At 39.4% G+C, this 62627-nt stretch overlaps 2 long non-coding RNA genes across 2 annotated transcripts; both read left to right on the top strand.

Moving 5' to 3' along the window:
- Positions 1-18524: 18524 nt before the first annotated feature.
- LOC147376518 (uncharacterized) lies at positions 18525-19681 on the top strand. The gene is made up of 2 exons (XR_015161679.1): positions 18525-18731; positions 19466-19681. It is a non-coding gene; the product is annotated as an uncharacterized LOC147376518 (long non-coding RNA).
- Positions 19682-27031: 7350 nt separating this feature from the next.
- On the top strand, positions 27032-28543 carry LOC147376517 (uncharacterized). The gene is made up of 2 exons (XR_015161678.1): positions 27032-27183; positions 27919-28543. It is a non-coding gene; the product is annotated as an uncharacterized LOC147376517 (long non-coding RNA).
- The last annotated feature ends 34084 nt before the right edge of the window (positions 28544-62627 follow it).

Raw genomic sequence — 62627 nt, 5'->3', positions numbered from 1 at the left:
CACACACAAATGGAACACGACGGATGAGCTATGAGGGGAACTTATTCCTGGTGCCAGTCCAGAGGCTGTGACTTGGAGACCTGAAATGCAAAAAGTCTTGGAATTATTGGTGAATTTCAAATGTCCACAGTGGTTCAGGCTTTATTAAATCATCAAAGGCAAGCTCAGAGCATATCTATGTTCTATTTACAGTAACATAACATGTGAAAATACGGCCCCAGTAATCACTGTTGGGGGCTTCCCTGGTAGCTCAGTGTAAAGAATCTGCATGCTAATGCAGGAGACATGGGAGATGTGGGTTTGATATCTGGGTCAAGAAGATCCTCTGGAGAAGGAGATGGAAACCCATTCTAGTATTCTTGCCTGGAAAACCCCATGGACAGAAAGCCTGGCAAGCTACAATCCATGGAGTCACAAAGAACTGGACAAGACTTATCAACTGAACAACAACAACGAAATCACTCTTGAGGAATATTCATATGTCTCTAATTGTAAAAAAAAAAAAAAATTAAGAATATTTTCCATGTCACATAAATTCTTTAGTAATCATTAAATAAGAATTTAATTTAAAGGGGTGTAGACTAAAGGGGAGTAGACTGGAGAGGAATATGCTACAAGTGTGACTTGGAGAAATGTCTAGGGTGGGGCCAGGTGTTCAATTACGTGGAGAAGGAGAGCTAAGAAGAGCGGCCAGGCTTATGATGCAGAAAATCTGAGATGCTGTGACATGGGTACTAACCCCATCATTCAGATACTCCATTAGTTGTCAGTGAGAATTTGCCCTCCAACTGGGACAAGGTCCTGAAAATGCCAGGCAAGGCAGGGCTCCAGTTTAAGCAAACTTCTCACCAAGCATATGCCCCAGGAAACAGAATCGTGGTGCAGAAGGCTCCCAGTAACAGGGTCCATGTCAGGTCCTTGTTAGAGGTCCAGGTAAATTGAACTCAGTTATGCTGTATTTAGGGCTTCCCCATTGGCTCAGCAGTAAAGAATCCACTTGTGGTAGAGGAGACACAGGTTCAATCCCTGGGTTGGGAAGAGCCCCTGGAGAAGAGCATGACAATCCACTCCAGTATTCTTGCCTAGAAAATCCCATGGACTGAGGAGCCTGGGTGGGCTACAGTTCATGGGGTCGCAGAGGGTCAGACAGGACTGAAGCGACCGAGCATGATGACTGTACAGTATTTACCATTGCCCAGGCTTGGGCTGTTCTATTTTTCGTTAGGGTTCTCTGCAATATAGTCTACATCTCAGGTCCCCGCCAGCTTTGGGGAATCTACAGAGTCTGATTGGTGGGGTACGGTGGAGGGATCGTATGTGCTCCAGGTACACCAAAATGTTTTATTTAATATGGAATCCCAAATTGTGTTTAACATCATTCATTCAGTCACTGGAAGTTTCAGATGATGATATGGGTTTTTCTGCCTTCCTCCCGCTCCCCTGCCCCTCTGCCAAGTCTTTTATGAGAATTGTATTAAAAATCACAGGAGAAAATAAAAGTATGGGAAATAAAAATGAATGACAGGCAGAGAACTCTCCCCTTTCCCTGATTCTTTTAAAAGTATCTAGAGATATGATTTTAAAAAACAAGTTGGGGTGGCTCTTGCACTCAAGGAATCACATGAAGCTGATGTTGTCTTCTCTTAAGACAAGCTCCCTCAAATGGAAACTCTTAAAGAAAAACTGGTTGCATCAGTTGCAGAGGAAGAGGCAACAGTCCCAAATAATAAGATGACTTAAAGGGACACTCCTATAAGTATATAAGCCAAAGCTCCTGTAAAGAACTGTATAATTATCCCTTTAGTTTTCAAGGATCTGCTTTGATTTCTTAATACCTTCTTGATGACTATCTGGATTCCACACCCTTTCCCTGAGACACAGCAGCCATGAGAACCTCCTCCTGTTTCCTCCTCGAGTCCTGAACCATGTCTACTTGCACATGTCTACTGGTGCAGTACCAGCAGAGGGGCCCTTCCGGGCAGTAACTCTCATCCTGCTAGAAGAAAGGTGTACTGAGATCATTAGCAGCTGTCAGACTTTCAGGACCATGAAACAAAAGCAAATGTGGCATTATAATCCATGGGTTCTAAATCCAACTATGGTGCCCTTTTTTTTTTTTTTTTTTTTTGTATCCTTACTCACCTTTGCCTCTGCTCTGCCTGAAATAAATATGTGACAAACAACTGGCTTTTCTGAAGTGGATGTTCTCTCTGAACAAGGACCTCCCTTGATTTCAAAAACCTCAGAAAGAAGAGCAAGATCAAACCCTATTGTGTGCCTTCTGCCTATGGTAAAAGTGGGACTCCATGCCTCCAACAACACACAGTCATTTCAGCATGAACGAAGAATAAAGGATACAGTTCATAGTCAAATGTAAATTTAGTCTGTTTCTCTATTTTTTGGTCATTTTTAAAACTTGTTTTTGGTAACTATAGTTGATAAGTATTTTAGTTGTGATGGTAGGGAAGATGGTAGTGGTCTGTGTGTGTGTAAATCTTTTATCTTTTTTCCATTGATCCAGAATTCTAGCCCCTTGCAATAAAAGTTTTACGAATCCTGTTTAAATTGGATCTAATACAATGGATTAAAAGAATATATCTTCATTGCTTCAAATTCATATCCTACTACTTACATCCCATTATGATTCTTATTGGGATATTTTTAAACTACTGCATTGATTTCTTTAATAATTATAAAGATAAAGTCTTATTGCATCTAGAAACATTTTTTTTTTTACAATATAGTCTAATTTTATTTAAAAATTCTAGCCTAAGTAAAATCTATAAAAACAGAGTAAGCTTCTGGAATAAAAATCATTAGTGAAGAAATTATTAATGTTCTAGATGTCTTCTTTCCCCTCTACTTAGGTTATAAAATAACTTTTTCTCATTGTATTTTTTATATTAAATTATATGAGCTCTTGAAATATATTTTGGATATTAACCCCTTATCAGCCATATCATTTGCAAATATCTTGTCCCATTCAGTAGGTTTTTCTTTTCCTTTTGTTGATGATTTCTTTCACTATGCAGAATCTTTTAAGTTTGACTAGGTCACATTTGTTTATTTTTTGCTTTTGTTTCTCTTGCCTGAACAGACAGATCCCCCAAAATGTTGTCAGACTATGTCAAAGAGTGCACTACTTTTTGTATGTTTTCTTATAGGAGTTTTGTGGTTTCCGGTCTTACATTTAGGTCTTTAAATCATTTGAGTGAATTTTTGTGTATGGTGTGAGATGTTCTAATTTCATTCTTTTGCATGTACTTGTCCCAGAGAAGGCGATGGCACCCCACTCCAGTACTCTTGCCTGGAAAATCCCATGGACGGAGGAGCCTGGTAGGCTGCAGTCCATGGGGTCGCGAAGAGTCGGACACGACTGAGTGACTTCACTTTCACTTTTCACTTTCATGCACTGGAGAAGGAAATGGCAACCCACTCCGGTGTTCTTGCCTGGAGAATCCCAGGGACGGGGAAGCCTGTTGGGCTGCCATCTATGGGGTCGCACAGAGTCGGACATGACTGAAGCGACTTAGCAGCAGCAGCAGCAGCAGCAGTCGTTTCCCCAACACGACTTGTTGAAGGGAGTGTCTTTTACCCGTTGTATAGTTTTCATTTGTTGTTGTTGTAGATTAATAGACTGTATGTACATGGGATTGGGGCTTCCCAGGTGGTGCTAGTGCTAAGAATGCAGGAAACCTAAGGGACTCAGGTTCAATCCCTGTTTTGGGAAGGTCCCTTGGAGGAGGGCGCCACTCCAGTATTCTTGCCTTGAGAGTCCCATGGACAGAGGAGCTTGGTGAGTTACTATCTATAGGGTTGCAAAGAGCTGGACACCACTGAGCAACTTAGTATGCATGCATAGGCTTATTTCTGGGCCCTCTATTCTGGTTCATTGATCTATGTATCTCTTTTTGTCCCAGTATCAAGCTGTAGATTTTTAGTATAGTCTACAATAAGGGAGTATGATACTCCTAGGGTTTTTTTTTTTTTTTTCTTTCCTTCTTTTCTCCAGATTTCTTTGGCTATTTGATGTTTTTTATGGTTCAATACAAAAATTCAACATTCAAAGAATGAAGATTGTGGCAGCCAGTCCCATCACTTCATAGAAGTGGGAAAATAGAAGGGGACAAAGTAGAAGCAGGTACAGATTTTATTTTCTTGGGCTCCAAAATAACTTCAGACGGTGATGGCAACCATGAAACTAAAAGACACTTGTTCCTTGGAAGGAAAGCTGTGACAAATGTAGACGGTGTATACAGCAACAAAGCCATCACTTTGCAGACAAAGGGCCGTATAGTCAAAGCTATGGTTTTGCCAGTAGTCACTTATGAATGTAAGTGCTGGACCATAAAGAAGACTGAGCACCAAAGAATTGATGATTTTGAAATATGATGCTGGAGAAGACTCTTGAGAGTCCCTTGGGCTACCAGATCAAATCAGTCAATCCTAAAGGAAATCAACCCTGAATATTCATTGGAAGGACTTGCTGAAACTGAAACTCCAATACTTTGGCTACCTGAGGTGAAGAGCCAACTCATTGGAAAAGACCCTGACGCTGGGAAAGACTGAAGGCAAAAGGAAGAGTGCAGGAGAGGATGAGATGGTTAGGTAGTATCACCAACTCAGTGGACATGAATTTGTGCAAACTCTGGGATATAGTGAAGGACTGGGAAGTCTGGTATGAGGCAGTCCAAGGGGTTGCAAAAAGTTAAACATTACTCAGTGACTGAACAGCAACAAATGGTTTGGTACAAAGTTTAGGGTCATTTGTTCTAGTTCTGTGGAAAATGTCAATGGTATTTTGATAGGGGTATCATTAAATCTGAAGATCGCTTTGGGTAGTATGGACATTTCAAGATAATGAATTCTTTTAATCCATGAACATCTTTTCATTTCTTTGTATCAATTTCAATTTCCTTCATCAATGTATTATAGCTTTCAGAGTATATATATATGCTTTTCACCACCTTGGTTAGTTTTATCCTGAGGCATTTTATTCTTTTTGATATGATTTTAAACAGCATTGCTTGCTTGTTTTATCTTTTATAGCCCATTATTAGTGACTTAGCAGCAGCAGCAGTGTATATAAAACTGCAGATTTCTATACATTAATCTTGAATCTTGTAACTTTTGTGTGTATGTGTGCTTAGTTGCTTAGTTGTGTCCATCTCTTTGTGACCCTGTGGATTATAGCCTCCCAGGCTCCTCTGTCCATGGGATTATCCCAGCAAGATAAGATACTGGAGTGGCTTGCCATTTTACTCTGCAAGGGATCTTGCTGACTCAGGGATTGAATGTGCATCTTCTGCATTGGCAGGTGTGCGGCCTGGGAAGCCCTACTGAATCCATTTATTATTTTCAATAGTTTTTGGTGGAGATATTAGGTTTTTAAATTTGTTTTCATATTATTTTATACTGTCATGACATCTGTAGGCAGTTTTGCTACTGCCTTTCCAGTTGCTATGGCTAACCACTTCAAATACCCTAATTAGAAATGGTGAGAGTGGGTATCCTTGCCTTGTTCCTAATTTTAGAGGAAAAGCTTTAGTTTTTCACACTGAGTATGATGTTAATGGTGATTTTGTCATTATATTGAGATATGTTCTCTCCATATCTACTTTGTAGAACATCTTTATTATGAATGGGTTTTGAATTTTGTCAAATGCTTTCTCTGCATTTTTTCAGCCCGTGGTTTTCATTTCTTGTAGTGTCTTTGTCTGGCTTTTAATGTATGACAAAACCAATACAATATTGTAAAGTAATTAGCCTCCACTTAAAATAAATAAATTTATATTAAAAAAAGAGTAATGCTGGCCTCATAAAACAAGCTAGGAAGTGTTCCCCACTTTTCAATTTTTTGAAGATTTTGAGCATTGGTGCATATTCCATATGTATTTACCTTATGGTTACAATGATGATTACATCCTAAAGTTAAAACAACCTAGTTTGGACTGATGCCAACTTAAACCCAATTGCATTTTAAAAGATTACTACTATAAAGCTCTATCCCATTTTTATGCTACTGATATCACAAATTATGTATTTATATTTTTGTTGTCACAAATATAGTTTTGAAATTATTTTAAATAAATTAGTATTTTAAATATAGTAGAAATTATAAAGTGAAGTTGCAAAATAAAATTACCAAAATACTGGCTGTTCTAGACATTCATAACATTGTACAAGAGGCAGTGACCAAAACCATCCCAAAGGAAAAGAAATGCAAGAAGGCAAAGTGATTGTTTGAGGAGGCTTTACAGAGAAAAAAAAAGGCAAGGGAGAAAGGGAAAGATATACCCGATTGAATGCACAGTTCCAGAGAATATCAAGGAGTGATTAAAAAAAAAAAAAAAGCCTTCTTAAATGAACAATGCAAAGAAAGAGAGGGAAGCAATAAGATGGGAAAGACCAGAGATGTCTTCAACAGAATAGGAGATATCAAGGGAAAATTTCATGCAAGGATGGGCATGATAAAGGACAAAAATGGTAAGGATCTAACAAATGCATAAGAGATTAAGAAGAGATGGCAAGAATAGACAGAAGAACTGTACCAAAAATGTCTTGATGCAGATAATCACAATGGTCACTCGCCTAGAGACAGACACTGGAGTGTGAAGTCAAGTGGGTCTTAGGAAACATTACTACAAATAAAGCCAGTGGAGGTGATGAAATTCCAGCTGAGCTATTTAAAATCCTAAAATACAGTGCTATTCAAGTGCTGCACTCAGTATATCAGTAAATTTGGAAAACTCAGCAGAGGCCACAGGACTGGAAAATGTCAGTTTCCATTCCAATCCCAAAGAAGGACAATGCCTAAGAATGTTTTGACTATTGTAAAATTGCACCCTTTTCATATGCTAGCAAAGTAATGCTCAAAATCCTTCAAGCTAGGCTTCAGCAGTACACAAACCAAGAACTTTCAGACGTACAATCTATGTTTAGAAAAGGCTGAGAAACCAGAGGTAAAAATGCCAACATTCATTGGATTATAGAGAAAGCAAGGGAATTCCAGAATACATCTACTTTTTCTTCATTGAGTATGATAAAGCCTTTGACACTGTGGATCACAACAAACTATGGGAAAATTCTTAAAGAGATGGGAATACCAAATCACTTTACCTGTCTCCTAAGAAACCTGTATGCAGGTAAAGAAGCATTAGTTAGAATCAGACATGGAATAACAACCTGGTTCAAAATTGGGGAAGAAGTGCATCAAGGCTGTGTATTGTAACACCAAATATTTAACTTATATGCAGAGCACATTATGTGAAATGCCAGGCTGGATAACTCACAATCTGGAATTAAGATTGCCAAGAGAAATATCAACAACCTCAGATATACAGATGATACCACTCTAATGGCAGAGAGTGAAGAGGAATTAAAGAACCTGTTAATGAGGATGAAAGAGGAAAGTGAGAAAGCTGGCTTAAAATTCAACATTCAAAAAACTAAGATCATGGCATCCAATCCCATCACTTCATGGCAAATAGAAGGGGAAAAGGTGAAAGTAGTCAGATTTATTTTCTTGGTTTCCAAAATCACTGTGGACGGTGACTACAAATATGAAATTAAAAGATGCTTGTTCCTTAGAAGGAAAGCTACGACAAACCTAGATAGCATATGAAAAATCAGAGACATCTTTGCTGACAAAGGTTCCTATAGTCAAAGCTTTGTTTTTTCCAGTAGTTATGAGAGTTGGACAATAAAGAAGGCTGAGCACTGAAGAACTGATGCTTTCGAACTGTGGTGCTGGAGAACACGCTTGAGAATCCCTTGGACAGCAAGGAGATCAAACCAGTTAATCCTAAAGGAAGTCAACCTTGAATATTCATTGGAAAAACTGATGCTGAAGGTCTAATACTTTGGACACCTGAGAACCAACTCACTGGAAAAGACCCTGATACTGGGAAAGACTGAAGGCAAGAGCAGAGGAGTGGACAGAGGTTGAGATGGTTGGATAGCATCACCAACTCAATGGACGTGAATTTAAGCACACTCTGGGATATAGGTCATGGTGGAGAGATCTGACAGAATGTGGTCCACTGGAGAAGGGAATGGCAAACCACTTCAGTATTCTTGCTTTGAGAACCCCATGAACAGTATGAAAAGGCAAAATGATAGGATACTGAAAGAGAAACTCCCCAGGTCAGTAGGTGCCCAATATGCTACTGGAGATCAGTGGAGAAATAACTCCAGGAAGAATGAAGGGATGGAGCCAAAGCAAAAAGAATTCCCAGCTGTGGATGTGACTGGTGATAGAAGCAAGGTCCGATGCTGTAAAGAGCAATATTGCATAGGAACCTGGAATGTCAGGCCCATGAATCAAGGCAAATTGGAAGTGGTCAAACAAGAGATGGCAAGAGTGAATGTTGACATTCTAGGAGTCAGTGAACTGAAATGGACTGGAATGGGTGAATTTAACTCAGATGACCATTATATCTACTACCGAGGGCAGGAATCCCTCAGAAGAAATGGAGTGGCCATCATGGTCAACAAAAGAGTCCGAAATCCAGTACTTGGATGCAATCTCAAAAATAACAGAATGATCTCTGTTCGTTTCCAAGGCAAACCATTCAATATCACAGTAATCCAAGTCTATGCCCCAACCAGTAACGCTGAAGAAGCTGAAGTTGAACGGTTCTATGAAGACCTACAAGACCTTTTAGAACTAACACCCAAAAAAGATGTCCTTTTCATTATAGGGGACTGGAATGCAAAAGTAGGAAGTCAAGAAACACCTGGAGTAACAGGAAAATTTGGCCTTGGAATACGCAATGAAGCAGGGCAAAGGCTAATAGAGTTTTGCCAAGAAAATGCACTGGTCATAACAAACACCCTCTTCCAACAACACAAGAGAAGACTCTATACATGGACATCACCAGATGGTCAACACCGAAATCAGATTGATTATATTCTTTGCAGCCAAGATGGAGAAGCTCTATACAGTCAACAAAAACAAGACCAGGAGCTGACTGTGGCTCAGACATTGAACTCCTTATTGCCAAATTCAGACTTAAATTGAAGAAAGTAGGGAAAACCACTGCAGCATTCAGGTATGACCTATATCAAATCCCTTATGATTATACAGTGGAAGTGAGAAATAGATTTAAGGGCCTAGATCTGATAGATAAAGTGCCTGATGAACCATGGACTGAGGTTTGTGACATTGTACAGGAACAGGGATCAAGACCATCCCCATGGAAAAGAAATGCCAAAAAAGCCAAATGGCTGTCTGGGGAGGCCTTACAAATAGCTGTGAAAAGAAGAGAAGCGAAAAGCAAAGGAGAAAAGGAAAGATATAAACATCTGAATGCAGAGTTCCAAAGAATAGCAATAAGAGATAAGAAAGCCTTCTTCAGTGATCAATGCAAAGAAATAGAGGAAAACAACAGAATGGGAAAGACTAGAGATCTCTTCAAGAAAATCAGAGATACCAAGGGAACATTTCATGTAAAGATGGGCTCGATAAAGGACAGAAATGGTATGGACCTAACAGAAGCGGAAGATATTAAGAAGAGATGGCAAGAATACACAGAAGAACTGTACAAAAAAGATCTTCACGACCCAGATAATCATGATGGGGTGATCACTCACCTAGAGCCAGACATCCTGGAATGTGAAGTCAAGTGGGCCTTAGAAAGCATCACTACGAACAAAGCTAGTGGAGGTGATGGAATTCCAGTTGAGCTATTCCAAATCCTGAAAGACGATGCTGTGAAAGTGCTGCACTCAATATGCCAGCACATTTGGAAAACTCAGCAGTGGCCACAGGACTGGAAAAGGTCAGTTTCATTCCAATCCCAAAGAAAGGCAATGCCAAAGAATGCTCAAACTACCACACAATTGCACTCGTATCACACGCTAGTAAAGTAATGCTCAAAATTCTCAAAGCCAGGCTTCAGCAATATGTGAACCGTGAACTTCCTGATGTTCAAGCTGGTTTTAGAAAAGGCAGAGGAACCAGAGATCAAACTGCCAACATCCGCTGGATCATGGAAAAAGCAAGAGAGTTCCAGAAAAGCATCTATTTCTGCTTTATTGACTGTGCCAAAGCCTTTGACTGTGTGGATCACAATCAACTGTGGAAAATTCTGAAAGAGATGGGAATAGCAGACCACCTGATCTGCCTCTTGAGAAATTTGTATGCAGGTCAGGAAGCAACAGTTAGAACTGGACATGGAACAACAGACTGGTTCCAAATAGGAAAAGGAGTACTTCAAGGCTGTATATTGTCACCCTGTTTATTTAACTTATATGCAGAGTACATCATGAGAAACGCTGGACTGGAAGAAACACAAGCTGGAATCAAGATTGCTGGGAGAAATATCAATAACCTCAGATATGCAGATGACACCACCCTTATGGCAGAAAGTGAAGAGGAACTCAAAAGCCTCTTGATGAAAGTGAAAGTGGAGAGTGCAAAAGTTGGCTTAAAGCTCAACATTCAGAAAATGAAGATCATGGCATCTGGTCCCACCACTTCATGGGAAATAGATGGGGAAACAGTGGAAACAGTGTCAGACTTTATTTTTCTGGGCTCCAAAATCACTACAGATGGTGACTGCAGCCATGAAATTAAAAGACGTTTACTCCTTGGAAGGAAAGTTATGACCAACCTAGATAGCATATTCAAAAGCAGAGACATTACTTTGCCAACAAAGATTCGTCTAGTCAAGGCTATGGTTTTTCCTGTGGTCATGTATGGATGTGAGAGTTGGACTGTGAAGAAGGCTGAGCGCCGAAGAATTGATGCTTTTGAACTGTGGTGTTGGAGAAGACTCTTGAGAGTCCCTTGGACTGCAAGGAGATCCAACCAGTCCATTCTGAAGGAGATCAGCCCTGAGATTTCTTTGGAAGGAATGATGCTAAAGCTGAAACTCCAGTCCTTTGGCCACCTCATGCGAAGAGTTGACTCATTGGAAAAGACGCTGATGCTGGGAGGGGTTGGGGACAAGAGGAGAAGGGGATGACAGAGGATGAGATGGCTGGATGGCATCACTGACTCGATGGACATGAGTCTCAGTGAACTCTGGGAGTTGGTGATGAACAGGGAGGCCTGGCGTGCTCTGATTCATAGGGTTGCAAAGAGTTGGACACGACTGAGTGACTGATCTGATCTGTAATATAGTGAAGGACAGGGAAGCCTGGTGTGCCATAGTCCATGGGGTTGTAAAGAGTTGGACACGACTTAGATATTGAACAATAACAAATATTTTCCCACCTTTACTGGAAATTTTTATATATTCACATGATTTCAAGTTTCTTTTTAACATCCATTCATTATCAATCTGAAAGGCTCCCTTGAACATTTCTTGTAGGGTAAATCAGGTGGTAATGAATTACCTCAGGTTTTGTTCATCTAAAATATTATAATTTCCCCCTCATTTTTAAAGGGCAGTTTTGTCAGATTTAGAATTCTAGGTTGATAGAGTTTTTCTTTCAGTGTTTTAAATATATTATGCCCCACTTCCTCCTAGCCTCTAAACTTCTGATGAGAAATTTGTTGACAGTATTACTGAGGCTCCTTTATACATTAGAGTCTTCAATTCTTGCTGCTTTCAAGTTTCTATAGTTTTACTGTTTAATTATAATGTGATTTTCTTTGGAGTTAACCTACTTGGATTTTTTGAGCTTCTTGAATGTGTAATTTTGCTTTTTTCCAGAAGTCATATAAATATAACCATATACAATATAACCTTTCAGGCTGACTTCTTTTATTTAGGAATTTGCATTTAGTAATCAATGATGTTTTTCTGGAACTTTCTTCCTTTTTCCGTGATCCAGCGGATGTTGGCAATTTAATCTCTGGTTTGAATTCTGGTTCCTCTGCCTTTTCTAAAACCAGCTTGAACCTCTGAAAGTTCACTGTTCACATATTGCTGAAGCCTGGCTTTGAGAATTTTGAGCATTACTTCACTAGCGTGTGAGATGAGTGCAATTGTGTGGTAGTTTGAGCCTTCTTTAGCATTGCCTTTCTTTGGGATTGGAATGAAAACTGACCTCTTCCAGTCCTGTGGCCACTGCTGAATTTTCCAAATTTGCTGGCATATTGAGTGCCGCACTTTCACAGCATCATCTTTCAGGATTTGAAATAGTTCAACTGGAATTCCATCACCTCTACTAGCTTTGTTCGTAGTGATGTTTTCTAAGGCCCACTTGACTTCACATTCCAGTATGTCTGGCTCTAGGTCAGTAATCACACCATCGTGATTATCTTCGTCGTGAAGATCTTTTTTGTACAGTTCTTCTGTGTATTCTTGCCACCTCTTCCTTCTGCTTCCGTTAGGTCCATATCATTTCTGTCCTTTATCGAGCCCATCTTTACATGAAATGTTCCCTTGGTATCTCTGATTTTCTTGAAGAGATCTCTAGTCTTTCCCATTCTGTTGTTTTCCTCTATTTCTTTGCATTGATCGCTTAAGAAGACTTTCTTATCTCTCCTTGCTATTTTTTGGAACTCTGTGTTCAGATGCTTATATCTTTTCTTTTCTCCTTTGTTTTTCTCTTCTCTTCTTTTCACAGCTATTTGTAAGGCATCCCCAGACAGCCATTTTGCTTTTTTTGCATTTCTTTTCCATGGGAATGGTCTTGATTCCTGTCTCCTATACAATGTCATGAACCTCCTTCCATAATTCATCAGGAACTCTATCTATCAGACCTAGGCCCTTAAATCTATTTCTCACTTCCACTGTATAATCATAAGGGATTTGATTTAGGTCATACCTGAATGGTCTAGTGGTTTTCACTGGGCTGGAAGAAACACAAGCTGGAATCAAGATTGCCGGGAGAAATATCAATAACCTCAGATATGCAGATGACACCACCCTTATGGCAGAAAGTGAAGAGGAACTCAAAAGCCTCTTAAAAGTGAAAGAGGAGAGTGAAAAAGTTGGCTTAAAGCTCAACATTCAGAAAACAAAGATCATGGCATCTGGTCCCATCACTTCATGGGAAACAGATGGGGGAACAGTGGAAATAGTGTCAGACTTTATTTTGGGGGCTCCAAAATCACTGCAGATGGTGACTGCAGCCATGAAATTAAAAGACACTTACTCCTTGGAAGGAAAGTCATGACCAACCTAGATAGCATATTCAAAAGCAGAGACGTTACTTTGCCAACAAAGGTCCGTCTAGTCAAGGCTATGGTTTTCCACTGGTCATATATGGATGTGAGAATTGAACTGTGAAGAAAGCTGAGCACCGAAGAACTGATGCTTTTGAACTGTGGTGTTGGAGAAGACTCTTGAGAGTCCCTTGGACTGCAAGGAGATCCAACCAGTCCATTCTAAAGGAGATCAGCCCTGGGTGTTCTTTGGAAGGAATGATGCTAAAGCTGAAACTCCAGTACTTTGGCCACCTCATGCGAAGAGTTGACTCATTGGAAAAGACTCTGATGCTGGGAGGGTTTGGGGGCAGGAGGAGAAGGGGATGACAGAGGATGAGATGGCTGGATGACATCAGCGTCGATGGACATGAGTTTGAGTGAACTCTGGGAGTTGGTGATGGACAGGGAGGCCTGGCGTGCTGCAATTTATGGGGTCTCAAAGAGTCGGACACGACTGAGCAACTGAACTGAACTGAACTGAATCGATGATATCTTTGCGTGGATTGATATTTCCTTCCTTTTTGTCACTGAATAGTATTCCATTCTTTAGGTCTGCTACAATTTATTTATCTGTAAATCTATTGTGGTACAACTTAGTTTTTGCCAGTTCTTGGCAAAATAAAGCTGCTATAAACATTGCTTTGCCAATTTTTGTGTGGACACATTTTGAAAGTAGGTAAATTTCTAGGAGGGCTATTACTAACCATATGGTAAAATTATATTTAGCTCCATAAGTTCTTGAGTCACTGTTCTATAACTTATCCTTTTATAGTTCTTTCAGCTCTGCCAGTCCTCTGTCTAGGCAACAGTTATCTACTTCTTCATGCTAAAGTTTAAAGAGTTTTTCTCCCCAGAATTTTCCACAGCTTAACCTAAGTTTCTTTATTTTCCTTTATGACTTTTTATGGAGAGACCTAATGGCCTATGTAATTTCTCTGTCTTGGAAGACTGTTATAAGAAGTGTCTGATTCATTCAGTTTTTTACCTCATTGTTCTTAATCTCAGTAGCACATACCACACAAGATCAGTTCATATTTTTATTAGGTCTTGAAATCACTCCCTTAAATATTCTGATCCCACATTTAGGGAATACAAAATTAGAATTTATAAAGTCTGTTTGCAATTGAAAAGTTAGTGCTGATGGCTAGCATTTTCTTATAAGGACTTAGCCTGGCATTTGGATAAAATGCCACCAGGAGCAATGTGATATTTAAAACTACAGATTTTCTTACTGTCTTAAATTGTCTGAAATTGAGATGATATAAAAACTCTTTTAAAATGAGGCAAATAACTTCCTCAACCATCAGACACAACTTTAACTTGATGTTTTGTCTCTATTTATTTAAAAATTTATTATTTAACTACTTGTATACTTTCCACAGCCTGTGTTAAATACTTTATATAATTTATTATTTTATTTCTCATAACAGTTAAAAGTAGGTACTGTTATTATTGCTGTGCTATTATCATTACTACCTCTTTTACTAACATCCACTTTTACCTAACTGATCATAGTCTGACCAATTTTAGGATTTCTATCTATCTGACATTTGCAATCTGGACAAACTCTTTCCTCATTATATATTTTTTCTTTTTTCTAATTGGAATATCATTGCTTTACAATATTGTGCTGGCTTCTGTCATACATCAGCATGCATTAGCCACAGGTATACATATACCCCTCCCTCTTGAAGCTCATCTGAATCTCCCACCCCATCCCAGCCCTCTAGGTTATCACAGAGCACTGGGTTGAGCTCCCTGTGTCACACAGCAAATTTCCACTGGCTATCTGTTTTACATATGCTAATGTATGTTTTCATGCTACTCTCTCGTCACCGCACCTACTCCCTCCTCACTAATTTTAAGCTAAGTATGATCTCCCTTTTTTATTTGAACTATTTCATAGGTACATATGACTATTGGGGGCTTGTGGCTTTTTTGTGTATATGTCAATGCTGGGAAGATGGTGAGTTATCATTGTGACTTTTCTTTAGGAAAGATTATATTGAAATGTGATCAAATACGGAGAGAATAACAATAAAACATCTACCACCTCCAGGCCCAACTTTGATGACTGGCCAGAAATGCTGGTATAGAATCTCAGATCTGGAAAGGAGAAAGAATATTTTACCTCTAACTGGGGAATAGAGAAACTTGACCCTTGTAACCTTTTCAAGTAACATGTTAAGATCCTTCACTTGTTAACAAATATTCTTTGGAGATTCTTTTGAAAATAAAAACACAAAAGTAAAAATTATCTGTAACTACATCAGCTAAAGGTAAACACTCTTAGCAAATTATTATATGTACTTCCTGTCTTTTCTTAAGTATATGTTAATCAAAATCTCATCATGCTTTACAAATGATTTTTAAATTATAATTTGAATATTTCTGATAGTATTAACTTTAATGATCTTAAGAATACATATATGCATGTATTGTAACTTATCCAATTCAGCAAGATTATGGAAGGATGGTGAAGAGTGAGCCTTACCTTCAGAAATAAAAGCAAAAAGGGAGAAATTCAAGGATACTTGTAGTTACTTCTCTACAAGCATTTGGAACATTTCACCATAATTCTCATTTACTTATTTTTACTTCTCTATTTTATTGTAGAATCTTAATTATCAGAAATTATTTTGCTCACTAGTAAATAACATAAAGTAGTAAAATGTGGGATAAAATGTTAAAGCGAAAATTAGGCAAAAAGTTTTAAAAATGTTCTTTCCTTTCATTTTTCTTATAATAACGATTCACAGTGAAACCCTCAGAAAGCTAGAGAATGGAGACAGTAGTCTTGTGGCAGCTGTTCATGTGGTTGATCTTGAGGAACTCTTGACTATTCAAGTTTACCACTGTAACCTATCACGTGACTGTGGCTGACATGTTGGGGGCACCATGTCTATTGTGACTTTCGTGCTTTGTAATGATTTGTTCTCTTTTTAAGAGAGGTGTCCTCAATGGAATGTCTCCAGATGTGACCAAAGCTGGAGCACCTGGCACTGAAATCCCATTTGACCAGTTAATTCTCAAAATTTTTGATGACAGAAATCAGACATTTCTTTAAGGATTTATGTCTTAGATGTGATATGAAACTATGGGAAGTAGTAACTGATCTGTTGAGTAAAGTTCCTTCTCTTTGTGTTCTGAAATACTCTATATGATCCATTCAGTGATGGCATTGCTTGTAGAGATCTATTCTGAAGGTGCTGTAGTTAATGCCTCTGTCCCTGCATGGTCATGGCCAATGGTTAAAAGCTCTTCCTCACTGATAGGAGGAAAATAATTCAGGAGCCCCAACCTGTTCAACAGACGGGATGTGATGCTGTGTTGATTCAATGATTCTTTACTTTCTGGAGCTTAGCTAGTGACTATTTCAGAGATTCCTCTTTCTCTTCCTCTTCTCCTCATTCTCATCTTCTTCCTCCTTTCCCATTTACAAAACCACATTCTTGAAAAGCTTCTTGATTATTTGATCAAAAGGAGGAAGGAGATTTAAGCAACATCACTTTAAATGCTTAATTTGCTATTAGTCAGCTCTACTGACTGCAGGCAGAATTTTTTTTAAATATGAAAGGACTAATCAGTAAATGTATTGCCAACATGTCAAGGTACCAAATTGGAGAGCAAAAGGTAATACGGCAAACTGGGGGACTGGAGGGCTGAAGGAAAAGGCAGAATGAGCATGAAAATACATTGTAAAAATTACTGTCTTTTAAAGACCTAAGACATATGTGGAAAGAGCAGAATAAAGTAAATATATCAGATCAGCCCTAAGTTCATATTTTACCTAGATTTCAGACTTTTAGTGCTCTGACCCTCTCTCCCCTCCCCAAACCTACTCTCAGTCACTTATTTGTGATGACATAGTCTTAAATGATATTAGACATTGACTTTTGGCTTCATACAATTTAAACTTGCTATCTGCTTATAGAATGTAAAGGACTTATTTCCTGAGAAAGGAATTTTCAGCACATGACAGTAGTCGAGGGGAGTGTTGGGGTCAGGTGAGATGGAACATCCTGATTCTATTAAAAATATGCTCCCACATTCTACAGTACCATAGCCAGCATTGTAACTTTTTTTGTAAACCAGACAGGGCCCCTCAGCAGCCAAGACCCATAACAAAATCTTCAAGCCCAAAGGGACAGAGGATAGTTTATATCCAAGACTAAAAGGGCAGAAATGAAATCTTTTGATAGAATTTAAGAACATAATAAGGCATTGCTTCCCAAATATTAGTCACTTTCTAAAGGCTTATTATATTTCTCATAATTACACACCACATATATCATAATATTAAAACGTTATTTTAAATTGACTTTAAACTAACTTTAAAATTTTTTAATTTAATAGGTCATAGGCAATACTGTGCATGAAATGGCAGATATATATATATATATATATACACACACACACACCCACATGTGCATGCAGGCTAAGTCGCTTCCGTCCGGTCTGACTCTTTGTGACCCTATGGACTGTAGCCTGCCAGGCTCCTCTTCCCATGGGATTCTCCAGGTAAGGATACTAGACTGCAGTGATAACCATTTCCTTCTCCAGGAGATCTTCCCGACCCAGGGGTTGAACCCGTGTCTCTTATGTTTCCTGCATTAGCAGATGGGTTCTTTACCACTAGCATTACCAGGGAAGCCCATACTTCCCAGAGAGAGAGAGAGTGAAAAGGGGAGAGAGATGATGAAGACTGGCAACTTCAAAATCTGCAGATCCAAAAACCCTGGTGGAAGTCCATCAAGCAGGGGAATTGTCTCTTACCTGCTGGAGGGTCAGATGTTGTTCTATTTAGGCTTTCGGTAGATTGTTTGAGGCTTATCCACCTTACAGAGGCAACCTCCTTTACTCAGTCCACTGATGAATATTAATCTCATTCAAAAACATTCTTAGAGTAACACCCAGAATAATATTTGACCAAATATCTGGGCATAGGAATCTGCTTGGTTGATGTTCATTATTTGAAGGAGCAAAGCAGTGAAAGGAGGACCCTAGATGTCACCACTTTACTGAATGTGTTTAAGTATCAGGATGGGAAGGTTGGTGAGATGATCTTCAACCTGCACTCAGTCAATTTAGAAGATAGGAAACTTAGATTAGCAGGTCATGGATCAAGGGGAAAAGCATTATAAGAACTTGAAGTAAAGAGAAAGGCGTCACCAAGTAGCTAGGCTCTTTGTAACCCACTATGAACTGCAAAATGGCAACCAGTTCAAGTGGAACAAGGAAAGCAGTTTTATAATTCACAGAACATGAAAGATATCAAAGGGTCTTCATCCCCAAACAAAAAAGAGAGGCTTTGATTACAAGTTAGAGAACTCTGCAAATCCTTCCACTGCCCTAAACCGCTGTAACTGAGCACTAAGGTAGGGACTATGAGTCATGAGAACATAATCCAGTGAGGAGATCCTGGGGCAGGACATTTCCTGATTTTGTAGTCCCTACCAAGTCAGTTATTAATGGATTTGCATTTTGGTTGGGAAATGATTGGATCAGCAAGTTTTGGCAGCTCCACTCCCCCCTGGGAGGGGCAGCAAGCCCCAATAAAGAGGCCCTCTGCTGTACCACCACCATTCTCCTGCTACTCAAATCCCGATAGACTGTGGAGAACCTGGTGAGTCTGATTCTTCAGTTCTGCTTTGTTCGTGGGCTTCTGGATGTTGAACTTATGCTGGAGACAGCAAATTTCATGGGTTCAAAGTTATAATCATGGGTTTAATAGTACTTACTGGATGGGAACTTGGAATTTGGGCAAAATCGTATGCTGTATTTATTAGGTTTCTTGTACAAAGATTGAATTCTTGTATTGAAAAAGACATTACTAAGAAGTCTTTGACATTAAGAGGTAAAGAAGAAAGTATTTTTTCCTTTATTGTTATTGTTTTGGTGTCCCTCTGTTGTGATTTCAGAGGCATTTATCCTAGAAAGTATGAGGCCCCTGTATCCTTCCTGGTGGCCCTTTGCTCTGTACACAAGTCATACTTCTGGGACCTCATGAGAGATCATGAAGATAGGAATTGCTTGTGAGCTTGCCCAGGATTTTAGAACTTGTGATGACGTTTTTTGAAGATGTTATTTTCATAAAACGAACACAAAAGCCATTGCTTTATTCTTTAAAAACCAAGATATTTCCTTTGGAAAAATTATATGAGAAAAGGGAAGGTTTTCTCTGGGCTGATGATATAATTTCCTAAAAGGGAGAGAGAAGCCAGAAACTCATTAAAAGGGATTAAAGAGATTAAAGCACATTCTTAGAGTCTGGATACTATCAGATGGTATTACACAACTTTTGCCATGTCCTTCTATAGCAGTTCTTTCTTGTGAACACTGTCATGTAATTTCTTTCAGATTGTAAGACTCCAAAAAGATGTCTCAGCAGCAGCAGCAGTGCAAGCAGCCCTGCCAGCCACCTCCAGTAGTGTGCCCACCCAAGTGCCCTGAGCCATGCCCACCCAAGTGCCCTGAGCCATGCCCACCTCCAAAATGCCAAGAGAAATGCCCTCCTGTGCCGCCTCCCCAACAATGCCAGCAGAAGTGCCCACCCAAGTGCAAGTAAAAGCTTCAGCTTTTATCTGGATCAGAAAAGGATAAGGACAGTAGTCTCACCTAGCTCCACAGCTCCACCTTCATCTTCTCTTCAAAGCCTATCATGAATACAGAAGAAGCTTCTCCATCCTTCAGCCAGCAATATGCCTGTGGCGATTTCTGACAGCCAGAGGTTTCCTTCCTGAGGCTGCTACACCACTTCCCTCTGGGAGGACAGCTGAGAAAGCATCACAGTTCTTCAGACGGAAGAGCAACAGCTCTCCTCCCAGATGTCATCAGGGAATTCACTCACTGTCTTCTGTGTCTCTCTGTCACCTGGGCAGGGGTTTCTACCAGCTGGGCAATTGTTACTTATCCTCCACTCTTGAATAAACTACAGTTCCTTTGTGTGATGTTAAAAAATGTTTTCTTTCTTTTAAAATCTGCTTTTAGTAATACCATATCATCATCTTGGTTTGTTCCTATCCTTCTTTGATGCCAAGGTTTAGGCTCTCATAAACAGAGTTATCTAAATTTTGAGTCATAGAAAAGATTATTTCTATATAATTTAAAATCCCACCCTATTTTCTTAATGATCACTTCTTGATTGATTTGAGGTACAATTTATGCAATTACTCAGGATTTCAGTCCCTTTGCTAAAATGTGAGGAAAATCATAATTACATTGCAAACTTGTCTGAGGCATAAAACTTACATGACTGTTGTAATTTACTTGGCACAATGCCACCTAAACAAGCACATACAGAGCACTTGGTGAAGCAGCAGATCAGCACTGTGTGTATCAGCACCCCGTCACCACCATCACCAGCATCACCACCACCACCAGGTCGACTACAGCAGCAAAGTGGTGCACACATAGCCAGAAAGCAAGAAGCTTCTTAAACTCTACTACCCTTTCATATTCTGTTCTTTTCCTTTTATAATTTAACCTTATTTTAATGTGACAATACAGACAAACATCCTTTGCAAATTAGTGAAATATTCTGCATAAAATTAAAGTAGCTCTGAAGACATGGGTAGTACAGGAGAATGGGAAATTAAAACAGTCCTTACCAGACAAGGTGCCACCTCATCTCCATGTGTAAAATCAGCTCCTCTTAATCGAAAAACTTATCACCCTCAAGGTTGTTTTATATTTTTTCAACTATGAAATTACTTTCCTGATTGTTTTGACCCCACCTTTAAAGAACATTGAGGTCGCAATGTTTACTTAGATTTACAAAGTCACTGCTGCTAGGTACCTTGTTTTCTAAGTGATTAGCTTAAGGGTCAATAAGCTGTGAAAAGGGATATGCTCTTTAAGCATTTTGGTCGTAAGTGTCCAGCAACAGAAGAGTTAATTCAGATCATATGCACACACACAAACATACAACAGGCACACGCAAGCACCAGTATTATTCTTAAAAACAGTATTATTTTTAAAAGTTTTCTCATTAAATCATATTGTACCTAAACATATACAAAATCAAGAGGATCTTTGTCTCCTACATTCTTCACTTACAAATCTAGAAGTAAATGACTCTAAGATAATAGAGCTGCAGATGGAAAAAGATTCCCAGATTCCTGCTCAATCCTCATCAGACTATGACATGTGTGAGAAATAAACACTGATATTTTGAACCTGTCTCTACTATAGCTAGTATAATTTGACCTGACATAGAAATCCGTTCTCTGAGGTGGGATGCTCCTGTAATAAATCTTAAAATTATGGCATTCACTTAGAGACAGGGGGTAGTTGGCAAGGTAACTGGTATTGGAACCCACAAACATGGTGATGCATGTTATTCAATGGCAAAACATTTGAAATAATGATTGTCCATGGTAACTTAGGTGGTTAAGCATACGTTGGTTACTTGTTGAATTTACCAGGGTATTTTGATAGACAAATGTTCAGAAAATAATTGTCTGATTTGCAGGCCAGAATAAAAAAAATGAAAAAAATTATAGCTTAGATAGTCAAAAGCTTGTTGAATTAGAAAACTCACCACTTGTAAAGCCCAAAGACAAAGAGATGAGATTAGAAGCAGTTTTGAATTTTACATCCACCTCCAGTTGACTATAATAACAGAGAAAAGAGGAAGAAGTTGTAGTCTTTCTACCTGTGTATCAGGGAACTGTGGAATAGTAGACTAAAGAGTTAAAACAGACAAATTACAGCTCAGTTATAGCTTATGCAAACAGATCTTTTATTAAACAGACACTCCCAAGACATGGGAGCAGACCCACTCCGAAAGAGTTATCATAACTATTCCTCTTGGCTTCCCCCTTTTTGTAATTCCCATCTTTTCCTTTCTGGTTGTGCCCTGTACAAAGTGGGCTTTATACCTGCTACCAATCAAGAAAGGGAATGTAAATGGACATACACTCAAGGTCTAGAGACAGTTTCAAGTTACATAACAACAGGCTCTGTTGTGTACGTCTTCCCATAATTCAGCCTGTTATCAGTCAGTTCAGTTCAGTAAAGTGGCTCAGTCGTGTCCGACTATTTGCGACCCCGTGAATCGCAGCACGCCAGGCCTCCCTGTCCATCATCAACTCCCGGAGTTCACTGAGACTCACGTCCATCGAGTCAGTGATGCCATCCAGCCATCTCATCCTCTGTCGTCCCCTTCTCCTCTTGCCCCCAATCCCTCCCAGCATCAGAGTCTTTTCCAATGAGTCAACACTTCGCATGAGGTGGCCAAAGTACTGGAGTTTCAGCTTTAGCATCATTCCTTCCAAAGAAATCCCAGGGCTGATCTCCTTCAGAATGGACTGGTCAGTGTATTATAATCAGATATATATCCACATAGAATATTTATAAATCCTTAATAGGCTCCTAGCTGCCTGAGGTTACTTGAGGAAGGCCCTGTGGTTAGTTTGTATCCACTGTGTGCCTAGGGCATGCGCAGGAGTTGGTAAAATCTCTGTGGTTATTTTGTAGCATATCTGTGAGCTCCTTTGGGCGTATCTGGGATGGGGGTTTGGCAACCCACTCCAGTACTCTTGCCTGGAAAATCCCATGGATGGAAGAGCCTGGCAGGCTACAGTTCATGGGGTCGCTACCAGTCAGATACAACTGAGCGACTTCACTTTCACTTTTCACTTTCATGCATTGGAGAAGGAAATGGCAACCCACTCCAGCGTTCTTGCCTGGAGAATCCCAGGGATGGGGGACCTGGTGGGCTGCCGTCTCTGGGGTCGCACAGAGTCGGACACCACTGAAGTGACCTAGCAGCAGCAGCAGCAGGGATGGGGTTTAGAGATCAGCTTTCCTCCTTTTACCCTAGGCCACCCCTAGTTGTTGATGCCTAACTTTCTACCTAACAGCTCTATTATGTTCAGGTGAAAAGGCAGCAAAATAAATGAAGCCACAAAGTTACTTCTAGGAAGGGAACTGAGTGTGGTCCCTAGAACATAGAATGATTGGAGAAATGAAATATATCAGATGTTTAATAACTTTTTGAGGAAATTGATGACTAAATAAACTATGCCCCAAACTAAACAGACTGATTTTTCAGGAACAGAAACCACTTTCTAGCTCTCCGTTCCCCACTTGCCACACTACCCATTTCAGATGTGGTCAGTACAGCGACTGAAAGGAAATAACCGCTGAGATGGTTACAAGGTCCATAGAGAAGAATGGATGAGGGAAGTTCTCTCAGAGGCTAGTATCAGAGCCTAATAGAGCAAGGAGGAAAAGGAACACAGAGATTCCCAAACTTTGTTATTCTGTTGTCTGGTCATTATTCTTTCACCTCCCCTGTCCCCAGTTTTATTAAGGCATAACTAAGATATTACACTGTACGTCTTCACCATGTATGGAGACCATGGCAGCTCACGCCAGTATTCTTGCCTGGAGAATTCCAAGGACAGAGGAGCCTGGTGGGCCATAGTCCTTGGGGTTGCAAAGAGTCGGACACAACTGAGTACCTTTCACTTCACTTCACTGTGTATAATGTGGTGATTTGACATATGTGCATTTTTTTGCGTTTACCACCATTGGGTTACTTAATGCATTAATCACCTCAATAATAACCATTAAGCATGTGGGTGTGTGGCGAGAATGCTTAAGGTTTACTGTTTTAGCAAGTTGCAAGTACAAAACAGTGTTATTAACTACAGTCACTGTGCTGTACCTCAGACTTCCAGAGCTTATTCATCCTATGACTGAAGGGGTGTTGCCGTTCCCTAGGATCTCCACTTCTGCCCCACCCCTCAGTGCCTGCTAACCACCATTTTGCCCTCTGTTTCTGTGAGTTCTTTGAGTTTGGCAACACATTTCTAAATAACCAATGGGTTGAACGAGAAATAATAAACAAAATTAGAACATACTTTAGGAAAAATTAAAACAGCATGCAATAACTTTAATGATACATGTAGTGCAAAATAAAAACAGAGAAATTTATGGCTGGAAACATCCATATTACAAAAGAGGAAAGATTTCATATCAATAACCTTTATAGACATACATGCATGTGTGTGAGTTTATGAAAAATAAAAAATTCTAACACTAAATACAGCAAAAATATAAGCAGTTGTTATTTCTTGGAGTTTAATGATGGTACTCTTTTTTTGAACAGCTTTATGCTTTCCTGATTATATATATTGTGATGTAGTTTCATTTTTACAACTATTCATCATTATATTTAAAAAGTATACAGCAGTCAGTGAAGATGTTGCTGAGCTAGAGGAATATGCTACGTCCCAGCTTCTGGAACATAATTTCTGGTGACTGTTTCAAGTGTCTTTCCTCTTCTTTCTCATTCTCCACTTCTTCCTCCTTTCACATTACAAAGTCACGTTCTTGTAAAGCTTCCTGATTATTTGACCAAGACAAGTTGGTTGAGAAATTCTTCCTACTGATTGCAGGAAGAATTTAAAAGAATATTAAAAGTTATTTTTAAAAGCATTGACAACCTGTCAATGTACCATGTTGGACAGTTAAGAGGTATACATTGGGAGTGAAGGGTAATATAGCCAGATAAGGGGTCTAGAGGGTTGAAGGAGAAGACAGAGAATAAGCAAATTGAAACAGAATTTTAAAATCACTGTCTTTTAAAGATCAAAAGCATGTTTGAAAAGAGTTGACAAAAGCAAATGTATCAGATCAGTCCTAAGTTCATATTTCACCTAGATTTCAGAACTTTAGCGCTCTGACCCTCTTATCTCTCCCAAACCTCTCTATTATTTATATCTTAAATGGTATTTTATATTTATTTTTCCTCTCAAAGAATTCAAACCTGATACTTATGGAATAAAAGAGTTTTAAATCCTGACAAAAGAATTTTAAGAACATGATAGCCGTCTAAGGAAGTGTTTGGGTCAGATGAGATGGGACATCCTGATTCATTGAGAATATATTTCCACATTCTACAGTAACATAAAGCTAGCATTGTAAATTTATTCCTAAATCAGACAGGGCCCTTTCACCAGCCACGGCTCACAAGACACAGCTTCAGTGACCAAGGGGACGGCACAGAAAAGAGTATAACTCATGTCCAGGATAGAAGATAGGAACTATAGAAGAACTGTTGACTGCTAAATCTGCGAAAAGCACAAATGAAATCTTTGCCAGGGTTGGAGAACATACTAGGGCATTGTTTTTTCAACTTCAGTCATTCCCTAAAAGCTCATTTTATTTGTCCTAATTACACATCACAAGTATCATATAATATTAATATTTAAAAAATTTTTTATGCTAACTTTTGGAATTTTTAATTTAATTTTCCATAGTCAGTCATCTACATAAAATGGCAGATGAAATATTCAAGTTTTATACACACACACACACACACAGATATAGTAGAGAGAGAGATTATGAATTCTGGAGAATTTGAAGTTTGTAGAGCTGAAAACTTGCTGGAAGTCCATTAGGCTGGGGAATTGTCTCTTACCTGAAGGAGGGTCAGCCTTGTTCTATTCAGGCTTTCAGTGAGGACTACCCACATTTTAGAAGGCAACTTCCTTTACTCAGGCCACTGATAAATATTAACCCCAATCAAAAGCATCCTTTGAGAAAAATCCAGAATAATGTTTGACCAAATATCTGGATATCCTGTGCCAGTCAAGTAGATCTATAAATTAACCATCAAACTTTCTTCCCAGCAAACTGGCAAATTGTACAAAAAAAGTAGAGCAGATCAATGTTATGTGGCAGCCTGGAAGGGTGAGTTTGGGGGAGAATGGATACATGTATACATATGGCTGGGTCTCTTTGCTGTCCACCTGAAACTGTCACAACACTTGTTAATTGGTTATACTCTAGTATAAAGTAAAAATTCAAAAAAATTGAAAAAATTTAAAAATAAACAGGCAAAAAAAGAAAGAGTGAAAATAAGTTTATTTCACATATATTCCACTGTGACCAATATGGAAAATGTAAAGGTTAAAATTATCATAAAATTATTATTAATAATTAAAAGTTTTATATGAATGACAATGAACTTCAATCACTGAATTATTAATAAAGTGATTTCAAATTTTTTTCTTAAATCTACTGCTAGATTTGATGGAGAAACATGTGTTTCAATAATTAATAAATAGTAAATATATTAAAAAGTAGCCATTTGAATAGCATTGCATTTTAGATTGGGTTTTTCAATAATTTCAAGGAGGCAGGAAAATTTGAACAATCCTTGGAAATTTCTCAAAAGTTTAAGAAATAAAAAGAGATCAGTTGGAGAAGTTATGTAGGAGCAGGTGATGGGTCATGTTGGGGAGTTATGAGCAAAAAGCTTGCTTTCTATCATAGGTCTAAGGTCTGAGCTGCCACAATATCTGAATTACAGTAGGTGATGCTACACTTGTAGTGAATTTCCTGTGATTCAAGGTGAGACAGATTTATAAAGGTCACAAGAATCTTGATGTCCTGTATTCCATGTGGCAAAGCAGTGAAAGGAGGACCTTAGAGGGTTACCATTTTACTGAAGGTGTCTATCTATCATGATGGGAAGGCTGGTGAGATGACCTGCAACCTGCCTCAGTTTATTTTAGAAGCAAGGAGACTTTAGATTAGCAGGCCAGGGATCAAAGGGAAATGCATCATAAGAAGAGTCTGAGGTAGAGAGAAAAGTGTCCCAGGTAACCAGGCCCTTTGCAACCCAGTATGTAGATAGAATGGCAACCAGTTCAAGTGGACAAAACAAACAGTTTTATAATTCAAGGAAGGTGAAAGAGAGAGAAGAGCATATCCTCTGATCAAGAAAAGGATCCCTTGATGACAAGTTAGAGAACAACCCCCCACAATCCCTGCAAATCCTTCTGTCATAAATTCCTGAAATTAAGAGCTAAGCAGAGACTGTGAGTCATAAGAACATAATCCAGTGAGGAGATCCTGGAGCAGGGCATATCCTCTTTTCGGAGTCCCTGTCAAGCCAGTTATGGATGGATTTGCATTTTGGTTGGGAAATGACTGAACCAGGCCCATTTTGGCAGCTCAACTTCCCCCTGGGTGGGGCAGCAAGCCCCAATAAAAAGGCCCTCTGCTGCATCACTGCCATCCTTCTGCTACTCAAGTCCTGATAGACTTTGGAGAACCTGGTGAGTCTGATTCTTCAGTTCTACTTTGTTCTTGGGCTCCCGAATATTGAATTTATGCTAGAGGCAGCAAATTTGGTGGGTCCAAAGTTATGATCAAGTGTTTAATGCTCCTTAGTGGATGGGAACTTGGAATTTGTATGCTATATTTATTAGGTTTCTGGTAGAGAGTTTGAATTTCCCTACTGAAAAAGAAGTTAATAGGAAATCTTTGATATTAAGAGGTAAAGAAGAAAGTATTTTTTCCTTTTTTTGATATCATTTTGGTGTCCTTCTGTGGTGATTTCAGAGGCATTTATCCTAGAAACTATGAGGCCCTTGTATCCTTCCTGGTGGCCCTTTGCTCTGTACACAAGTCATACTGCTGGGACCTCATGAGAGATAATGAAGATAGGAATTGCTTATGAGCTTGCCCCAGATTTTAGAACTTGTGATGGACTTTTTTTGAAGATGTTTTAATTAAAAAAAAAAAAAAAAAAAAAAAAAAACCTACTGCTGTGTTCTTTCAAATAAACATATTTTCTTTAGAAAATTTGTATGAGCAAAGAGAAGGTTTTCTCTAGGCTGATGAAACCATTTCCTAAGAGAGCAAGAGAAGCCAGAAATTCATTAAACGGAATTAAAGAAATTAAAGCACATTCTTAGAGATTGGCTCCTAGCTGATGGTATTACATAATTTTTGCCATGTCCTTATTTAGGAATTCCTTCTTGTGAACACTATCATGTAATTTCTTTCAGATTCTAAGATTCCAGAAAGATGTCTCAGCAGCAGCAGCAGTGCAAGCAGCCCTGCCAGCCACCTCCAGTAGTGTGCCCACCGAAATGCCCTGAGCCTTGCCCACCTCCAAAGTGCCCTGAGCCATGCCCACCTCCAAAGTGCCCTGAGCCATGCCCACCTCCTCAGTGCCAGCAGAAATGCCCTCCTGTGCCACCTCCCCAACAATGCCAAGAGAAGTGCCCACCCAAGTGCAAGTAACAATATCAGCTTTTATCTGGATCAGGAAAGGATAAGGACAGTTGACTCACCTAGCTCCACAGCTCTACCTTTGCCTTCTCTTCAAATCCCATCATGGATACAGAAGGAGCTTCTCCACCCTTCAGCCAGCAATATGCCTGTGGCGATTTCAGACAGCTAGAGGTTTCCTTTCTGAGGTTGCTATACGGCTTTGCTCTTGGAAGTGCCCAAGAAAGCATCACAAAGCTTCAGAAGGAAGAACAGCAGCTCTTCTCCTGGGTCCCATCAGAGGATTCTCTCACTGTCTTCTGTGTCTGTCATCTGGGCAGGGGTTTCTACAGGCTGGGAAATTGTTACTTATCCTCTACCTCCTGAATAAAGTAGAATTCCTTTGTGTGATGTTAAAAATGCTTTCTTTATTTTAAAAGTTGCTTTTAACAATACTATATAATTGTTGTGGTTTATTTGTATTCTTTGATATCAAGGTTCAGGATCTCACAATCATTGTTGCCTGAATTTTGAGTGACATAACAGGTTATATTTATATCATTTCTAGTCCATATTACTTATTTAATTGAAGATTGATTGATTTGAGAAATTTTAAACTCCTCAAGATTTTTGCTTCTTTACTAAAAAGTGGGGAAAGTCTTAGATATATTGCTCACTCGTCTGGGGCATACAAATAAAATGAATGTGTTTAGTTTAGTTGGCACATTGCTAGATGCAGAGTTAGCACTTAGCGAGGCAGTAAATCATCATTGTCTTAGTCATTACCAGCATCACTACTATCATCGGCATTACCACCATACTTGTTCCAGCAGGACAGTGGCTCAAACATAATTAGTATAGCAAACAGAAAGAAATTCTCAAACTCTGTTACTCTTTCCTAATTTGTTGTTCTTTTTCTTCTTCATTAACCTTATTTTTAATGTGATATTGCAAATATAGAATTTGGGGTAATTACTGGAATATTTTTGCATAAGATTATAGTGGTTTTTAAAACATAAGTAGTAGAGAAGAAAGAGAAATTTGAAAAAAAAAAAAAGATCTTTACCAGACAAAGTGCTGTCTCCTCTCCATGTGTACCACCTGCTCTTCTTTCTCCAACAACTAATCCATGGTCTGTCTATATTTTTTCACCTCTGAGACTACTTTTTTTACTGAAGAACACATTGGTTTTTGCAATGTTTAGATTTGTAAAATTACTGTTGCTATGCACCTTTCTTTCATAAGTGCTTAGCCTACTATCAAGTAAGCTGGGAAATGAGGGATATTTTCTTTAAGTATATCTTTTTTGTGGCTCTAAGCTTCCACTTAGAGAATAGTTAAGTCAGACCACAAACTCCACACACACTGATGAATAGGATACTATTTTTAAAAGAAGTAAAGTCTTTGTGTTAAATCATACTATGCCTAAATATACTTAAGATTAAAAGGACTTTTCTTTATCTACATTCTTCACTCATAAAGCTAGAATTAAAGGATTCTATGATAATAGAACTGAAGATGGAGAAAGAGTCTGTTACTGCTCAACCCTCATCAGACTATGACTTGTGTGTGTGTGGTGGGGGAAGCACCAATATCTGGGAGTTGTCTCTTCTGTAGCTAGTGTTATTTGACCTGACACAGAAATTAGTTCCTAGAGGTAAGGTGTTATTGTAACAAGTCTTAAATATGTGGCCATGGTTTAAGAGTCTGGAGTAGGTTGGCAAGAAAACTGACACTCAAAAATATAAATGTGGTGACACATGATAGTCAATGGCAAAATCTTTGCTATATAGGTAACTTGGGAGGCAAACTGAATGTTGTTAGCTTGTTGTGTTCACCAGGGTATTTCGGTGAACTTATGTTCAGAAAATAATTGTTTATCTTGCAGGTCAGAAATGAAAAGAAAAAAACATAGCACAGAAATTCAAAACTTTGTTGAATTAGAAAAATGCACCACTTGTAAGCTCCAAAGAAGAAGAGATGAGATTAGAAGTGGTTGTGAACTTTAGATCCACTTTCAGTTGACTGTAACAAGAGAGAAAAGAGAAGTAAGTTGTAGTCTTTCCATCTGTGTGCAGGGAGCCTCGTGGTAGCTCTATTATGTTCAGAAGGAAAGAAAGCAAAATAAATCAAGCCACAAAATTACTTCTAGGAAAGGACCTAAGTGTGGTCCCTAAAACATAGAAATGACTGAAGGAGTGAAACCTATTGGGTGTCTAATACGTTTTTGAGGGAATTGATAGCTAAATATACTATGTACCGAAACTAAAATGACTTTGACTTTTCAAGAATAAAAATAACTTTCCAGGCCTCCTTTCCCCACCTTCCATACTACCCATTCCAGATGTGGTCAGTACAGATAAATAGAAGGATACAACTGCTGTGAGATGGACACCAGGCCCACAGAGAATAACGGATGAGTGAAGCTCTCTCAGAGAATAGTATCAGAGCCTAACAGAGGTAAAGAGGAGAAGGAACACAGAAATTTTCAAACTTTGTTACTCTATGGTGGTTATTCTTTCATTTTTCCCCCTCTAGCTTAATTGAGATATAATTGACAGTTTAAATTGTATATATTTATTGATGTCAGGCTATACTACAAAGCTACAGTCATCAAGACAGTATGGTACTGGCATAAAGACAGAAACATAGATTAATGGAACAAAATAGAAAGCCCAGAGGTAAATCCATGCACCTATGGACACCTTATCTTTGACAAAGGAGGCAAGAATATACAATGGAGAAAAGACAATCTCTTTAACAAGTGGTGCTCGGAAAACTGGTCAACTGCTTGTAAAAGAATGAAACTAGAACACTTTCTAACACCACACATAAAAATAAACTCAAAATGGATTAAAGATCTAAATGTAAGAGCATAAAATATACAACTCCTAGAGGATAACTCTCTCTGACATAAATCATAGCAGGATTCACTATGACCCACCTCCCAGAGTAATGGAAATAAAAGTAAAAATAAACAAATGGGACGTAATTAAACTTAAAAGCTTTTGCACAACAAAGGAAACTATAAGCAAGGTGAAAAGACAGCCTTCAGAATGGGAGCAAATAATAGCAAATGAAGCGATTGAGAAATAATTAATCTCAAAAATATATAAGCAACTCCTGCAGCTCAATTCCAGAAAAATACGCAACCCAATAAAAAAAAAAATGGGCCAAAGAACTAAACAGACATTTCTCCAAAGAAGACATACAAATGGCTAACAAACACATGAAAAAAAGCTCAACATCACTCATTATCAGAGAAATTCAAATCAAAACCACTATGAGGTACCATTTCACACCGGTGAGAATGGCTGCTATCCAAAAGTCTATAAACAATAAATGTTGGAGAAGGTGTGGAGAAAAAAGAACCCTCTTACACTTTTGGTGGGAATGCAAACTAGTATAGCCACTATGGAGAACAGTGTGGAGATTCCTTAAAAAAACTGGAAATAGAGCTGCCATACAACCCAGCAATCTCACTGCTGGGCATACACACTGAGGAAACTGGAATTGAAAGAGACATGTGCACCCCAATGTTCTTCACAACACTGTTTATAATAGCCAGGACATGGAAGCAACCTAGTTGTCCATCAGCAGACAAATAGATAAGAACTCTGTGGTACATATACACAATGGAGTATTACTCAGCTATTAAAAAGAATGCATTTGAATCAGTCCTAATGAAGTGGATGAAATTGAAGCCTATTATACAGAGTGAAAGTAAGTCAGAAAGAAAAACACCAATACAGTATACTAACACATATATATGGAATTTAGAAAGATGGTAACGATGACCCTATATGCGAGACAGCAAAAGAGACACAGACTGTTGGACTCTGGGAGAAGGCGAGGGTGGGATGATTTGAGAGAATAGCATTGAAACATGTGTATTATCACATGTGAAATAGATTGCCAGTCCAGGTTTGATGCATGAGGCAGGGTTCTCAGGCCTGGTGCATTGGCATGACCCTGAGGGATGGGATGGGGAGGGATGAGGGAGGGGGGTTCAGGATGGGGAACACATGTACACCCATGGCTGATTCATGTCAATGTATGGCAAAACCCACCACAATATTGTAAAGTAATTAGCCTCCAATTAAAATAAAAAATCAAAAAATGGAAAAATTGTATATATTTACAGTGTATAATGTGATGATTTGACCTATACATATTTTGTGCAATGATTACCACTATCAATTTACTTATGTCACCTCAATAATAACCATTTAAGAGTGTGTGTGTGTTTGTGTGTACGTGTGTGTTTATGTGTATGGTCAGAATGCTTAAGGTCTTCTTTATCAGCAAGTTTCAAGTGCACAACACTGTATGTTAGACTCTCAGGGCTTCTTCATCTTATAACTGAAGACTTACTCTCTTTGCCAAACATCTCCACTTTTGTCGCATCCCTCAGTCCCTGTTAACCATGGTTCTACTCTGTTTCTATGAGTTCCATAGGTTCAGCAACACATTCCAAACAATCAATTGCTCAAAGAAGAAATAACAAGTAAAATTAGAAAATGATTTGGCAGGAATGAAAATGAAAATACAACATACAAAATCTTGTGCAATACACATAATGTTGTACATAAAGAGATATTTATGGCTGGAAATATCTATATTAAAAGTGATGAAAAATCTCAAACCTTATAGAACTTTAAGGCAAAGAACAGCAAAGAGAAAAGTCAAAATAATATACACTAGAACAGAAATAAATGAATTTAAAAATAGGAAAACAAAAGAAGAAATAAAAATAACACATTGGTTCTTTGAAAGAATCAACAAAATTGACAACCCATAGGGATACTGGTCAAGACACAAAGACAGAAGGATCAGGTTTCTGAAATCAGCAAAGAGGAGGAGACAACACTGCTGATCTTAAAGAAATAAAAGGACTATAAGAGAATACTCTGAGCACTGACCATGAACACTAAAAAATTAGAAAACATAGATGAAATGGATAAATTCCAAGATGCAAAGTATGGAAATACATTCATGAAAGTGTAGAAAATCTGAATATCTGTAGCAAATAAAGGGATAACATTAATAATGCAAAAAAATGTCCAAAGAGGAAGACCTTGGTCCAGATGGCTGCACTGTTAAAGTCTACCTAATATTTATATTACAATTATCATAACTCTTTCATGAACTTTTGTAAAAAACAGAATAGAAGGACTTAATACCATATAATTGCACCTTTAAAATTGTTTAAGAGGAAATATTTAATGTTATATGTGCTGCTGCTGCTAAGTCACTTCAGTCATGTCCGACTCTGTGCGACCCCGTAGACAGCAGCCCACCAGGCTCCCCCGTCCCTGGGATTCTCCAGGCAAGAACACTGGAGTGGGTTGCCATTTCCTTCTCCAATGCGTGAATGTGAAAAGTGAAAGGGAAGTCACTCAGTCATGTCTGACTCTTCGTGACCCCATGGACGGCAGCCTACCAGGCTCCTCTGTCCATGGGATTTTCCAGGCAAGAACACTGGCGTGGGGTGCCATTGCCTTCTATGATATTATGTATTTTATCATAATTAAAAATAATTTTAAAATGTAGAAAACAAATGGTCATTTGCCAGCTCATTATACGAAGCTTATTACCAGAAATGACATCACAAGGGAAGAAATAAATATTCCTTGATAGGGATTGCATTGAATCTATAAATTGCTTTGGGAACAATAACCCGGTGTACGAGACAGCAAAAGAGACACTGATGTATAGAACAGTCTTATGGACTCTGTGGGAGAGGGAGAGGGTGGGAAGATTTGGGAGAATGGCATTGAAACATGTAAAATACCATGTAAGAAACGAGTTGCCAGTCCAGGTTCGATGCACGATACTGGATGCTTGGGGCTAGTGCACTGGGATGACCCAGAGGGATGGTATGGGGAGGGAGGAGGGTGGAGGGTTCAGGATGAGGAGCACATGTATACCTGTGGTGGATTCATTTTGATATTTGGCAAAACTAATACAATTATGTAAAGTTTAAAAATAAAATAAAATTTAAAAAAATTGCTTTGGGTAATATACTCATTTTCACTATATTGATTTTTCCAATCCATGAACATGGTATATTTCTCCATCTATTAGTGTTCTTTTTGATTTCTTTCACCAGCGTTTAATAGTTTTCTATATATAGGTCTTTAGTTTCTTTAGGTAGATATATTCCTAAGTATTTTATTCTTTTCATTGCAATGGTGAATGGAATTGTTTCCTTAATTTCTCTTTCTGTTTTCTCATTATTAGTGTATAGGAATGCCAGGGATTTCTGTGTGTTGATTTTATATCCTGAAACTTTACTATAATCATTGATTAGTTCTAGTAATTTTCTGGTGGAGTCTTTAGGGTTTTCTATGTAGAGGATCATGTCATCTGCAAACAGAGTTTTACTTCTTCTTTTCCAATTTGGATTCCTTTTATTTCTTTTTCTGCTCTGATTGCTGTGGCCAAAACTTCCAAAACTATGTTGAATAGTAATGGTGAAAGTGGGCACCCTTGTCTTGTTCCTGACTTTAGAGGAAATGCTTTCAATTTTTCACCATTGAGGATAATGTTTGCTGTGGGTTTGTCATATATAGCTTTTATTATGTTGAGGTATGTTCTTTCTATTCCTGATTTCTGGAGAGTTTTTATCATAAATGGATGTTGAATTTTGTCGAAGGCTTTCTCTGCATCTATTGAGATAATCATATGGTTTATATTTTTCAGTTTGCTAATGTGGTGTATTACATTGATTGATTTGTGGATATTGAAGAATCCTTGCATCCTTGGGATAAAGCCCACTTGGTCATGGTGTATGATCTTTTTAATATGTTGTTGGATTCTGATTGCTAGAATTTTGTTAAGGATTTTTGCATCTATGTTCATCAGTGATATTGGCCTGTAGTTTTCTTTTTTTGTGGGATCTTTGTCAGGTTTTGGTATTAGGGTGATGGTGGCCTCAATGCAATCCCTATCAAACTACCAACGGTATCCTTCACAGAGCTAGAACAAATAATTTCACAATTTGTTTGGAAATACAAAAAACCTCAAATAGCCAAAGCTATCTTGAGAAAGAAGAATGGAACTGGAGGAATCAACCTACCTGACTTCAGGCTCTACTACAAAGCCACAGTCATCAAGAAAGTATGGTACTGGCACAAAGACAAGAATATGGATCAATGGAACAAAATAGAAAGCCCAGAGATAAATCCATGCACATATGGACACCTTATCTTTGACAAAGGAGGCACGAATATACAATGGATTAAAGACAATCTCTTTAACAAGTGGTGCTGGGAAAACTGGTCAACCACTTGTAAAAGAATGAAACTAGAACACTTTCTAACACCATACACAAAAATAAACTCAAAATGGATTAAAGATCTAAATGTAAGACCACAAACTATAAAACTCCTAGAGGAGAACATAGGCAAAACACTCTCCGACATACATCACAGCAGGATCCACTATGACCCACCTCCCAGAATATTGCAAATAAAAGCAAAAATAAACAAATGGGACCTAATTAAACTTAAAAGCTTCTGCACAACAAAGGAAACTCTAAGCAAGGTGAAAAAACAGCCTTCAGAATGGGAGAAAATAATAGCAAATGAAGCAACTGACAAACAACTAATCTCAAAAATATACAAGCAACTCCTACAGCTCAACTCCAGAAAAATAAATGACCCAATCAAAAAATGGGCCAAAGAACTAAATAGGCATTTCTGCAAAGAAGACATACAGATGGCTAACAAACACATGAAAAGATGCTCAACATCACTCATTATCGAGAAATGCAAATCAAAACCACTATGAGGTATCATTTCACACCAGTCAGAATGTCTGCGATCCAAAAGTCTACAAGCAATAAATGCTGGAGAGGTTGTGGAGAAAAGGGAACCCTCTTACACTGTTGGTGGGAATGCAAACTAGTACAGCCACTATGGAGAACAGTGTGGAGATTCCTTAAAAAACTGGAAATAGAACTGCCTTATGATCCAGCAATCCCACTGCTGGGCATACACACTGAGGAAACCAGAAGGGAAAGAGACACGTGTACCCCAATGTTCATCGCAGCACTGTTTATAATAGCCAGGACATGGAAGCAACCTAGATGTCCATCAGCAGATGAATGGATAAGAAAGCTGTGGTACATATACACAATGGAGTATTACTCAGCCATTAAAAAGAATACATTTGAATCAGATTTAATGAGGTGGATGAAACTGGAGCCTATTATACAGAGTGAAGTAAGCCAGGAAGAAAAACACCAATACAGTATACTAACGCATATATATGGAATTTAGAAAGATGGAAACAATAACCCTGTATACGAGACAGCAAAAGAGACACTGATGTATAGAACAGTCTTTTGGACTCTGTGGGAGAGGGAGAGGGTGGGATGATTTGGGAGAATGGTATTGAAACATGTATAATATCATATATGGAATGAGTCACCAGTCCAGGTTTGATGCACGATACTGGATGCTTGGGGCTGGTGCACTGGGACGACCCAGAGGGATGGTATGGGGAAGGAGGAGGGAGGAGGGTTCAGGATGGGGAACACATGTATACCTGTGGCGGATTCATTTCAATATTTGGCAAAACCAATACAATATTGTAAAGTTTAAAAATAAAATAAAATTAAAAAAAATATTCCTTAAGGATATAGGTTAAAAAATTCTCCATAAAATACTAGCAAACTAAATCCATTACCCTGTATGAAGGATTATACACCATGAGCAAGAGGAATTTATTCCTGGAATGCAAGGTTGTTTGAACATATACTATCAATCAATGCAATGCAGCATATTCATAAAATAAAGACAAAAAAACACACGACCATTTCAGTAGGCATTTGACAAAATGTAATGTCCTTTCATGATAAGAAGAAAAAAAACACTCAATCAAGTTGAAATAGAAAGAAAAGTTCTTAACTTCATAAAGGTCATCTATGAAAAACCCACAGGCAACATCATACTTAATGGTGGAAGACTAGATGCATTCTCACCAACGTCGGGAATAGTACATGGTTGTATATTCTTGCCACGTCTACTAAATTATTACATATTGTAGAGGAAGTTCTTGCTAGGGCAATTAGGTAAGATGAAAAGATGCCCAGATTGGAGAGGAAGATATAAAATGTTTTCTGTTTGTAGATTGCATGAGCTGTATGTAGATAATCTTAAGGAATTCACACATGAAATAGTATTAGAATGAATAAGCAAGTTCAGTGAGATTTCAGGATACAGTATCAGTATGCATAAATCAGTTATATGTCTTTACATAAGTAACGAATAATCTGAATGTGAAAGTAGAATTTCTTTCACAATAGCGTTAAAAAACAACAGGTATAAAATAAACATATGCAACACTTACACACTGAAAACTACAAAAGATAATTGAAAGAAATTCAAGAAGATAAATGAAAAGATACTTTGCATTCATGAATTTGAAGGTTTAATATTGTTAAGATGGTAACACCCCCTAAATTGATCTGCAAATTTACAAAATTTCTACGAGAATCCTTGCTCCCTCTTTTGCAGAAATTGACAAGCAGATCCGAAAATTCAAATGGAAATTCAAGGGGCCCCAAACAGGCAAAATAATCTCAGAAACCCCCCCACAAAGTTAGAGGATTCCCACATCTCAATTTCAAAACTTTCCACAAAGATAGAGTAGTGCAGGCTTGTGACCCTAGTATAAGAAGTTCAGAAACAAATTGTTACATTTATGATCAATTGATTTTGACAAGACTGGCAAGACAGTTCAATTGGGGAAAGAACAGTCTTTTCAACAAATGATACTGGGACAACTCAATATCTATAGGTTAAAGGTAAAGTTGGATAAAGAAAGGATAAAGTTGGACCATTACCTCATAATATATATAAAAATTCAAAATGGATCATAGAACTAAATGTAAGTAGTAAAACTGTAAAATTTAGCAAAAATGTAAATGTAAATCTTCATGGCCATGAATTAGGCAATGGTTTCTTAGCTATGATACCAAAAGTTCAATATTAGAAAGAAAAAAAGAAAAGATAGATTGAGTTTATCAAAATTTAAAAATTCCTTTGCATTTTCAAAGTTGGTAAAGAATCCACCTGCAATGTAGGAGACCCCAGTTTGATTTCTGGGTTGGGAAGATCCACTGGAGAAGGGATAGGCTACGCACTCCAGTGTTCTAGGGTTTCCCTTGTGGCTCAGCTGGTAAAGAATCTGCCTGCAATGTGGGAGACCTGGGTTTGATCCCTGGGTTGGGAAGATCCTCTGGAGAAGGGAAAGTGTTCACTCCAGTATTCTGGCCTGGAGAATTCAATGGACTGTATAGTCCATGAGGTCGCAAAGAGTTGAACATGACTGAACGACTTTAACTTTCACTTACACTTGAGAGAATGAATAGATAACCCAAAGAATGAAAGAGAATATTTATTTGTAAGTCATATATCTGATAAGGGCTTTTATCCAGAGTATATAAGAATACTTAAAACAACAATAAAATTAAAAAAAAAAAAAACTGTTCTAAATGGACAAAGGACTTGAATAAATTGACAATAAAGCACACATGTGAATAGACAGAAACCAGAAATCTAGGGAACCTGGTGGGCTGCCGTCTATGGGGTCGCACAGAGTCGGACATGACTGAAGTGACTTAGCAGCAGCAGTAGAGGTTTGGAAAGTTACATACTTCTGTGAAAGTCGCTCAGTCATGTCTGATTCTTTGCAAGCCCATGGAATGTAGTCCACTCCAGGCCAGAATACTGGAGTGGGTAGCCTTTCCCTTCTCCAGGGGATCTTTCCAAACCAGGGATTGAACCCAGGTCTCCCATATGGATGGATTCTTTACCAGCTGAGCCACAAGGAAAGTCCAAGAATACTGGAGTGGGCAGCCTAACCCTTCTCCAGGGGATCTTCCCGACCCAGGAAACGAACCGGGGTCTCCTGCATTGCAAGCAGATTCTTTACCAACTGAGCTATCAGGGAAGTCCCTTATACACTTCTAGACCATTCTGTTTTATCTCTTTTTATTAATAAAGAGTTAATATATTAAGTGTCTTAATATTAATATAAAGAGATAAAACAAAATGGTTTTGAGAGAATTAAAGCTCAGATTTTCAGCGAAGATTGAAGCTTAAGGCCATCTCACTGAAGTTAATTTTTCCAATAGTGTCAAACAAGGTAAGTTGACAAAGGCATTTGAAAAGGAAGCAAATAAATAACATAAGAATGTTTTTGTAAAATAAATTTGGTTATCATTATTGACATGTAGAACTGACTGGAAGCACCTAGAAGCCTAGGAGACTTGCCAGGAATCATATCACCAAAGCAACCACAGGCTCAAACAAAACAAAACATTCCTCCAAGATCCTTAAAACCACACTTGGTTAGAAAGTGAGCTGCAAAAGTTACCTAATAAGGATTGTACAATCCACGATGCATGCTTCAGATTTGATCATACAAAAGTAATAATCCTATCAATGGCAGAACAAAGGAAAAAGAGTTCCTTACAGAGAGCAGGATCAAGACCTTAACACAGAGCTTTTATCACTTCTGCATGTTGGGGCTCAGTTCAGTTCCGTTGCTCAGTCGTGTCCGACTCTTTGCAACCTCATGGACTGCAGCACACCAGGCTTCCCTGTCCATCACCAACTCCCAGAGCTTGTTCAAACTCATGTCCATCGAGCCAGTGATGCCATAAAACCATCTTATCCTCAGTTGTCCCCTTCTCCTCCTGCCTTCAACCTTTCCCAGGATCAGGGTCTTTTCCAATGAGTCAATTCTTCACATCAGGTGGTCAAAGGATTGGAATTTCAGTTTCAGCATCAGTCCTTCCAATGACTACTCAGGACTGATTTCCTTTAGGATTGACTGGCTAGATCTCCTTGCAGTCCAAGGGACTGTCAAGAGTCTTCTCCAACACCACAGTTCAAAAGCATCAGTTCTTTGGTGCTCAGCTTTTTTTATAGTCTAACTCTCACATCCATACATGGCTACTGGAAAAACCATAGCTTTGACTAGACGGACATTTGTTGGCAAAGTGATGTCTCTGCTTTTTAACATGCTGTCTAGGTTGGTCATAGTTTTTCTTCCAAGGAGCAAGCACCTTTCAATTTAATGGCTGTGGTCACCATCTGCAGTGATCTTGGAGCCCCCCAAAATAAAGTCTCTTACTGTTTCCATTGTTTTTCCATCTATTTGCCTTGAAGTCATGGGACAGCATGCCATGATCTTAGTTTTCTGAATGTTGAGTTTTAAGCCAACTTTTTCACTCTTCTTCTTCACTTTCCTCAAGAGGCTCTTTGGTTCTTCTTCGCCTTTTGCTACAAGGGTGGTGTCATATGGCTTCACAATATTCACAGAACTGAATTTCAGGAAACTAAGGCCTAACTGCTATGTGTCTTCCCATTATTTCCTCTTGCATATGGTATTTAGTTTTCCTGTATCTTTTCACCCTTGGTTCCTGGGTAATAGGAAGAAATGGTTCATCTGCTTACTTCATAGTATGATGAACCAATAGAAGCCATAGGAAGATATGTTAGAGACAATTACATGCCATCCAGAGGCTTTATATTTTGAATTAGATGAAACTATGATGTTTCTTCCTTGGGGACTATTTTCTGCATAGGAACCAAAAGGAGTAAACAGATCTTTGAACACCACAAGTGTAAACTATGATAGTAGCTTGAAGAGCTCACCAGTATCTACTCTCCTCTTTTTCCTGGGCACACTGATAAATTAAATTTCTTGATTTTCTAAGGTAGATAGGACCATGTGACTAATTTTGAGTCAAGCCAATGTATAAAAACAGGGCTATCTCTTCCTTACTCAGTCTATTGTCCTTTTCTTATATCTGGAATTCAGAAGAGAACAAGGCCCTCAGTGATGGTAAGACCATACAATGGAAGGACCCTGGTTCCCTTTATGACTGAATAGACCAAAGACCTTGCAAACTCATGCTGGAATTGGAAAGGTAAGAAATAACTATGGGCCTAACAGAAGCAGAAGATATTAAGAAGAGATGGCAAGAATACACAGAAGAACTGTACAAAAGAGATCTTCATGACCCAGATAATCAGGATGGTGTGATCACTGACCTAGAGCCAGATATCCTGGAATGTGAAGTCAAGTGGGCCTTAGAAAGCATCACTACGAACAAAGCTAGTGGAGGTGATGGAATTCCAGTTGAGCTATTCCAAATCCTGAAAGATGATGCTGTGAAAGTGCTGCACTCAATATGCCAGCACATTTGGAAAACTCAGCAGTGGCCACAGGACTGGAAAAGGTCAGTTTTCATTCCAATCCCAAAGAAAGGCAATGCCAAAGAATGCTCAAACTACTGCACAATTGCACTCATCTCACACACTAGTAAAGTAATGCTCAAAATTCTCCAAGCCAGGCTTCAGCAATATGTGAACCGTGAACTTCCTGATGTTCAAGCTGGTTTTAGAAAAGGCAGAGGAACCAGAGATCAAATTGCCAACATCCGCTGGATCATGGAAAAAGCAAGAGAGTTCCAGAAAAACATCTATTTCTGCTTTATTGACTGTGCCAAAGCCCTTGACTGTGTGGATCATAATAAACTGTGGAAAATTCTGAAAGAGATGGGAATACCAGACCACCTGATCTGCCTCTTGAGAAATTTGTATGCAGGTCAGGAAGCAACAGTTAGAACTGGACATGGAACAACAGACTGGTTCCAAATAGGAAAAGGAGTTCGTCTAGGCTGTATATTGTCACCCTGTTTATTTAACTTACATGCAGAGTACATCATGAGAAACGCTGGACTGGAAGAAGCACAAGCTGGAATCAAGATTGCCAGGAGAAATATCAATAACCTCAGATATGCAGATGACACCACCCTTAGGGCAGAAAGTGAAGAGGAACTCAAAAGCCTCTTGATGAAGGTGAAAGTGGAGAGTGAAAAAGTTGGCTTAAAGCTCAACATTCAGAAAATGAAGATCATGGCATCCAGTCCCATCACTTCATGGGAAATAAATAGGGAAACAGTGGAAACAGTGTCAGACTTTATTTTTCTGGGCTCCAAAATCACTGCTGATGGTGACTGCAGCCATGAAATTAAAAGACACTTACTCCTTGGAAGGAAAGTTATGACCAACCTAGATAGCATAGGTTGTCTCAAAAGCAGAGACATTACTTTGTCAACAAAGTTTCGTCTAGTCAAGGCTATGGTTTTTCCTGTGGTCATGTATGGATGTGAGAGTTGGACTGTGAAGAAGGCTGAGTGCCGAAGAATTGATGCTTTTGAACTGTGGTGTTGGAGAAGACTCTTGAGAGTCCCTTGGACTGCAAGGAGATCCAACCAGTCCATTCTGAAGGAGATCAGCCCTGGGATTTCTTTGGAAGGAATGATGCTAAAGCTGAAACTCCAGTCCTTTGGCCACCTCATGCGAAGAGTTGACTCATTGGAAAAGACTGATGCTGGGAGGGATTGGGGGCAAGAGGAGAAGGGGACGACAGAGGATGAGATGGCTGGATGGCATCACTGACTCGATGGACGTGAGTCTCAGTGAACTCTGGGAGTTGGTGATGGACAGGGAGGCCTGGCGTGCTGTGATTCATGGGGTCGCAAAGAATCGGACACGACTGAGTAACTGATCTGATCTGATCTGATCTGGAGTTTATGATGAGGGCGATATGGGCTGAAAGGAGAGAGAAGGAAGAAGTTATAGGACTGCTGACTAAAAATGAGCCTGCTTTCTAGAAGTCCCTAATCCTTAGTATAGACTGGACTTGGACTGCCTAACATTTGAAGTGGGATGTGGAGAGGAACAACAGGTGTTTCTGGTTCTTCTGGGAGGCCAAAGTCATGGTGGTATGAATTTACCCAGGTTGGAAAAAAGTAATAATTTTGTTTATCCATCACTCAGCGTAGCCTGAAAGAGGGAAGGAAATGCTAAAATGATTCTTTGGTTCCTAAAAAGCCTTTACTCCAAGAAAGGCTTTAGAGTCAATAGCAGAAGGGCATAGGGACCATGATGAGTGAAAATACTGGTGAAGACAATTTCTGCAGCCCCAGAACAACCTGGAAATTTTGGTGCATCCACTTCTTCTGTCTTATGTGACAGCAGGCCATGAAGACCCTGCCTTCCATGGTTACCACTTCCCAGAGACTACATAGGGAGGAGAGGTACAGGATTCCTTAGCCTTTATACTGGAGTTCATTCTGCTCAAGATGAAATGAAGCTGAGGTTACTAACCCAGATTGACCTCAAACATACAATATGTATCAAGCTACTGTATTTGGAAAATCCAGATTATTCTTTAAACCCTAGTGTCTGGGTGGTCCCTTCCTTCTTACACTGCTTACCTACATGTTTGTGGAGTAGCTGCTGGCTCCGCAGCTGTGTCACTTCCCCAGAACTTGAGCCGACCAGACAGGCACCACCAGAAGCTCCTCCCACTGGGTCCCCTTAGCCATTCCTCTACCTCCATCCTCATCTGGCACCATGTGTGGTAGCTGCTTAGTGGATTGATGATCATAGAATGGATGCATGAATGAGTGACACTATTTGCTATGAGACACCCAGAGGCTGCTTGGGGAATGGGTAGGGTATTTCTTATAAAAGGAACTTCACCCTTGTTACAAACCTCACAATATGGGCTGAGAGGAGGGGTAAGGGCTCATCAAGACACAGATGTTTCTGCTACTAGAAACACCTGTTTCTCTAGAGTTTCTGCAGTTACTTCCCTGTGGGCAAGGGCCAATGCCACCACCATGCCTGAGTTCCAGGACTCTTCTACTAACTTAGTTCTTCTTTAGACTTGGGTACAAGCATTTTCTCACCCACACCATATCTCTTAAGGACCCTGTGGAAGGAGTTTCAAGCACACCTTGCTGCTGATTTGGTGGGATTCTCAGACCTAGGGCGAACTGCTTCCTGCTCGTTGGTCCTCCAAGATACTGCTCGTGGGCCTGGCTGACCTGAACCTCAGCTCAGCGGCTGAACCGCTGCCTCTTGAGTCTCTCCTGGACCCACATCCCTGGGTGCAAAGGGAAACTGTCATTCAATATTCTCTAAGCTTTGACCTGAGGAACCTGACTGACTTGTGCCTCCTTTCCCTCGGCAACACTTTCCCCTTTCCAGTTTCCTGGAATTTCCTCTTTATTCTTCTGCTTTTTGTCAAAAATGTACTGACTAGTTGAGTATTAAGGTCATTTCTACTATACATGGAAGCTCATTTTATTCACTAGCAATGCTAGATTAGGCAGTGTATTTTCTGGGAAACCATATGGCTTCTGAGTGCAACCAACCTCTCCCCATATGCCCTTGACTTTTACACTGATGCATTTCTCAGGATAATAGGATGCTGCTAATTTTCTTATGTCTTGGTTTTGCTGGTTACCTGTGCTAGATACCTCTTAGGCATCCCTACAAATTCTCTCTATTTTACTGCTTATCCACACACTATCATATGGTCCTTTCTGTATAGATTTGGATGGGCTTTGTATAGAACTTCCTGTCCCTTCCTGAGCCAGGGCTTCTATTATAATACCATTCAGGGAACCTGTGGAACACAATGCACCCTTGTGTCCAGAAGTGTGGGGGCAGTTAATGCACATGAAACCAAACTGGACAAATGGTGGTAGTGAAGGCTATGGATAAATACTTCTTGCCTTCATCCCCAGGTGAGATCATCAAAGAGTTCTGAGATCATTTCCTAAAGATCCTCAAAAGGTCCCAGGGGCTCGAACACCAGTTATTCCTGTTGATATGCAAAAAGATAATAAGAAACAGAAGTGTTAGTGGCTCAGTTGTGTCTGATTCTTTGTGACCCAATAGACTGTAGCACATCAGGTTCCTCTATTCATAATGTCTCCTTGAATTTCTTCTTTCTCATTTATCCCTATATCCATCATTTCTTTCTTCTGAGATCACATTTCCAATAAACCCCTGCCCATGAGGCTTAGTACCAGGTACAGCTTTCTGGAGAAGCCAGGTTAGGACAATTATGGAACAGGCCTGTAATTCACAGAGCAGATATATATAGGTGTACAATCATTCAGAAAATGGAAATCAATGCTCAGAGCACATAAAGACAGATAGATCATTGTAAGAAAGTTGGGTTTGACCCAGGTGCCTTCTGAGACTTAGGAAATGCTGATGTGGCTGAGGACAGTACTTCTGAGAGAGTCAATTCTTAGGTAGGTTGATAAGAAGTCCTGGGTCCTCGAGGAGGAGAGAGAGGTCTGGGGTTCTCAAGGAGAAAAGGACAAAAATTTTTTTCCCTTAAGCCCAGACAGAGCTGATGATTGCACAACAAAACAAGTCAGCTTAAACTCTGTACCAATGATAATATAACAACAATGTATCCTGCTTGAGGACCTGTTTCTCCTTGAGAACCTTCCAACTAATCCTGCTATCTTAAAATGTATATTATGGAAGTGAGTCTGGTAAAATCTTTCTATTGTCAGTTCTAATCCTGTCATCTTAAAATGTAAATTGTGGGAGTGGGTCTAGTAAGACCTTTACAACCTTGAGACATTCTTTTGATTTACTGTAATAACCAACTGAAAAATTATGTAACTCCGTTGCTAAGACTAGCAAGGGGAGCACTCTCCGTCCCCCTTCTGATGTCTATGTCAGAAGCTTTCTCTGACCCTTTTTCACTTTAATAAAACTCTGCTACACAAAAGCTCTTGAGTGATCAAGGCTGGTTCCTGATCCATAAGCTAAATTTTCTTCTTCGGAGATCAGCAATCCAACATCATTCACTGTAAGCTATCGCTTCTTCAGCTTACCTCTAGCATATTGCATGGTAGTAAGTTCAGGAGAGAAGCCTTTTTCTGTTAGGTATAAACCCAAGGAGAACCCCTCCAAGTCATTCATTCAACTGATTCTTGAGTGTTGCAGTATGTCAGGCTGTGTTCCAGACACTTGGGATGAGTCAGTGAACAATAACACAGATCTCTGACTTTGTGGAGTTCACATGCGAGAGAGGAAGGTGGAGATAAACAGTAAAGAAACATTATAGTTAAGTAAATTATGTATTAAATGCTATGAAAAAATGGAATAATAGTGTAAGCAATTGGCAGCATAAAAGAGGTAAGGATGGGGACTGTGTATCCTCTTTGAGAAGATTAGGTTTGAACAGACTTGAGGGAGGTGAAGAAGCTAGATATTAAGATATCTGTTGAAAGAATTTCAGAGATATTCAAGAGAATATCCAAAGAAAATGCTCCAAGGTAGAGTGCCTGCCTGGAGTTCTGGGGGCACTGTGGCTGGACTGGAAATGGTAACTGGAAGAAAGACCAGGGCCAAAAGAAAGTAAGTTTGTCCCCTGCTTTTAGTCTCTGCCATCAGCCATCATCAGGGCACGACAAGTCTTTCCTCTTCCATGGCACATCCTCAGAAGAAATTAACTCAGAGTAAAATGCATTGAGAACTGTTTTTTCAGGCTCCCAAATGTCTCATATCTTTTGGACTTTTTTTGGGAAAGTTTCCACTCTAAGGTAGGGTTACCTATAAAAGTGGGTTAAAGCCACATATAAATACCTCTCAAAATTAGGAAGTTGACTTACCAAGGATATGTACTTTTAGTAGACTTTAATTTGCCGTGTGTGATAAGAATATCACTGAATTATTTTAACTGAGTAACTAAGGGATTGGGGGCAGGAGGAGAAGGGGACGGCAGAGGATGAGATGACTGGATGGCATCACCGACTCGATGCACATGAGTTTGGGTGAACTCTGGGAGTTGGTGATGCACAGAGAGGCCTGGCGTGCTGAGATTCATGGGGTCGCAAAGAGTCGGACATGACTGAGCAACTGAACTGAAGTATATAATTGTGCCTTTTGAAAAAAATATTGTTTGGGACTTTTCTGTGCTCAGTGGTTACTAATCTGCCTGCCAGTGCAGGGGGGATGGGTTCAGTCCCCGGTCTGGGAAGATTCCACATGCTGCATGTCAACCAAGCCCGCACACTGGAACCACTGAAACCTGTCACTCTAGAGCCTGTTCCACAACAAGAGAAGCCACCACAAGGACAAGCCCACACACCACAACTAGAGTAGACCCCGCTCTCCGCAACTAGAGAAAAGCCTGTGTACAGCAACAAAGACCCAGTACAGCTCAACATCAGTCAACAAGTAAAAATCTAAAAAAAAGGTCTTTTGCTATGAATAAATGTTAAACATATATTAAGCAAATATTATAGCACAAGGATACGATGCTGTGGTCATATAGGGGTGCTGGTATGAGAATAATTGAATATTGGGAAAAACTACTCTACTATACCTTTACTAGCCAAATGGCACCTATCTTATCTTCTTTGTTATACAGGGCACAATAAAAGCCCCACCGTGGCTTCCTGCCTTTAATCCTGGCTCAGGACCATCATAGTCCCTTACTTTAGATTCTGCCAATGGTATAATTATCCCTCTATCTGCCCTCTCTCCATCTCCACACTATGAAAATTTTTTTTCTTTTTCTTTTTAATGTATCAGTAATGGTTTTATATGTATTCAGAATAGGGCTCCCTGAATTACCAGACACCCTTTCATGCATTGGAGAAGGAAATGGCAACCCACTCCAGTGTTCTTGCCTGGAGAATCCCAGGGACGGGGGAGCCTGGTGGGCTGCCGTCTCTGGGGTCGCACAGAGTCGGACACGACTGAAGTGACTTAGCAGCAGCAGCAGCAACAGCAGCAGCAGCAGCAGCAGCAGGATGCCTCCTGCCCCACCCTTCCAAAGCACTTCCTAAATGTTACAATGTGTTAAATCACCAAATCAGTAAACTACAAGCCCAATGAGCTTGTAGTTACAGACAAGAAAGAAACATGACTGGAAAGATGCAGAGATTTGGTTAGTATTGGCTGCTTCTGGTGGGAAAATATTGACAAATTGATTAAAGAAGTGGCCAATTTCCAAGTGAAACAGTACACAAATTCCATAGGAAAAGTTGACTACTTCTAAATCTCAACACAAAGAGATAAGGTCAAAGAAACAAAGACTTTAAGATGAATATTCGAAGCTAAGGTGAGTTTAAAGGTGTAATATTCCTATCCACCGTGTTCCAGAGGGCATCAGGGTAGTAGAAGCACATTTAAGTAAAAGAGGCCAAGGAAGCAAAGAAATGAGTCTGGCTTAAGTATTAGGTCAGGGAAAAAAGCTTTGAATAGAGTTACAGTCAGGGGAGATGACTGGAAAAAAATCAGAAGCCTCAGTATTCTTGATTTATTTATTTATTTTAATTGGAGGATAATTACTTTACAATATTGTAGTGAATTTGCTATACATCAATGTGAATTGGCCATAGGCATACACATGTCCCCTCCATCCTGAAGCCACCCACCCACCACCTCCCTCCCCATCCTATTCCTCTAGGTTGTCATAGAGCACTGGCTTTGGGTTCCCTGTTTCATGCATTGAACGCACACTGGTTATCTATTTTACATATGGTAATGTTGTGGTCCCTGGAGGAGGGTATGGCAACCCACTCCAGTATTCTTATCTGGAGAATCCAATGGACAGAGGAACCTAGTGGCCTACAGTCCATAGGGTCATAAAGAGTCTAACATGACTGAGCACACACAATGTCGCAGTACATATACACAATGGAATATTCAGTTCAGTTCAGTTCAGTCGCTCAGTCGTGTCCGACTCTTTGCGACCCCATGAATTGCAGCACGCCAAGCCTCCCTGTCCATCACCAACTCCTGGAGTTCACTCAAACTCACGTCCATTGAGTCGGTGATGCCATCCAGCCGTCTCATCCTCTGTCGTCCCCTTTTCCTCCTGCCCCCAGTCCCTCCCAGTATCAGAGTTTTTTCCAATGAGTCAACTCTTTGCATGAGGTGGCCAAAGTACTGGAGTTTCAGCTTTAGCATCAGATCTTCCAAAGAACACCCAGGGCTGATCTCCTTTAGAATGGACTGGTTGGATCTCCCTGCAGTCCAAGGGATTCTCAAGAGTCTTCTCCAACACCACAGTTCAAAAGCATCAATTCTTTGGTACTCAGCTTTCTTCACAGTCCAACTCTCACATCCATATTACTCAGCTATAAAAAGGAATGTATTTGAGTCAGTTCTAATGAGGTGGATGAACCTAGAACCTATTACACAGAGTGAAGTAAGTCAGAAAGAGAAAGATAAATACTTTACATTTATACATATATATAGAATCTATAAAGATGATACTAATGATTCCACTCCAGTATTCTTGACAGACAAATCCCATTGACAGAGAGGCCTGGTGGACTACAGTCCATGGGGTCACAAAGAGTTGGACATGACTGAATGATTGAGCACACACACAAAACAATATCAAAGCAGAAAGAGCAGCCTAAGCTGCACTACCCCAGAGAAGAATACACAAACCACTTCAGGAAAAGGTAATGAAGGAAGAAGCCATGGAAGCTAAGAGTACCTTTTCGAGAGTGGAGCCCATGTCCTATCAAAGAATTTTCATTCAGGGTAATTGAATGGAAAGATTTATGTTGTTAAAAATGTTCAAACTGCCCAAAGTAATTTACAGATCCAATGCAACCCTTATCAAAATACCTAACACATTTTTCAAGAAGTAAAACAAATAATCCTAAATTTATATGGAAACACAAGAGACCCCAAATAAACAAAGCAATCTTGAGAAAGAAAAATGGAGCTGGAGGAATCAGGTTCCCTGACTTCAGACTATACTACAAGGTTACGGTCATCAAAGTAGTATGTTACTGGCACAAAACAGACATTTAGATCAATGGAACAGGATAAAAAGTCCAGAAATAACATCACATACTGATGGTCAATTACTCTGCAATAGAAGAGGCAAGCTGATATAAAGGAAAAAAAGACACTCTCTTCAATAAATGGCACTGGGAGAACTGGACAGCCACATGTTAAAAAAAAAAAAAAGAAAGAAATTTTAACATTCTTTAACACCATACAGAAAAATAGCTCAAAATGGATTAAAAACCTAAATGTAAGACTGGATACTATAAAATTCTGAGAGGAAAACTTAGGCAGAACACTCTGACATAAATCACAGTAAATTTTTGTTTCTGATCTGTCTCCTAGAGTAATAAAAATAAAAATAAAAAATAAACAAATGGTATCTAATTAAACTCAAACGTTTTCACACAGCAAAGAAAATCATAAACAAAACAAAAAGACAAACCACAGAATGAGAGAAACTATTTGAAAACTATGCAATTTACTAGGGATTATTAATTTCCAAAATTTACAAGCAGCTCATGCAGCTCAATATTGAAAAAACAAACAACCAAATCAAAAGATGGGCAGAAGACCTAAAGAGATATTTATCCAAAGAAGTTATACAGGTGGCCAAGAGGCACATGGAAAGGTGTTCGACATTGCTAACTATTAGAGAAATGCAAATCAAAACTACCGTGTGATATCACATCAATCAGGATGGCCACCATCCAAAAGTCTACAAACTAAATGCTGGAGAGGGTGTAATGAAAAGGGAACCCTCCCACACTTTTGATGGGAATGTAAATTGGTACAGCCGCTATGGAGAACAGTATGGAGGTTCTTTAAAAACTAAAAATAGAGCTAATGTATGATGCAGCAGTCCCACTCATGGGCATACATCTGGAGAAAAACATGGTTAGAAAGGATACATGCACTTCATCATTCATTGCAGCACTGTTCGCATTAGCTAGGATGTGGAAATAATCTAAATATCCATTGACAGATAAATGGATAAAGATGATGTGATACACATATACAATGGAAAATTACTTGGCCATTAAAATGAAGGAAATAATGCCATTTGCAGCAACATGGACTGGGAGATTATCATATTAACTGAAGAAAGTCAGAGAAAGAAAAAAAATCCTATGATATCACTTATATGTAGAATCTAATTATTCAAACGAACTTATTTACAAAACAGAAACATTCACAGACTTAGAGAGCAAACTTATGGTTACCAGGGGGAAAGGGTGGGTTATGGGAAATGATAGATTGTGAACCTGAGGCTGACATGTACACATTAGTATATTTAAAATAGATAACCAACAAGGACCTACGGTATAGCACAGTGGACTCTGCTCAGGATTCTGTAATAACCTAAATGGGAAAATAGTTGGAAAAGAATAGATAGTTATATATGTACCACTTTGCTGTATACCTGTAACTAACACATTGTAAATCAACTATACTAGAATAACAAGTTTAAAAAAAAATTCTCATTATTCCTAATGAGATGGTGGACTTCATCATGCTTGTTAAGAGATATTTCAGAGTTACTGTGGATTAGATATTGACTATCTATCTCCCTTCCTCTCTTTTTTCCCCATGGAAGTTCCTACTGAGGCTATCCAATCCCTGCTCCACTATTGAAAATCAGATTGTGGTAGGGCTGGATAGGACTGAACTTTGTGTTTCCTACTTTGCTGGACCGTGAAGAAAGGTTTCTGCCTGGAAAGGAGAAGTTCATAGCATCATTCAGTAAAGGTATAAATCATTCAGCAACTCAACAGACATTAGATAAGCTCTTACTATTTGATAGGGAGCAGGCTGGGATCTGAGCTTACAGCCCTGAACAAGAGAGAGAAGGTTGCAGCCTTGAGCAATGCAGAGAAGATTCCAGCCCTCATGATGCTTACAGTGTGAAGTCAGAGGTGATCTTACAAGCATGGATGTGAAGAGAACCAGGGGTGTAGGAAGTGAAGGGTCATTTGGCATCAACACAGCACATCCAGTGGCTGTGCCGGCAAATGTGTTGTGGGTCAGAGGGGGCTAACAAGACCCCAAAGCCTGGGCAAAAGCCACCAGGTTCTGTGGAAGGGTATAGGGTGGGAGTGTTGAATATAGAGCACAAAAGAGAACAGGCAGAAGAAAGGGGAAAAACTTGAGAAAATTAAGTTTGAGGCTGGAAAAGAATGTGGGATGTGGCTGCCCTAAACACACCACGAGACTTTTCTGAGTCAGAAATGTGAACCTGCAGAGAACTCCCTCAATCACTATCTGAACCAGAAGGAATAATTTTTCTGGGAATCATGGAGGTCATTGTCCTTGTACAAAGGAAAAAAAAAATGACGATCCAGAAGAAGGGAAGAACCATGAAACTGAACAAAATATGCATTTCTCTATTTGTTATATCAGCTAGGAGGCTGTGGATTTGAAGTCTTCCAAGTGGTACGTAGTTTGAACTCCAAGTTCCTCCTGAGAACCAGTACAATTCTATAAGTTTTCTGGAGCTGAGGGAAGAGAAGGAGATGAGACAAGAAGAAACAAGTCTTCCTTTAAACCTCAACTGGCATCAACTGTCAGTCCAGTGATCAGGATTGAGTTGTGAGTGTGAGAGGAGTGAAGAGGTAAAATGCATGGTCCCTAACAGAAGGTTGAGAATTGAGATGAGAATGTATGGGGAGAAGACACACAGGGGATGCTCCAATAAGGAAGTCAGATGGACTTGGACTGCTTGGACTGCTTTGGACTTCTCATATGGGATTGGATAGAGAGCATCGTAAATTTCCCAGAAGGCCAATATATATCATTTTCCTCTGGCTTAGCAACATCCTCACTATTAAGTATTTTTAAAATTATTATCATGAAGTTATAAAAATAAAATTACATCATATGTGTTATACATCATCATCATATGACCACCAATATCAAACTGCCAGAAATAAGCATTGATAATACTTTGCTATATTTGGTGTTAAGATTTTTTATTTTCCATAAACCCACATGTGTGTATACATGTCTATAAGGATACTGATAAATGGGTTTGAGATCTTTGATTTTTTTTAATATAGATGTCTCCAGCCACTAATTTATCTCTATGCACTGCATTACATGTATCACTGAAGTTCTTGTATACTGCTCCTTCATTTTCATTCATCCCAAAGGACTTGGCAATTTTATTTCTTATTTCTTCTTTGAGCCATCAGTTATTTAGGAATGTGTTGCCAAACTCATATATATCACAGAAGCAGAGAATAGAACAGTGGTTAGGAGAGGCTGAGGGGTGAGGCAAAAGTGAAGATGCTGGATAAAGGGTCCAAGCCTTCGGTTATAAGATGAATGAGCTCTGGGAGACAATGTAAATGATGGTGAGTCTAGTTAATAACACTGTTGTACACTTGAGACTTGCTAAGAGAGTAGATCTGAAATATTATCATCAAACAACCACCCATTGGCACTCACACACACATTTAAATGATTACTGTTGTGGTGACTAACATGTTAAGTAGCTAATGATGGTACTCATTGCACAAAATATGCATAGGTCATCACATTATACAATTATACATCAAACCATGTATAATGTATACATTATACACCAAATCATCTCATTATACACCATAAATATATACATTTTAATTCATCAGTTATACCTCACTAAGGCTGTAGGGGGAAAGATGAAAGAATAACCATCACACAAAAGAGTAACAAAATTTGAGAATCTCTGTGTTCCTTCTCCTGTTTGCCTTGTTAGGCTCTGATGCTATTCTCTGAGAGAGCTTCCCTCATCAGTTATTCTCTGTGGGCCTTGTATCCATTTCATAGTGGTTATCCTTTAGTCACCTTCATGGACCACATCAGAAAGGGGTAGTGCAGATATGGGGGAAAGGAGGGATGGAAAATTGTTTCTATTATTGGAAAATCAAGGTCTCTTTAGTTTTGACATACAGTATATTTCAGTTCAGTTCAGTTCAGTTCAGTTGCTCAGTCGTGTCTGACTCTATGCGACCCCATGAATCACAGCACCCCAGGCCTCCCTGTCCATCACCAACTCCTGGAGTTTACTCAAACTCATGTCCATTGAGTTGGTGATGCCATCCAACCATCTCATCCTCTGTAATCCCCTTCTCCTCCTGCCTTCAATCTTTCCCAGAATCAGGGTCTTTTCCAATGAGTCAGCTCTTCACGTCAGGTGGCCTAATTATTGGAGTTTCAGCTTCAATATCAGTCTTTCCAATGAACATTTAGGACTTGTCTCCTTTAGGATGGACTGGTTGGATCTCCTTGCAGTCCAAGAACTCTCAAGAGTCTTCTCCAACATCACAGTTCAAAAGCATCAATTCTCCAGAGCTCAGCTTTCTTTATAGTCCAACTCTCACATCCATATATGACTACTGGAAAAACCATAGCCTTGACTACATGGATCTTTGTTGACAAAGTAATGTCTCTGCTTTTTAATATGCTGTCTAGGTTGGTCATAACTTTTCTTCCAAGGAATAAGCATCTTTTAATTTCATGGCTGCAGTCACCATCTGCAGTGATTTTGGAGCCCCCCAAAATAAAGTCTGCCACTGTTTCCACTGTTTCCCCATCTATTTGCCATGAAGTGACGGGACCAGATGCCATGATCTTAGTTTTCTGAATGTTGAGCTCTAAGCTAGCTTTTTCATTCTCCTCTTTCACTTTCATCAAGAAGCTCTGTAGTTCTTCTTCACTTTCTGCCATAAGGGTGGTGTCACCTGCATATCTGAGGTTATTGATATTTCTCCCAGCAATCTTGGATTATCAGATCCTTATTGCAAAATTCAGAATTAAATTGAAGAAAGTAGGGAAACCACTAAGCCATTCAGGTATGACAAATTTAATCACTTGATTATACAGTGAAGGTGACAAATAGATTCAAAGGATCAGACTGGTAGACAGAGTGCCTGAAGTACTATGGAAGCAGGTTCATAAAAGTAGGTGGTGACCAAAACCAGATCCAAGAAAAAGAAATGCAAGAAATCAAAGTGATTGTCTGAGGGTGCATACAAACAGCTGAGAAAAGATAAGTGAAAAGAAAAGGAGAAAGGGAACAATACCCCAAACTGAATGCAGGGATTCAGAGAATAGCAAGGAGAGATATGAAAGTCTTCTTATGTGAACAATGCAAAGAAATAGAGGAAAGGAATAGAATGGAAAAGACTAGAGATCTCTTTAAGAAAATTGGAGATACGAAGGGAACACTACCTCAAGATAGGCACAATAAAGGACAAAAATGCCAAGGATCTAATGGAAGAAGAGATTAAGAAGAGATGATAAAAATACACAGAAGAACTGTACAGTAAAGCCCTTAAGGACCCAGATAACCTCAATGGTGTGATCACACACCTGGAGCCAGACACCCTGGAACATGTAGTCAAGTGGGCCTTAGGAAGCATTGCTGTGAACAAAACTAATGGAGGTGATGGAATTCCAGCAGAGCTGTTTCAAATCCTAAAAGATGATGCTGTTAAAGTACTGCACTCAATATCCCAGCAAATTTGGAAAATCCAGCAGTGGCCACAGGACTGGAAAAAGTCCGTTTTGATTCCAATCTCAAAGAAAGGAAATGCCAAAGGATGGTCAAATTACTGTACAATTGCACTCATTTCACATGCTAGCAACATCATACATACATTCAAGCTAGGCTTCAGCAGTACGTGAACTGGGAACTTCCAGATGTACAAGCTGGATTTAGAAAGGGCAGAGACACCAGAGATCAAATTGCCAACATCCAGTGGATCATCAAAAAGCAAGAGAATTCCAGAAAAACATCTATTTCTGCCTCATTGACTATGCTAAAGTATTAGACTGTGTGGATCACAACAAACTGTGGACTATTCTTGAAGAGATGGGAATACCAGAGCACCTTACCTGCCTCCTGAGAAACCTGTGTGCAGGACAAGAGGCAGCAGTTAGAACAGCACATGGAACAACAGATTGGTTCAAAATTGTGCACCAAGGCTGTATATTGTCACTCTGCTTATTTAATGTATATGCAGAGTACATCATATGAAATGCTGGCCTGGATGACTCGCAGGCTGGAATCAAGATGGCCGGGAGAAATATCAACAACCGCAGATATACAAATGTTACCACTTTAAAGGCAGAAAGTGAAGAGGAACTAAAGAGCCTCTTGATGAAGGTGAAAGAGGAGAGTGGAAAAGCTGGCTTAAAACTCAACATTCAAAAAAGAAAAATCATGGCATATGGCCCCACCACTTCATGGCAAATAGATAGAGAAAAAATGAAAACAGTGTCAGATTTCATTTTCTTGAGCTCCAAAATCACTGCAGACAGTAACTTCAGCCACAAAATTAAAAGACCCTTGCTTCTTGGAAGAAAAGCTATGACAAACCTAGAGAGTATATTGAAAAGCAGAGACATCACTTTGCCAACAATGGGCCATCTAGTCAAAGCTATAGTTTTTCCAGTAGTCATGTGAGATATAATAGATGTGAGAATTGGACCATAAAGAAGGCTGAGTGCTGATGAAAGGATGCTTTCAATCAAAGAATTGTGGTGTTGGAGAAGACTCTTGAGAATCCCTTGGACAGCAAGGAGATCAAACCAATCAATCCTAAAGGAAATCAACCCTGAATATTCATTGGAAGGACTGATGCTAAGGTTGAAGCTCCAATCCTTTGGTTTCCTGATGTGAATTGTCGACTTATTGGAAAATATCCTGATGTTGGGAAAGATTAAAGGCAGGAGAAGTGGCAATAGAGGATGAGATAGATGGATGACATCACTGGCTCAATGGACGTCAATTTGAACAAACTTTGGTAGATGGTAAAGGTCAGGGAAGCCTGGCGGGCTACAGGTCACGGGGTCAAAGAGTCAGACATGACTGAACGACTGAACAACAGTAACAGCAGGTGATGGAAATTAATGTAGATGACTTCCCTGAAGGCGGGAAACTGCTACTAATAGGCCCGATTTTCATATAGTCACTCCTACAAAATAAATTTTCATTATGCAAAGGAGTTTTATTTTATTCCTCAGTTCTTTTCAACTTTTTTGAATATCTTTATAAAAAGATATATGTACTCCAAGTTAAAAGAAATTATATGTGATAGTTGAGAATTACATAGATATAAAATTTGAAGCCTTTGATTTCCAGCACAGTATGACTGTCAAACTGTATAAATTATCAAAATTTTTACCAAACCTTTGAGATCTAACTTCTCTGACCCCATTGGAGACAGTGTCTCCTTGATCACTGTTCTCTCTGTGGTTTCTTTCCTCTGCCTTAGCACTCGCCATCCCCTCTCATCATCAATGTACCATAGACACACTCAAAGCTCACTCTTCTTTTTACCAAGGTCTTTGCCCCAAAGCCACTTCAAAAGAGCTTTTCTACACAATTGTCTCTAACATATAGCCATGCTTGACTATTATTTGTCTTATGTGTAAGTCTGTGTGAAAAATCCCCTCAAGTATTTAGATGAAAAAGGATTTGGTCACCCGTCTCATGCCCCTAGCACACAAGAGACTGCCTGGTATGTGTTCATAATTAGGAAACATTCATGAATAAATTAATTTCTATGAATAAACTGAGTTGAATATATTCGTTCTAACTTTTACAGATAAGGAAACTGAGGCTGAGCCAATTCAATTATTTTCAGGGTCTTCAAGGTAAACAAAGATAGAAATGAGTTTGAAATAAATAAAAGAATTATTTGATGAACCCAATCCCAAATACATATTTCAGGCAAAACTGAACTCAGTGATGGAAAAGTCTAACTCTGATAATCCAATGGGAATAAAAAGGAACACTCAGAAGAATACTTGTAGTTGACAGAAGAGATTAAAAACACTATATGCAAAAAGAAAGAAGCATGGGTTCAAGTATGAACGTGCTTTGTTGGTGAAGCAAAGGAACACACACTAATTGCTCATGGGATGGAGATCACAAAGCGGATTACAGACAGGCGCATGCAAAGAGTGATCAGGTGATGATCCTGCTGCCCTTCTTCCAACAGCATGGTGTCAGGTTCAGCAACCAAGCCTTTTCTCTGTCAGCTGTCAGTCTAGGAGGGAGGTTAAGGAGGATGCAATCCATCACATGGCTTGAAGCGAGGACAATGGAAGAGCTGGATCTTATTATTCCAAAGTCCAGATGAAATCTGGTCTGTTACTTGCACTTGGGTGGACTCTTATGATCGCTGGGTGGGCATGGTGGCCCGGGGGGCATTTCTGCTGGCTCACTGGAGGTGGGCCATACACAGGTGGGCATGGATGAGGTGGACATGGCTCCACACGTTTTGGAGGTGGGCAAGGCTCATGGCACTTTGGTGGGTACACTATTGGAGGTGGATGGCAGGGCTTTCACTTATGGTTATGTTGATATAATGTGGATGTGGATGCTGATGGGGGATGAGGATGCAGATGGTAAGACATCCTTCCTGGGTCTCAAGGAATCTGAAATACAAACAGACAACATTCTTCATAACAGAGAGTCCTATTGTTAGAATAAATAGTCGTGCCAACAATTCTCCCATCTCTAAGGACTCCTATTGATCCCTAATATAGTCTTTATGGTTCTTTGTAGGTACTTCACCCCTTTTCTTTAGCATCTCTTACTCTCAGACCTTCAAGCTTTTCTTGTTAATCTCTCATTCTACCACTTTCTAAAGACAAAATTACTTACACAGTTGTGTGAGTACAAACACACTCTGAAGAAGAAGAATCTAGATAATAAGATTATCACAAATAACAAAACAAATTTCTACTTATTTCTCCCATGGGCTCCTAGTTTCTGGCCTAACTGATAACTGCTGGCTTGTGAGGAGAAACGCAAAGGCGCATGCTCAGCACTCAGCGGGGCTGACTGCGGAGGAGGGTGCGTCGGCAACCACTGTGGGGCGTGCTGTAGCGCAGCGTCTCCTCTCCCTCACTCTCCCTGAATCCTCTCATCACATTAAAGTCACAATCAGGACTGCAAGACCAAGTATCCAAACTTACCCCTAAATCTCATTGCCTTCTCTTCCCCACAGAGAGCACTACTTGCTTAAAATACAGCCACTTCTACCCTCAGATGAAACTCTGCCAGCCAAGTGCCTAAAAGACCTCTAAGTGTTGTACTCTCCAGAGGCTCCAAAGAAGACCTATGACTGAGTGTCACGAAGATAACAGCACTTTAATGAGGATTCCTTTTAGAAGGACCAAGCAGCTCCACCTAGGGGAACTGCCCAGGACAGGCATGGTGCACTTTTTCCCCACCCTAAATATCATGTGCTTCCAACTCAAAAGTAACTGGCCGCACTCATGCTGATATCACATAGCTCCCTTGTCCATGATCTTCCTCACCCTTCACTGAGGAAGTATAGTTATTCAAACAATATTTTGTCTCATACTCCCCTGCCAGTGTCATGCACCAGTTAGGAAATTGAGGAATTCTTTGACAATGGTGTTGCTCCTCTATAATGAGAGGTGATGGTTCCCTCACTGCCCAGCTCCCCAAGCATCTGATATGTAAGTCATACTGCCCCATTCTGTTTCACCTGCCAGTACCCAGCTTGTTTCTGCTGATGATAGACTAGGATTTACTAACCACACATATCTTAACATAGTTTCTTAATACAGTTTCACAAGTCCTACTTTTGTCTGGCTTTTCTTGAAAATTAAATGACTTAAACACGGCCATAAAGTCTATCTTGATTTTCCAGTGCAACCAAACCCACGCTGAGTGTGTTTTGACATGAATCCACACATGGACTTGAGCCAGACCACATGACCCTTCATTTTCTAGGTCATAAATTGCAGGCTTTGGCCCCTTTGGAAGCTCTAAGTTTTCAGATTTATACACTGACCTAGTCTCTATAGCCCTATGACCATGAGTCACAGTGGTCTACTAGAAGCTCAAATTCTTCTTCTTTCGTTATCTTTAAAACTGCATGCATCATAAAAATTTGAAAGTTACTCAAAAAGTAAATAGTAGAACTATCATATATTTCAACCATTCCACATTTGCAACACAGTTTCCTAAGAAAACTTAAATCAAGATCTGAAAGAGATATTAGCATTTTCAAGTTCACTTCAGCAGTACTTACAGTATTCGAAATATGGAAACAACCTCAATGTTCATTAGAGATGAACAGATGAATAAATGCAGTATATATGATGACTGGATAATTATTTCACATTAAAAAGAAGGAAATCCTGCCATATGAGAAAACATGGGACAATCTGAAAGATGTTATGCCAAGAGAAATAAGCCACACAGACTGATAAATACTGCAAGAATCCCCTTATATGAGGTGTCAAAAACAAGCTCGTGGAAGTAAAGAATAGAATAGTAGTTGCCAGTAATTAGGAGGAAAGGAAAACAGAGTGTTGCTAATCAATAGTTATAAGATTTCAGCCCTCCATGGTGATCAGTTCTACAGATCTGCTTACAACGTCATGCCTATATATAACAACACTGCATTATATACTTAAAATACTGTTAAGAAAATACACCTCATGTTAAGTGTTCTTAATACAATAAAATTTTTAAAAGATAAACTGATACAGCCACTATGGAGAACAGTATGGAGCTTCCTTAAAAAACTAAGAATAAAACTACCATATAACACAGCAATCCCACTACTGGGCATATGCCCTGAGAAAATCATAATTCAAAAAACACATGTACCCCAATGTTCACTGCAGCACTATTTACAATAGCCAAGACATGGAAGCTACCTAGATGTCCACTGACAGAGGAAAGAATGAAAACTAGTGGCACGTGTATGTAGTGGAATATTACTCAGCCATAAAAGAAGCAAATCTGAGTCACTGGAACTGAAACGGACAACCCTAGAGCCTATTACACAGAGTGAAGGAAGACAGAAAAGAACTAGTATCACGTATTAACACATATATATGGAATCTAGAAAAAATAGTACCAATGAACAGTATTTGCATGGCAAGAATAGAAATTCAGACATAAGAAAATATGTGAACCAGAAGGGGAAGGAGAAAACTGGGATGAATTGAGAGTGGCATGTTAACGTACATGCCTTGCCCTGTATGGAAGGCTGATTGGGAGCTCCTGTATAGCACAGGGAGCTCAGGCTGGTGCTCTGTGATGCCCTAGAGTGATGCAGTGGAACATCGGGGTGGAGGGGGCCTCTAGGAAGAAGGCTCAAATGTGCACTTAAGGCTGATCCATGTTGTTGTAGGGCAGAGACCAACAGAATGTTGTGAAGCAATTATCCTCCAATTATAAATAAATTCTTTAAAAAGTAAAGAAATGTTAGCTCTAAAAGGTGAAGAAATAAGAATTATGAATAACTACTCACAATAGCTAGTCAATAAGGTGAAATGTGCCCCCAAATGTGATAAAGAATATCATTATGTGGAGTAAGGACTCCTTCACTAAGATCCTTGCCCTGCTCCACTTTCTTCTAGCTGGTGTCACTGTTGATTAGAATGTGTCATCTGAAGGCATCAGAGTTCACATCATTTTACCATTAAGAAAGGCCCTCCCCACTGCCTGAGAGAGGAGCTCACGACTTGTGCTCTTTCTTGGAAGAAAGCTGTGTAGCGTCATTAGTCTTTTTATCTTCATTGGTTTGTTATGGTACAGAAAAGAATCAGAGGCATAACCTGGGGGTGTAGATTGAGCCCTGGTCCTGATCTCTTTCTCAGTATCTCAGAGAACCAAAATGAGGACAGCTGTGGGTTGTCACTTACATTTGACAAATTAAAGGAGGATCGGGCTTTCTTAAGAAAAGAGTTCTGATGAGGTTGCTGACATAGAAAGAGGGATAATTACTTCCTGATAAACAGAGAAAATGATTAAAGGATAGGTGGCCCTCATATATTTCAAATAATTGATAACTGAAGCATTGTAGCAAATTGAATCTATGATAATCATGTAATATCTACTTGAGAATTTGCTAGATTTTACTAGAAACTGGAAATAGTGGTTAACTAGGAGAGAAACTGTCTGGGGGATGAGTAGAAGAGAGACTAAGTAAGCCATGAGGCTAAGAAGACATCATCAGCAAATATGCATGCTTGAAGAGTAAAGAACAATGCCTTTAAAATTCCAAGGGAAATTTTTTTTGAATCTACCATTTTGCATGGAGACAAACTATTCATCAAATATGAATAATTCCACAAATACAAAATTCTAAGTTTATCTTTCTGCTGTAGCTTCCTGAGGTTTTGCTACCACAAAACAAAGGTAAAAACCCAAAATGAGAAAGACCCAAAAGGCAAAAAATTACAGAAATAATTGAGAGTAATTAAGAGAATGAGAGCCCTAGGGTGACACCTGTTTGGGCTTCCCTGATAGTTTTCTTTGGAGGGAGTGATGCTGAAGCTGAAACTACAGTACTTTGGCCACCTCATGCAAAGGGTTGACTCGTTGGAAAAGACTCTGATGCTGGGAGGGATTGGGGGCAGGAGAAGAAGGGGACGACAGAGGATGAGATGGCGGGATGGCATCACTGACTCAGTGGACGTAAGTTTGAGTGAACTCTGGGAGTTGGTGATAGACAGGGAGGCCTGGCGTGTTGCGATTCATGGGGTCGCGAAGAGTTGGACACAACTGAGAGACTGAACTGAACTGAACTGATGGTTCAGTTGGTAAAGAATCTGCCCGCAAAGCAGAAGACCCCAGTTCTATTCCTGAGTTAAGAAGATCTGCTGGAGAAGGGATAGGCTCCCCACTCCAGTATTCTTAGGCTTCCTTTATGGGTCAGCTGGTAAAGAATCCACCTGCAATGTGGGAAACCTGGGTTAGATTCCTAGGTTGGGAAGATCCCCTGGAGAAGGGACAGCTACCCATTCCAGTATTCTGGCCTGGAGAATTCCATGGACTATGTAGTTCATTGTGG

Source organism: Bos grunniens, chromosome 3, assembly GCF_055505025.1.
Source record: "Bos grunniens cultivar Pamir isolate PY7600 chromosome 3, Bosgru_T2T1.0, whole genome shotgun sequence".
In the NCBI taxonomy this organism is placed as follows: domain Eukaryota; kingdom Metazoa; phylum Chordata; class Mammalia; order Artiodactyla; family Bovidae; genus Bos; species Bos grunniens.
The sequence above is the reverse complement of the archived record's forward strand: the minus strand, read 5'-3'. Positions and strand labels throughout refer to the sequence as shown.